The sequence below is a fragment of the Bubalus kerabau genome, chromosome X (genome assembly GCF_029407905.1).
Source record: "Bubalus kerabau isolate K-KA32 ecotype Philippines breed swamp buffalo chromosome X, PCC_UOA_SB_1v2, whole genome shotgun sequence".
NCBI classification, from domain to species: domain Eukaryota; kingdom Metazoa; phylum Chordata; class Mammalia; order Artiodactyla; family Bovidae; genus Bubalus; species Bubalus kerabau.
Window position 1 is genome coordinate 61,478,975 of NC_073647.1, and position 72,089 is coordinate 61,551,063.

Sequence of the window (72,089 nt, forward strand, 5' to 3'; positions counted from 1 at the left end):
ATATTTCTGTGGCTGAAGAAAAAACAAAATAGCCAAGCAAAAGCTGCATCTTATTTCCAAGAATGTGTTGATTTTCCTCCCCTCCCTTCCTCTGCTACTCACAACACTGCTTTGTTTGAATAACAGTCAGTGCCAAATTAAACCAAAACCTGACATGGAATTTAATATTCCTGTGGCCACAACACCTTGAACAGTGCCTCCCACCCTGCTAACCCCACTCCCACCATTGCCATGCCACCAAGCCTAGAAGTTCAGTTTAGTTCAAATTTAGGTCTGGGTCGAACCCAGGCAAAGAGGCATCTAATCCCATCTAGGCAATGTAAGAAGTAAGTCTCTAGGTTATAAAATAAATTTATTCCTTAAAGTATTAATAAATGCTGTACTGAGCATTGACTATGTACCAACCACCATTGCTAAGCAACCAACAAGTGTTACCTCAGCCTTACATCACAAAAGTCCTTATTGTGAGGCCGCAACTACCATTGCTCATGTTTTACAGATGAGGAGACAGGTTCAAAGAGGCTAAGTAACTTGCCTAGGACTAAACCCTGGCAACTTCCATTTCTCTCATCAGAAACAGAGCCTACTCTGTGATGAGATATGGCTGCTATTGTACATTTAACCACAAACAAGGGCTCTTTGGAGCCCCTGAAGCACAAGAACCTCAATGGTTTCCCCAATTCTGCCTTGTACTTGTAGGTTTTGTTGAATTTTACTTTTGCCTTCACTCAATTAGCCCAACCACCTAGGAGGTAACCCTGCCCATCCCAGAGTGGTAAAGGGAGTTCAATAGCTTTTTTGGTTCAACCTCTTAATTTCTCCCTCTTTTCTGATCACAAAAAAAAAAGAAAAAAAACATTTGATGTTGAAAATGTAGGGGGAAAAAGGAAGTTACTTTCCTTAAATATTGTTACTGCTTGTTTTACATTCAACATTTAGTGTAGATTTGGTCCCTTCTCTATTAACTTCCTGTAACCTTTAAGATTAAAGTGTTTTTCTTTGACATTTAAATGATGCCTCCTCCAGCACATCAGCTTATTTCCTATAGCTTTTCCAAAGTGAATTTTCTGTTCCATAATAAGCCAGTAAGATTATCTCCCCAATAAATAAGATCTGTTCCCTACTTCCCAATCTCTAAACTCAAAATACCTGCCCCACAACTTAAGATTCAGCTCAAACCCAACGCAATGAGAACAACCTCCCCCAACTCTCCAGCCTGGCCAACACATATACTTCTTTCTTTAACATCAGTCCTTATACTCTGATCATTCACATTAACTCATACCCTTAGTCAATTACTATAGTACCTGCTTTCAGTATCTGCTTCTTCTCTACTTACCTGTCTTATGTCTGGTTGTCTACATGTTCAGAAACTACTTGAAGAGCCAGTTTGGCTGGGCTCCTGCACCCGCTTTTATACTCTCCAGGACCCTAGGACACAATGCTCACTTGATGAGGTCATTTGGTGCTTGGCCAATCCCTGTTCAGCTCATTGGTCATAGCTGGCCTCTGAGGCTAACCACTTAGTAGTCACTCAAGGTTTGATTAATTAAATGAAATTAAAAACTAAATGTCTAAGCCATCCCAGTATCACACTGACATAAAACGGAAAAATTAAGTTGAGCTGTTAGATAACGTCTTGGGACATTACTTCGCTCAGTCATGTCTGACTCTTTGTGACCCCATGGACTGTATAGTCCACGGAATTCTCTAGGCCAGAATACTGGAGTGGGTAGCCTTTCCCTTTGCCAGGGGATCTTTCCAACCCGGGATCGAACCCAGGTTTCCCGCACTGTGGGTGGATTCTTTACCAGCTGAGCCACAAGGGAAGCCCGCTGCTTGTCTTATTTTCATATTTTAATACCTTTTCTAGAATCCCTCCAATTACCTTTGGCTAAGCACCTATTGTAAAATTTTAAAGCACCTTCTACTTATTAAAGTCTCATATTTTACATTATACTCATCAGATAAACATCATTTAAACAGATAATTTAAGCATCATAATTTCAACAGATAATTCATAGGTATAGTTTTAAAAACTAGCTTCCTAAATAAGAATATCTTTTTTATTCCTCTTGTCTTTTGTGTATTCTCATTGTTCCTTCTCTGAAATTGTCTTTTTCATTCACCCTTTTCCCATCTACTCCTTTCAAATTCTCTATGAATCCTTTCTTCCTTTTCCAGTCCTTATCTTGCCTTTTTCAAAAAGACTCATACTATACAATTTGGGACACATGGAAATGAGAAATACTCCTAAATGGTATTAAACTTTACATTTACATTATCAATTTGTCTTAGCTTTCTGAGAATGATTTCAAATGTAGGCTTGTTGAGCTTTGCTGATATTTCAACTAGTCAGTTTCCATATCTAATAATTCTTAAACCAATATCTTTTTGACTCTGAGGTGCTTCTTATTAAAAGTTTTGATACTGAACTTTAACAACCTTAAAAAATTCATATTTGTATTTATGAACATAGCCAGTCTCTCTGTCTTTGTCTTGTCTTCCCAACCAATCATAGGAAAACATGTTTTATTTAACTTGATATCCCCACAGTGTCTAATATAGTGTTACCCACATGTAGTAGTGCCGAAGAAATGTTGGTTTTTTAAATTAACCCCACCTGTTTGTTGTAAGGTCTTCGTATTACCCATCCCAGTGCTTCACAGGAATGCTGCCCCTCTTGTCTCACTTATCCCCTTACTTTGCTCTCCCTATGATTTCTATAATCTTCTTCTTCATTTTCTTCTTTAATCTCTCACTGCCACCCCTCTGCCCTGCTCCTTCCAGCCCTGAGTGGGACACAAGACCTATGCAGCATCTTCATCTTAGCATGTTCTGGGCTCTGTGTTTGGTGCTGGGGGAATGAAGAAGACTAAGCCATGGTCCCACTCACAGTCTAGTAAGGGACAGAGATGAGTCTGAGTTGAACAGGCTAGTTAGAGTAGGGAACAGAGATTATCATAGATCAATAGTGGCAATAAGTGTGATAAATCCTATAATTGAGACATGAGACATGTACAAAGTGATATGATAGAAAAGGAAGGTGAAGTAAACCAGCTCTGGCTGGGATGGGCTGAGAGAAGCTTCTCAACAGGCCAGGAAAGAAGGGAAAGGGTTACAGAGTAGAGTAAACATATCTGTCCCAAGCCACAACAGTGTGAAAGGAAGAGCAAGTTTAGTGTTTCCAGAATGAGGAGTCATGGAGTGAATGTTTAAACCAGGCTGAGGACATAGGGGGATTTGCTTGTGTGGGGTACAGTGTGTCCTGCTAAGAGCTGGGACTATATTCTTTGCCACAAGGGAATCAGTGAAGGGATTTTTAGAAAGAAAACAACCCTGGTAGAATTTATCCCTCTGCTCACTCACTCGCTCTCAATCTCTCTCTTTTGCTCTTTCTCTCACGCTGTCACACACACATTTATTTAATAAATTCACTATTTTCTAACACATAAGTTTAATGTAAATGCCTATATCTGATTTCAAGGGCCCATAATTTCAAGAGCCCTACAGTATTTATTCAACTTTATCTCCTACCGCTCCTCTGAACCCTCACACCAGTTAACCCATCCCCTGCTTTGACTTAACAATGAGCTCTTGTTTATGTCATTTCCCTTGCCTGAGAGCAGACCACGGCCCATGTCTTCCCACAGAGTCTTCACAGTGTATTCCATACCTTTTGGAAATTTATAGGGTCTTGTACTATTTTCTAATTGTGTCCTCCTTCTCTCCCCTAATAAACACAAACCCTGTGGGAGCTGCAGAGTAAGCTTCATAAGATCAAGAATCACACAGTTTTTACTCATCACTGTCCCTTGGTTCTTAGCTTACAGTAGAAGCCCAGTGAAGATTGGTCAGCTCAATACACAAAATTGTAATTAACATTTTTGTTAAATGTCTGTTTCCTCCAATCCATAAGGGCAAGGGTGTCTCTCAAGCACCTCAAACAGTGTGTGGTACATAATAGATGCTCAATAAATATTTGTTGAATTAATTATGTATTAAGATGTCAGGAATTTTGTCCTCCATCTTTAACACAGTAAATGCTTGATAAATTTATTGAATGAATGAGGCCAAGACCATGCTTTTAGCTACTTTATAAAATGATCACACTGTAAACACTCCATACGTAGTCATGATCAGTGGATGAAAAATGAAACAGGCTTGCTACTGAACTTTATATTATTTTAAATACAATTCTTCCCTTCATAACTGAGAAGGGGTTACCAATTTGCTTACATGCACAAGGAATAAATTCTTTCTACAGCATCTAAAACAATTTCTTCCAGGACCACTGCATTTTTGAAGTTGGAAATGCAACTCTGAGGGGAGGGAAAGTACCAGGAGCAGATATGTCCCATGGTAGAACAGTCTCATTATCAGACACTAAAATGAAGAAAGCTTGCTTGGTGAGGAGAAACACGGCCCTCCATCAGAGATCTGTGAGAAACAGCTTAGTAATGGCTCTAACCTTGCCATGCACAGAGAGATCATTTCAATTCACGTCAACAACCTCCCCCTAAAGCATCTGTAAGTATGCTTTCTCTCTGCTCTTATTACAGGAAATCAGTTTTATCCTGAAGGCTGGAAGCACATGGTATATTTTGTCAACAACATAATCTTATCAGAAACTGAAGTCCATTGGAATTAGGTCATCAGAGATCATTTCGAAGTGGGTCTGACCCTGTGCATATGGATTCCAGGGCAACTTGGGGATGGTGAGTACTAAGGAATTACAGGGGAAATCTCCAGGGAATTTCAAAATCGGCTCCACTCCTCCCCTCTCCTGAGAGTTTGTGGAATTCATTTTCATTCAATCCTGATGTCATAAAAAAAAAAAAAAATGTTCCTCACTGCGCCACATCTCTGGAGGCCCTTTAGCCAGCCTGTTAGTCATTACTATACTCATGGGCTTGAGGCCAGCGCCACTCACACTCTCCTCTGCTCAGCAGCAGACGGGCTGAGCTCCTCTTATCCTTGCATTCCTTCTCCTCCATTTCTCTAAAATCTTTCTCTGAGGGAGGAACAGCTATAGCTTTGGGGCTACTATAGCTTTAAGGAAACTTTTGGCAGATGCCAATGTCCTAACATCTGGGCAGTGTTAACAGAATCCTGGAGGCCCGGACAGACCAGGAGCCACTCATTCTAGGAATGTTAAAAAGTAGTTTTTCCGACTGATGAGAGGAGCAGAGAGGAAGGAGAAAGAGAAGAGAGTACAAAAAACCCGTACATCAGGTAAGATCTGCTGCTTCACCCCTCCACTCCATAGCATACCAGCCCATCTCTCAACCCGAGGGAGTAACGAGACCCAGGACTTAGGCAACATGGCTCGGGGATGGGGGGGGCGGGAAGAAGTTCTTTTATGAAATTGGACCATATGCTGCTTTCCATTTGAGCTGTGACCTGGCTGCAGACACAGGTTCCCACTACTTTCCCTGCCCACAGCAGAGGGATGGCCGACCCCATGACTGAGTCAAGTTTTCAGTTTGAGATTGGCGAGAAAGGTGGGTAGGGAAGGGGTCACAGACTCAGAGCACTGGGTCTGCAAAGGAAAGCTCCTGCTCCCAAACCACGGAACTGGATAGAGGCTGCATGTGGGAGAGGGGGTTGATGATTAGTGCATCTCTCTTTAATCTCCTCTCTCTCATCCGTTCATTCCCTCTTTCTGCTTTCATCTCTTGTCTTCAGCTCTGGCAGATTATCTTTTCTTGCTGAGATTCCTCCCCACATGTTTCCACTTTCCTTGCCTCCCCTGCTTGCTCTCACTTGTTCTGTATTCTGCTTCCTTGCCACTCTCAAGACAGAATCTGAAGCTAGATAGCAATAAATTGGAAAATGAATTTCTGCCATTCTTGGACTTCTCATATCCCTTAGGGATGCTGGTCAGAATCTGCCATCTTTTTGTTCCTCCATTTCTGGGACTGACCCCTCCCCTGAGCATGGCGTTTCATTGAAAGCCTGTGGGTAAATGGGTTCTTGCTGAGAAATCCAGTGGCCAGTTTACAGCAATGGGCAGCAAGTTTTAATACTGTCATTTATGAAGTATTTGCCTACTGGAAACCACAAAACTCTCATCCCATTAGAGTCCCATTAGAGAGTCCCTCACTCATTAGAGTGAGGACAGGATGGGAAGTGAGAGGGCAGTGGGAGGTTGCTTACCCTCTCCTCACGTACCTTAGTATGTTCTTTCCAACCTTACTGACTTCCTGCCGGCTCAGCAGGATAAAACTAGAAAGTTAGGCTGGACTTGAAAGCCAGAAGCCACTACCAAACCGCTAAGCCTCGAAATCCAAAGCTAAGAACTGAGCCAGGGTATAGTCACTGCCTGAGAGACTAGAGAAAGAAGACATCCAGTCCTGTTCAAGATGGAATTGGTAATAATAGTATGTAATATATATGGATTGCTTCCCTATGTGTCAGGCAATAATCCACTCTATAATGTAAATTCTATTATTATGCCCATTTTATAGATAAGGAAACTGAGGCTAAGAGAAGGTAAGGAATTTGTCCAAAGCTCCATAATAGGGACAGAATTGGATACATATCCAGATCTATGTAACTCCAGAGTTCAAGTTCTTAGTCTGTATATGCTAACACTTTCTCAGATTCGTGGTTAGGAAGCACAAGTTCAGTGAATGAAACCATCACCTGGGACATTTAGATTGCAGGTTTCTCTCTTGGTTCTATATGATTTAATGTTGGCCCTTTCCTGGTCTTGATATCTCAATGTCCCTCTCTGTAATTTAGGCCATGGAACACTGGCATCAGATATCACCAAGATCAATTGAGAATTGGTTGTTTTCTGTCCTCTTCCTCCTGAGAGGAAAAGACCAGAATTCACAAATAGTGCCTTATTATTCTAAAAGTGGGAGATCCTTACAAAGGGGACAATATAACAGGCATTTGTTAATTTAAAAATCTCTCTTCTTCCTCGTAGATCCTGCATTTCTGCTTCCTCTCACTTTTGGAAGTTCACTGATGTCTGATTTCTGAAAGTCATCCTCCTTTGCCTTGGTGCTTCTGGCCACATACCTCTATTCTTGTCTCCCTAACCCCACTTCCCATCCCTCCCCACCCCCTTTTCAAGGATGGCCATTCAACTAAATCGAAGAGGAGCTCTCTCTCTGCTGCTCTTCCTCACTCCAGCAGTGATGCCAACATGGTATGCAGGTAAGTCATAGGAACTGTAGCCCATTATTTCCAGGAAGGGCAGGGCTTAGACCAAGTCTTAGAGAAGGGAAGGTTAGACTGAAATAGGAGGCACTTAGATACAGAGAAGAACTATCCTCAGTAAAGAAGATGGTTAAACATTGAGGCAGGCTACGGAGGGAGGCTTTTGAGGCAAACTAATAGATTTTTGAAAACAGGCTGCACCAGCATAAAGGTGAGTTTGGTCAATATATCCTTGTAGTTTATTTGCACGACACAGGGAATATAGCAAATATTTTATAATCGCTAAAAATGGAGTATAATCTTTAAAAATTGTGAACCACTATATTGTGCACTAGTAATTTATGTAATACTATATACATGAACTGTACTATACATGCTGCAGTCCATGGGGTCGCAAAGAGTTGGACACGACTGAGTGAACAACAGCCACATACTTGAACTATACTTCATAAATATAAATAAATATTAAAAATGTGGCTTGTTAACATGGCTTTTGAGGCCATTATCTTACCTGCTTTTCCATTTTCTCTCTCTTTCTCTCTCCCCTCCCAGACATTATTTATAGGATAAGATTTTTATAACTCCTTTCTGATAAAGATTGCTAATGACAATTCAGACCACATTCTCTTGAACAGGAATCCCTCAGTTTCTTCTGGCTTGTTTCTTACTTTGGAAAGGATGGGGATTTCTAGATCCCTGAATGTGTTTCATCCTTTGCCTCTGGGGAGATATAGGGAGCTCAAGAGAACTCACTCAGAGAGGAGGGAAAGGAAGGGGAGGAATGAAGGAAGGATAATGAGGTGCCAGACAGGAGTTTTTGATGGGGCCCAGCTGGCATTCCAAGTGCTAATAATATTCTGTGGTCAGCACTGTCTGCCTTCATGGGGGCTGAGGGGAGCAGGGGAAGGAGACAGGCCCAACTAATGGAGTTAGAAAAACATCCAGAGATGAGTAAATAACAAACTGCTTCCATCACAGCTGCAGTCATTGTAGCTAAAATTTTCCACATGCCCTTAGCTCCTGGTGGAAGCCTCTGGCAGAAGCTCTGTTTGGAACAGCTGCATCAAGTTTTCAAATATGCGAACTTCTTCCCCTGTTTGGCTTAACTTGGCTTTGTAGGGGGTGAAGCATGAGGGCTGACACTGAGACGAAGATGTTCAAATCAAGCCCTTGGCAGAGCACACACTGTTTGAGTTAAAGGAGCCCAAGTCTCCAGAATATATGTGCAGCTATCGTCCCCAAACTCTCCCTAGCTTCAGTTCAAGTACATGAGGCCAAAATCCAGCCAAAGACCATGAGTGTAGGCTAGATGAGTGAAGCCTGATTCTGAATCACTATAAGAAACCCCAGAGCACACTGAGGCCTTTAACTTCCCCAGGGTGGAAGCCTGAGCTTTTGGAGTCTTGAGGACAATGCAGTTTTTTAAGACTTGGATTCATTTGAAAGTCTCAAAAGGCCATTTGCAAAGGTGGCCATTCCCCACTTCCTACAAGAGTCACCATGCTCATCACTCCTTTTTGGGAGCCCTGGCTAGTGAAGTCTTTGACAGTCCTGCCAACCCGTTCATTCTGTCCTGTTCTTTTCTTAGAAGGCTATGTGATAAGAGATACTTGGGAATTTCCCAATAATCTTTCCCTACAACACTAGCTCAACTGTCTGAGTTTGCTCTGTTCATGTGTTCATTTTCACTCAGTAGATATTTAGTGACCACTGTATGCATTCAGGACTGTTTTGTTCATGGCTATAACCTTGTCCTCCAGTGGGAGTAGTACAAGGAAAGCAGCCATGTATGGATTCTGGGCTAATCAGAAATAGGATCCAGGAATAATCAGCAGAGTGTAGGAAGGGTTAAAAATATAAATCAAGCCAGCAGTGGGTTAAAAGTGTGTATTGGCATATCTGTGCAGTTCAGGAAGTCAGACAGCATTTCTTATCATAATCCAAGCATTAGTGTGGATCTTAAAATAGTCATCAAATATCAGTTACATTTCCAACCACACCTTTGTAAAGTGTAGTGCTTTAGAGGGTCTGTTCTATGGATGTTGGAGGAACCCAGTAACAGACCACATGGTAACCACCAATCAGCCTAAAGGGACCAAGGAATGATGCCAAAGCTTCTCCCCACCAGGGCTGAAGAGGGACAGACAGATAGAACAAGGTGGGGAGAGGGGTCCTCTAGTTTCATATATCACATCTCAGTATCTTAATATTTTCCAAAAATTATCCAAAGACAGGCAAAGATGAGAAATGGAAAGGCTTAAAGTGGTAAGGTGGCCCTAACTTATTCCTGTCACAAAGCAGACTTGGCACTGGGCCAGCCAGCTTTGTACCCTGGTGAAGACTGTAATTATCTGACTGAGTCTTCACCTCAGCTTTTCCACATCCCTTGTAATTCTGGAATGATATGAAATGTTTGGTGGCCTTCGATCCCACACACACAGAGTTTAAAAAGCTGAATTGCAATAAAGATTTTGGATTTTTATTTCTGTTGGATGTTGTCCAAAGCTTTCCCCTACAACCATCTTTAGTGGAGTGTCTGAGTTTGGCATCAAGGGGATCAAACCACCCTGGGCTGGAATGCCGACTCTGCTCCTTACTAGCTGGGAAACCTCGAGCTAGTTCCTGAACTCCTCTGAGCCTGTTACCTCATCTGTATTTGAAAACAATAAGGGTGTCTACCTCACTGAGATGTCAGGGTGATCTAATGAGATGACACATGTAATGGGCTAAACCCAGAGTAGGTGCTGAGTGATGTGAAGAGTCATTGTTGTTATTGTGGTCGTTATCCAGTCATAGGCCTTGGACACTCCTGTCTGCTCTTTTGGTAAACAGAGGTTTGCTCCCATGCTGGGAATTTGTTCACAGGCAAGCTCTGGAACAAGAGTATGGGGACCAAATCCTTTAGAAAATCACACATATCTGGCCTCCTGTTTATAGGCATTGTAAGGCTTTGATTCTAAACTGAAACAGCTAACAAGAATTCTGTCCACCCTGCCACCTCCCTCCACCACAAAGAAACCACCCAGGTGGGAAAAGAGGGAGCAAGGGAGAGGAGGCCTAAGGAGAAATAAAGGAAAGCCAGGAGAGAACTGAAAAGGGAAACCAGAAAAAAATAAAGGGAAGGAGAAAATATGAACTCTTTCCTCTGGAATGAGGGCAAACCAATAAGGCCATGATTTCATAAGACAAACTTTCAATTTGATTCATTCCCTTGTTCATCAAGTTGGACTAGTTTCCCAACACCCACCCCTCACCCCCAGTCTGGGCCCGTGGGGAATGGAGGAGCCTCATCATCTACCCTCTGCTCCACCCATTACTGCAGGGGGCCCCGTGTCTCTGCCCAGAGAGGAGACAGGGTAAGCTTGTGGTCAGAGTGTTTACACAGGCCAAAGGGCTCCGGTGCTAAAACCCAGCCTTGTCCCAGAAGCACACTCTCTCCTGGAAATGAAGAATTGTCTCTGACTCCAGCACGGCTGGCTGCTCTATTAATGTGTGTGCTTTAGGCACACAGTGAGGCTGGAAAGAGAGTTTCCGGAAACTTCCCTCCAGAAAGGACCGAGTTGTATTCCAATTAGTATGCATGACCCATTTCCTGCTGTCTGGTGGAACACACTGTTTAGTCTCCCAGACAGCCGCAGACTGGCCTCCACAGGGACTGGACCACTTAACAGAACGGGGGTGGACCCAGAATCTTCTCTAGTTCAGCACCTCCCTACTAAGGCTCCTGCTGATCAGAGTGACTGAATATTTCTGCAAACCAGGGCAAACTGTTCAGGCAGTGAAACTCCTACCCCCTTGCCTCTTAAGCCCTCCCTCTTTGCCCTGGCATGCCACCCCTGGCCCTGGCAATCAATTTAAATTGAAATTGTAAGATTTCCTATCACCATAAGGCTCTATGTGTTTTTTTTTTTTTAAAGCTTCCTGCATAGAATTATCCTTAATACACAGTTGATCAAAAAAAAAAACAAACAAAACAAAACAAAAACAAATGAAATTCGCTCAGTCGTGTCCAACTCTTTGCAACCCCATGGACTGTATAGCAAAAGGCTGGTGCCCTGTGGGCTGGTGGGAGCTTGAGGAATTGTTTCCCTCTGATGACTGTAAGAAGGCCCATCATTAGTGGAAAGACCCTTGCTAAGGTTCTGCATTTTTGCCTCCTATCTGGGACAACAGTCCATCCTCAGAACTCAGTCATCAGTGTCTCACCAAGGCTCCTGTGTTGCATCAGGGAAATGGATCATTTCTAGTCCAAATGGGCAGGATGGGTGGATGGTCAAGAAGGTTGATTTTTTTTTAATGGAGTCTTCTAATGCTACCAGTAGCCACCTGACCCCCTGGACTATAGCCAACCAGGCTCCTCCATCCATGGGATTGTCCAGACAAAAATACTGGAGTGGGTTGCCATTCCCTTCTCCAGTGGATCTTCCCAATCCAGGGATCAAACCCAGGTCTTCTGCACTGCAAGCAGATTCTTTACCGCTTGAGCCACCAAGGAAGCCCAGTAAGCTGCCCACCCCTCCCCCACCATTAGCTCACCCTCTATGCACCTGAGGTGTGGAGGTTTGCCCACATTAGTTGTGCTGCTTCACAGCATAGGATTTTTCCCACTAAATAGCCACCTCACTCTCCACCCATGGAGTGTCATGCCCTCAGAAAGGGACCAAGCTGGAAAGTGGAAAAGGATGGAAAGGACTTGCATCAGAGACCAATATGTTATCTTGATATTTTCTTCATTCTAGGCTCAGGCTACTACCCAGATGAAAGCTACAATGAAGTCTATGCTGAAGAGGTCCCACAGACTCCCATCCTAGACTACAAAGGTAATCCTCACTGCTTCTCAGGCTTAGGAAAGGCCTTTTCTGTCCTAATTCCTAGGCCCTGTCTGATGCATCCTCACCCAGCTTGGCTCATTTGTATCAAAGCTGCAGTTCAGGGAATCAAAGGCTGTGGTTTCCATCCATGAATCTTGTTATTGACTTGCTGCATGATCCAACCTCTCTAGCATTAAGATTGCCCTTCTATCACTAAGTATGGACTGAGTACCTACTGTATGCCTAATTCTGTGTAAGGAAAGCCTTGGGTGCTACAAAGGTAAAGTTTTGTCCCCCTCAAGAAGCTTACATTCTCCTAGGGGATATGAGTGATTGGGCAATGAAATTAGCAGGTGTAGGGCAAGGAAGCTGAAACTCTGTGCTACCAGTAAACACAATAGGAATTAAGAAAAAGAAATCAGGGGAGGGGTCATGAAAGATGATGTTTAGACTAGGCCTTGAATGATGGGTAGATTTCAAGAAGTAGAACAGAGATAGGAGGGCATTCAGCAAAGCATATGGCCACAGGTAGAGAGAGAAGAACAAACGTGTAAGAGGAAGGCACTGGGAAGAATCCAGTCTGACTGGAGGAGATGGGATATGGAGGGAGTTGTAGGAAGTAAAGTTTAATATAAACAGTGAGACCAAATTAGGAAAGGCTCCACAATCTAGGTGGTGGTAGTTTAGTCACTAAGTCATGTCAGACTCTTTTGTGACCCCCATGGACTGTAGCCCTCCAGGTTCCTCTTTCCACGTAATTCTTCAGGCAAGAACACTGAAGTGTGTTGCCATTTCCTTCTCCAGGGGATCTTCCTGACCCAGGGATTGAACCCATGTCTCCTGCATTGGCAGGCAGATTTTCTTTACCACTGAGTCACCTGGGAAGCCCGCCATGATCTAGAGACCCTTCTAAAGAGAGGCTGAATAGTGGTTCCTGCTTTAGAAGGAAAGTTAGACCACATGATTTATACTATCCTTTCCATTTCTAAGATTCTTAGTTTCTGTGCTTTGCAAGCCATGTTGAGGAGTTTGGCTGTTGTGATAAGAGTTATAGGGAGCCATTATATGTTTTTGCATAGAGGAGCGGCATGGTAAATAGTAATTTCAGAATATCAACCTCATTATTGTGGGCAGAAAGTAGGAGTTCAGGAGGGTAGACCCTGGGTCAGGGAGATTCTCCAGGAATCAGTAACAGTGATGTTGGTTAGAGATGATTGATGCCAGTTGAAAAGAAATGAAAAGCAAGGATGAACCCCAGAGATGTTTTAAAGAAAGAGATGATAAGACCTAGTACAGATTTGATGTACCAAGAGGTTAAGAAACAAAGGACTCCCTGAAAGCATCCAGTCTGGCACCTGGGAGAACTGTAAGACCCTTCTCAGGGAGACAAGGTTAGAAAAGAAAAGTGGTTTGTACCCTATAGGCAGTGGGGAGAAGAACGATGGAGCTTCGTGGGTCAGAGTCATTAACTTAGATGGGTGAGCTATCTGAGAGAGCAGAGGGCCAACATCAGAGCCTTAGAGGTCATCTGCATATGTGAGCAGGAAAAGAGGAGCCAACAAGGGAAAAAGAGATCATTAGTGGTCAGCCATGTAGGAGGAGGTTGGGGTAGCATCTAATATATTACAAAAGCCACAGGAGAAGAGAATTTTAAGGGAGGGGAAGGAATAAGAGATCTGTGTCAAATATTGGAAAGAAACAAATTGAGGGTATTACAAACAATATATTTGGCAAGAAGAAGGTAAATGGTAATGTTTGAGAAAACAATTTCAATAGAGAAATGATGAGAGGTTGGAGTTCCTCTCTGCTCCTTTCTAGCTACCTTCTTTCTACCTATCTTCTTACTCTGCCAAATGGTCTAGACCCACTGGCTCTCTGTCTCAGCACCTGCCAACCCCCAAACTCCCTACAGTCTCTTGCCTTCTCATCCACAGATCTCCACGCTGAGACAACAGCCCTTAAAGGTCAATGACAATCCTCTCCCAAAGCCCAAATCATATGGCCCCTTTTTGAGCTCAGCCTCCACATCTCTCAGCAACAGTGAACACATCTATCTCTTCTCACCCCAACCCCATCCTTGGACTCCATGACATTTCACTATTATGATCATGGCTGAGGCCAAGAAAGGAGATGGGCTCTCTAGTAGTGACAGGAGGGAGAGTGAGGCATTGATCTGAACTTCAAGTGATCATGATCTGTCTCCTGAGCTCCCAGACTACACCTCTAATTGCTGCTAGACACTTCCATTTGGAGATATTTAAAACTAAACTCTTTTATCTTCCCTGAAAAAGGTTTGACATCTGGCCTTCACACTTTTGATAATGGTACCATCATCCTCTTCAAAATACCTTAATGTGACCTTTAACAGCCCCCATCACCTTTAATAGCCCCCCTTCTTCATCACCTCTCACCAATCATTCACCAAGAATTGTCATTTCTTTATTAATCCCAGTGATTAAAACTTTTATTACCTTACACATGGATAATGACAACTGCCTCCTAATTGGATTATCTGACTCATGTTTCTCCCTTCCCCAAACCTACTGACCCACTGTGATTATTTCTAATAGAATTTGGTCTCAGTCTAGATAGTCTGACAACACATTATCCCTTCCCCACACATGAAATCTATGACTAGCCAGATTAATAGAGCTCTGTTTCCTGACAGTTTTGGTCCACACTGAGCTTTCCCTCATTTATTCATTATTTCATTCATTAATTCAGCGACTATTTATTGAGTACCTACCATATACGTCTTCTGATATAAATTTTTATTATCTGGATCACTCATTTGGCATTCGTTATATACTGCCTCTTTGGTTTACTTTTCATTACTCTCAACCAAATAGTTCTCTATTTAACAGAAGGTGCCACGTATGACACTCCCATAGAGCTATGTCAAAAGTAGATGCTCAAGAAATGTGTACTGGCTGGTTGGAATTCTGGGAGCAAAAGCCAGATTGTAGTAGATCATAAATGGGAGACATAGACAGGAAAAAGCAACAGATGCAGAAGGTACTTTCAAGGGGTCCAATAGCCCAGTGATTAATATTAATCTGTCTCATTGGTTATTTTTAAATGTGTATAAAGCCATTTAGAAAAATATAAGCCACATGGTGGCCTTTGGTCTCGGGGATAAAGTGTCTCATGGCTATCTTTGGGACTTAGTCTCGGGACATAAAACTAATTTGGTAAGGTTATGGATTGCAGCCTTCCAGGCTCCTCCATCCATGGGATTTTCCAGGCAAGAGTACTGGAGTGGGGTGCCATTGCTTTCTCCGTATCTATGTTGAGGCAGGAGGGGCTGCCAGGAAGGTACAACCTGAAGTTCCAGCATTCCTTGTAAGGTCTTGTGATCTCATAATCAACAGCTCTGCCACTGTGGTGCTTAAAAGACTTTCTGTAACTTGGGGCAGGCACCTCCACATGGCAGCCCTGTGTTGTTCCTTGAAATGGGATGAACCAGTGGTTCAAACACAGACACCGACACAGGGAATATCATTCCCATTCCCAGGGCTAGATATGTTTTACACATGCATCTTCATTTGACTCTCAAAACAATCCTATGAAACTGGTTTACTAGTCCTACTTTACAGATCAGGAAACAGCTCTGCTGCTGCTGCTGCTAAGTCGCTTCAGTCGTGTCCGACTCTGTGCGACCCCATAGATGGCAGCCCACCAGGCTCCCCCGTCCCTGGGATTCTCCAGGCAAGAACACTGGAGTGGGGTGCCATTGGGAAGTTCAATTTAGAGCATCACAGAGCTCAGGAGTGGCAGGGCAGGAATTCAAGTGCAGGAATGTCTGACTTCAAAGCCATGCTCATTCTATCTCTTTCATCGGAAATGTAGCCCATTGTGGGTTTTTTGTTTTGTTTTTTAAAAGGATGTTTAAAAAAAAAATAAAAGTTAACCAATAAAAAGCACATCATTATTTTAGAGCAAACTGCCCACATACTTTGGTACCATTTTCACTAATCTTGAACTTCCTTTCCTTCTCTTAAACTGACTCCTAGCTTGGAGTCAGAAACACTTCTCTGAGGTATGTCCCAATCCTCTGGGCTACCACTTGCTCCCAGATTGCTACATCACTGGGCAAGCTGGTAATTGCCTGTGTTATCTGATGATAATCACGAAGAAGGTGCTTTCAATCATGTTGTCAGTACACCGTTTTCTTTATAATCTCTAGAAAGAGATAAGTGAATTGCAGAGGCCACAGGCCTGAATTCAGATCCCAGCTCTTCTACCTTCCAGCAATTTTGACCCTGGACAGACACATATTATGTGCCAGTCACTGTGCTATGTATTTTATAAATATTATTTAATCTAAATACCCTTCATGCTTGCTCTCCAGTTGTTGACAAGACCTCTGAAACACATTATTAAGTTTATTTTAAAAAGCGCTGGTGGGAACAGTGGACGTACTCTATGTGATAAAGAGGAAGAGAAAATAAGACTCACTTTATATGTGTAAAGAAACTATTAACAGTAGTTCCCGATGGGGGGACTAAGTAGGGATAGGTGGGGGAGCAGGGATGGAAGGGAGAATTTAACTGTATAACTTTTTATACTTTGGGGATTTTGAACCAGGTGGTTATATTACGTATTCAAAAATGTAAATGTATACTTCAAAAGAGCAGAGCTTCACATGCTGCAATGACAGATACTGTGGTTAGAAAAAAATGGGTTTTAGAGCCAGACAAATCTTGGACTCACATCCAGCTCTGCCCCTTACTTGCTTCTGGTTTTGGGCAAGTTACTTCCTCATCTGTAAAATAGTGATAAACACCCATGCACCTTTTCAGGGCTGTTGGGAGAACTATGTGAGATGATGGATGGGAAAATGAAATTATAAAGCATCGTGCCTAGCACACTGTAGCTACTCCATAATGACTAACACTTTTCCTACCACATTCTTAGTTTCAGTTTCCCATCAACATTCTTTGGGTACATCTGTTCAGCCAGTTTGAATCTCCATGACTGTACTGTCACCTCTCCTGTGTTCAGCCCATCCACGTTAATGGCATGAAGGGCATTGTCACATGCCTCACTTACTTCCACATAATGTTCCCACCATTTCCCCTGTTCTACCAGTCTGGTGACCACACCCAAAAAGAAAATGAGGTTAGCCTTGAATTACTTGTTCTCGAGGTCACTTGGAAATCACGTTTCTCTTCCTAACTGCTCATAAGCCTGTGTTTAATTCTAAAACATTTTGCTATCAGTGCTATCAGTCTTGCCAAGCAGCATAGTTGAAATTTACTAACAGAGTACATCTTAAGTGTTCTCACTACCAAAAAATAATGGTAACTATGTAGGTGATGGATGTGTTTATGAACAGATTTGAAATAATCATTGAAGTAATCATTTAACATTGAAGTTAATCATTGAAGTAATCATTTAACAATGTATACATATATTAAAACATCATATTTTTCATCTTGCTGCATGCATGCTCATTTGTGTCCAACTCTTTGCAACCCCACGGACTGTAACCCCCAGGCCCCTCTGTTCATGGGTTTCTGCAGGCAAGAATACTGGAGTGGGTTGCCATTTCCTACTCCAGGGGATCTTCCTGACCCAGGAATCAAACCTGAGTCTCCTGTATTTGCAGGCAGATTCTTTACCACTGAGCCACCTGGGAAGCCCATTGTTCACCTTAACTATTTACAATTTATGTGTCAATTATACCTCAATAAATCTGGGGAAAATGAAAATTGGGATAGTGAATTTGCTCTTTCCAGCCTTCCAACATGGTCATTTTTTTCTTTTGGTAAACTGTCATGCTTTATAGTTCTTTATTTTATTTTATAGTTCTTCATATATGTCAAATATATGTCAAATATAATTGACATACAACACTGTATAAGTTTAAGGCATACAGCACAAGTTTAGTGAGCATCCATCATCTCATATAAATATATCATTAAAGAAATAGGAAAAAATATTTTCCTTTTAATGAAAAGTCTTAGGATTTACTCTCTTAACAACTTTCATATATGACACACAGCAGTGTCGATTATATTCATCATGTCGTACATTACATCCCTAGTACTTATTTATCTTATAACTAAGAGTTTGTACTTTTGACCACCTTCATACAACCCCTTTCCCCTCTTCCCCTGCCTCTGGTAAACCATAAATCTAACATGTTCTCTTTATGTCAGTATTTCTTCAGGCCAGCAAATCTGAGTTTATTTATAAAAGCTGCTGCCGCTGCTGCTGCTAAGTCGCTTCAGTCGTGCCCGACTCTGTGCGACCCCACAGACGGCAGCCCACCAGGCTCCCCCGTCCCTGGAATTCTCCAGGCAAGAACACTGGAGTGGGTTGCCATTTCCTTCTCCAATGCATGAAAGTGGAAAGTGAAAGTGAAGTCGCTCAGTCGTGTCCGACTCCTAGCGACCCCATGAACTGCAGCCTACCAGGCTCCTCTGTCCATGGCATTTTCCAGGCAAGAGTACTGGAGTGGGTTGCCATTGCCTTCTCCGTTTATAAAAGCTAGACCCTCTATTACTGTCTCAGCATTTACCCTGAGGTTTATATTTCCCTTTACTATGCTTGCTTATTCTACCCATTCCAATTTTATGTGTATTTTTCTTGACCAAATATGGGTGAAAAATAGAACAGGAGTGATTGTTGAGGTCCCAGCCTCGAATGTAAAGCCTTAATCATATGTGTTGTGACCATATAATGAACAGCCCTGGCACTGTAGTGCTTACGAGGCTTCTGTCATTTGGAGATGGTTCTCCAGGTGGCAACTGTGTGTCACAGCCACAGGCTCAAAAATAGCACTGGAAGCTACAAGCCTGTTGTGGCTTAAAGGCTAGTTTTCTCACTGGCATGTGTTATCATTCTCCAGCTGCCCTCAAACAGAGGCTCTAACTTTCTCTGTTCCTTTGGTTCCTCGTGAGCTTTTTTCAAAGCCCCCCCTTTTTGTCTCTTAGGATTTCGGGACCAAATGAGCTCATATGGGGCTTTAGCTTTCCCAACCCCAGGCTAAGAAAGCTCTGTCATCCCATGTACCCATCCTTGGGCAGGTGGCCCTCTGCTTGTTTATATGTTCCCCTTTCAAATCTTAACCCACTGAAGAGTCATTATTTGTGTAGCCAATGAGGTGTTTTTATGATGCTTTTATGATCTAATGACCCTATTACCTTTTGTGCTCAGTACTGCACTGGGATTAGACTTTCCTTCCTAAACAGCCTACTTTGATATGCAGCCCCTCCCTCTCTCTAGCTTACATCTTTGTGTTATTTTTAAACAATTATTAAAAGTGTACACCCTATAAAATTCACTTTTTTGGTGTACAGTTCTATGAATTTTGACAAATGCGTAGAGTCAGGTCACCAATGCCACAGTACCAAAAATTTGCCAAGGGCTGCCCCTTGAGGGTGTCCCCACCCCTATCCCTGATCTCTGGCAACCCCTGATCTTTCCCAATATTTCTGCCTTATCCAGAATGTCACATGCATGGAATCATAGTCTGCAGTCTTTTGATTCTGACTTCTTTCATTTCACAAACTGCACTGGAGATTTGTCCAACTTGTTGGATGTATCAGCACTGCCTTCTTATGTATGGATAAACCATGCCTAGTTTAAACGTTCACCTTTGGAAGGATATTTGAGCTGTTTCCAAGATTTGACAATTATGAATATAGATATTTTAAACATTTGTGTACAGGATTCTGTATGAACATGGATTTTTATTTCACTTTCAGTTCAGTCACTCAGTCATGTCTGACTCTTTGCAATCCCATGGAGTGCGGCACGCCAGGCCTCCCTGTCCATCACCAACTCCCGGAGTTTACACAAACTCATGTCCATTGAGTCGGTGATGCCATCCAACCATCTCATCCTCTGTCGTCCCCTTCTCCTCCCACCTCCAATCTTTCCCAGCATCAGGGTCTTTTCAAATGAGTCAGTTCTTAACATCAGGTGGCCAAAGTATTGGAGTTTCAGCTTCAACATCAGTCCTTTCAATGAATATTCAGGACTGATTTCCTTGAGAATGGACTGACGAGATCTCCTTGCAGTCCAAGGGACTCTCAAGAGTCTTCTCCGACACCACAGTTCAAAAGCATCAATTCTTCAGTGCTCAGCTTTCTTTATAGTCCAACTCTCACATCCATACATGACCACTGGAAAAAACCATAGCCTTGACTAGACGGACCTTTGTTGACAAAGTAATATCTCTGCTTTTTAATATGCTGTCTAGGTTGCCCATAACTTTCCTTCCAAGGAGTAAGCATCTTTTAATTTCATGGCTGCAGTCACCATCTGCAGTGGTTTTGGAGCCCCCCAAAATAAAGTCAGCCACTGTTTCCACTGTTTCCCCATCTATTTGCCATGAGGTGATGGGACTGGATGCCATGATCTTAGTTTTCTGAATGTTGAGCTTTAAGCCAACTTTTCACTCTCCTCTTTCACTTTCATCAAGAGGCTCTTTAGTTCTTGTTCACTTTCTGCCATAAGGGTGGTGTCATCTGCATATCTGAGGTTATTGATATTTCTCCCCACAATCTTGATTCCAGCTTGTGCTTCATCCAGCCCAGCATTTCTCATGATGTACTCTGCATGTAACTTAAATAAGCAGGGTGACAATATACAGCCTTCATGTAATACTTTCCTGATTTGGAACCAGTCTGTTATTCCATGTCCAGTTCTAACTGTTGCTTCCTGACCCACATACAGATTTCTCAAGAGGCAGGTCAGGTGTCCTGGTATTCCCATCTCTTGAAGAATTTTGCACAGTTTATTGTGATCCACACAGTCAAAGGCTTTGGCATGGTCAATAAAGCAGAAACAGATGTTTTTCTGGAACTCTTTTGCTTTTTCACTTGGGTATATACTAAAGTGGGATTGTGGAGTCACCTGGCAATTGTATATTTAATATTTTTAAGAAATTACCAAATAATTTCCTGAAGTTGCTTCATCTCAGCAATGTATGAAAGTTCTAGTTTTCCCCCATCTTCATCAACACTTAGTATTACCAGAGTTTTTAGGTTTAGTCATCCTAATGGGTATATAATGATATCTTTTTGTAGTCTTAATTTGCATTTCTCTAATGACTAGTGATGCTAAACATATTTTCATATACTTATTTGCCATCACTATATCCTCTTCAGTGGCATGTCCTTTCATATCTTTTGCTCATGCTCTGACTGGATTGTTTGCTATTTTTATTGTTGAGTTTTCCAAGTTCTTTAAATATTCTAGATACTAGTCCTTTGTCTTATATATGGTTTGCAAATTTTTAGCCCCAGTTTGTGGTTTGTCTTTCATTTATCACCAGTGCTTCCCACAGAACAAAAGTTTTTAATTTTGACAAGGTTCAATTTCTTGATTTTTTTTTTAATTTTATGCATTGTGCTTTTGGTATCACGTCTAAGACCACTTTGTGTGTGCATGCTAAGTCGCTTCAATCATGTCTGACTCTTTGTGGTCCTATGGATTGTAGCCTGCCAGGCTCCTCTGTCTGTGGGATTCTCCAGGCAAGAATATTGGAATGGGTTGCTATGCCCTTCTCCAGGGGATCTTCCTGACCCAGTGATCAAAGCTGTGTCTCTTATGTCTCCTGTATCGTGAAAGGCTGTTGCTGAGCTGTGAAAGACGCCAGGATTCTTGGCCTCTGGAGAAGAGAAATTCAATCTGGGGCCAGTGATGAGGCTTGATTGCTCAGAGCTTTTGTGTAACAAAGTTTTATTAAAGTATAAAAGAGATAGACAAAGCTTCTGACATAAGACATCAGAAGGGGGCAGAAAGAGTGCCCTCTTACTAGTCTTTAGCCAGATGTTTTATGTCTGTTAGAAAGCTATTAATCAGATAGAGACACTTCAAGGCTAAGGGAGTTTCACCAGTACTCTCTCCCACAATATGCATTTTTGAGATGGGATGGCACAAGGTGTATCATACCCCAGCCATAAAACAATTTATATGAACACTGGTTTGTTGAGCTATTATCAGTCCAAGGTTTGAGAAAAGAAAAAAGTTAGTCTTTGGTGGAACCATTTTGAAGAAAGGCAAATTCCAAAGCAAATACATCGTTTCATTAACATAGCTTAAGAAAAACATCTCCATAAGAAAAATGCATTGGTTAGCTCAAGGCTTGAGAAAAGTTAAGTTCAGGTGGAACCAGGTGTCTTTTAAACTTGCAGCCTATTTCCTCTGTTTGGAGACCCCTGGCCTTCCTGCCTGTTACCCTCTCAATTGGCAGGTGGGTTCTTTACTAGTAGTGCCACCTGCCCTTTGCTGCTGCTGCTAAGTCGCTTCAGTAGTATCCGACTCTGTGCGACCCCATAGATGGCAGCCCACCAGGCTCCCCCGTCCCTGGGATTCTCCAGGCAAGAACACTGGAGTGGGTTGCCATTTCCTTCTCCAGTGCATGAAAGTGAAAAGTGAAGGTGAAGTCATTCAGTCATGTCCAACCCTCAGCGACCCCATGGACTGCAGCCTACCAGGGTCCTCCACCCATGGGATTTTCCAGGCAAGAGTACTGGAGTGGGGTGCCATTGCCTTCTCCACACCTGCCCTTTGCCTAGTCCTAAATCCTAAAGACTTTTCTATTTTTTTCTAAAAGTTCTATAATTTTACTTTTTTCATTAAAGTTCATGATCCATTTTGAGTTAACTTTTGTTTAAGGTATGAGATACAGGCTTCCCAGGTGGCTCAGGGGTAAAGAATCCACCTGCCAATGCAGGAGACACAGGAGATGCAGGTTCAATCCCTGGGTTGGGAAGATCCCCTGCAGGAGGAAATGGCAACCCACTCCAGTATTCTTGCCTGGAAAATCCCATGGACAGAGGAGCCTGGTGGGCTACAGTCCATGGGGTCACACAGAGTAGGACATGACTTAGAGATTGAGCACCCATACATGCACATGAGACATTTAAGTCGAAGTTCTTTGCTTTGCTTTTCCTCTTTATTTTTGCCTATGGAAGTTCAGTTGCTCCAGCATCATTTGTTCAAAAGACTATTTTTCCTCCATTAAATTGGTTTTGTACCTTTGTCAAAAATAATTTTGCCATATTTGTGTGAATGTGTTTCTGGGCTCTCTGTTCTGTTCCATCAATATATGCGTCTGTCCTTCCACCAATACCACACTGTCTTGATTACTGTACTTCTAGCTTACTTTTCTTCTATTGCCACAGTCCCCCGATGGTGTTATACATTAAATATCCAGGATGGAGAAGCCACATGCTACTCACCTAGAGGAGGAAATTATCACAGCAGCCTGGGTACTCGCTGTGAGCTTTCCTGTGACCGGGGCTTTCGACTGATTGGACGGAGATCCGTGCAATGCCTGCCAAGCCGCCGTTGGTCTGGAACTGCCTACTGTAGGCGTAAGTGGTGTGCATGTATAGGCTGACATCTGCATGTGAGAGAGGCCAGCCAGCTACACACCCAGGGTATATGCCTGGAGGTATTACTATGCCCTCTGTCAAGTACAAATTGAGAATTTCCACAGGATCCCAACAGGGCCTTTCCCCATCCTAACATTCTAGCTCATGTTCTCTCCCTGTGACTATGGACCAAACAATAGGAGCATTTTAAGTTGCAACCAGGCTTCCCCAGTGGCTCAGTAATAAAGAACCTGCCTGCCAATGCCAGATACATGGGTTCAATCCCTCAGTTTGGAAGAACCCCTGGAGAAGGAATGGCAACCCACTCCAGTACTCTTGCCTGAAGAATCCCATGGACAGAGGAGCCTGGCGTGCTACAGTCCATGGAGTCGCAAAGAATCTGGCATGACTTAGCGACTGAGCACAGATGCATGCAAGTAGCAACCAGCCCTCAGTCTCAAAGGGCCCGAGTGCATGGATTACACCTGGGGCCTGATGTGGACTTAGGCCTTCCTCTGGAACTCTCAAGCATGTGCAGTCTCAGACTCTTTCCCACTTAATGGTAAACTAATGTACTTCTTGGCCTAAGGTCTTAGGCCTTGGCAGTGAAGCTAAAAGACTCTTCTAAAAGTCAAGAAGAACCTCCAAGGCTGGAATGCAGGGATGCTAATACATACATTTCACATCATGTTCACCTCAGCTCCCAAATCCCTACCTCTTATTGAAACCCTACAGCCTACCCTATTTTGGCAGCTAAGCTTTGCCTGTCCCTACATCCATTGCTGAATGTCATTTGTAGAACACCCATGTGTGCAGGGCCACTTCAAGAGCCATTAATTACCAGACTGATTCTAGACTAACCAATGTGTGCATGTGAATGGAATGTCAGGGGATGTAGAATGCTGAGCATTCCGAGAGAAATGGGGTTGTTTGGAGAAGATGCTGTGGAATAGAGGAGAGGTTTGGTAGCCAGAAAAAAGGAAGCCACCATTCCCCTCTAGGTGACTATAAGCCATTTGTTATAGGACTAGACCCCATCATTTCCAAAATGAATTTGAATTGACCTTACAAAATTAAAATACATTGACAAATTAACATGAAACCAGTTAAAAGTTTGTGTTGTATGCGTGCTCAGTTGCTCAGTTGTGTCCGACTCTGCGACCCCATGAACTATAGTCTGCCAGGCTCCTCTGTCCATGCAATTTCCCGGGCAAGAATACTGGAGTGGGATTCCATTTCCTTCTCCAGGTGATCTTTCCAACCCAGGGATCAAACCTATGCCTCTTGAGTCTCTTGCATTGCCAGGCAGATTCTTTACCACTGTGCCTGTTTAAACACTGAATCTCACTTTGTACTTCCTCATAAGAGACACATGGAAAACACTTTGGATCTATCATTTTCACTGTCATATAATACTAAGAAAATAAAACAACAGAACGACAGACCTTTTTTCTTGGCCCTGATTTCAAGAAGGTCATTGTTGCTTAGGTCTTTATATAAAGGAGGCTGGAAAACATAAAAGGCAATCACCTTCAAGTCTGGTTTGACCAGAAAGCAAAAACATAGTCAATAGAATCTTTAGTCAAAGCTCCAATAGTGGAAGTTAAGGAGGGTTAGAACTTAGACAACTTAAAGGAACATATGGCTGGCCTACTTCCTTCAGGTGTTGGGTATTTCATATTGGACTTTGGCAAGCACAAGCTTACAATCAATTCATGGGAGCTGTTGCCACTTCTGGCACACGTAATGTCTAAAGCACATGGACTCGCCTTTAAGCAAATGCCTCCAAAGCTGTCTGCCCCTCCCTACTGGGATTGGCCTGACTTGTACTCTCACCAGCACAGAGGGAGAACCAGTGGGCATGTAAGTGAGCCTCAACTGAGGAGTGCTTGTGGCAGAACCAATATTATATTCAAAAAGGAGTCTTAAATTTGTTCAAGGGCATCTAGCATTTGTGGGACAAGAGAGGAAAACTATGAGCTGCTGAGGCCCTAAATAAGCCCAGAGATTTATATGCATTGTCTCTATATTTGGCACAACAATCCTACTTCATGGTGTACATGTTTTAGTGATGGAGACACTGAGGCTTGGAGAGATGATGTAAGTTGCTCAAGCCACAGAGCTAGTTAAGTGGTGGAGCTGGGATCCAAACTGAGATGCGTTCCTCAAATCCATGAACTTGGATGAGTAACTTCTTTGAGACCATCTCCCCACCTCCGCCCGTCAAGAGTACTGTTGTACTTCATAATATCAAAATAAGAAAGAAATTAGGAAAAAAAGGCAATCAGGCACAAAAATGTCAGACAAGTTGGGCATAGGTTTCCCTGTATTTTCTGCTGTCTCTGACATGGTCTTCCCTGGGCTAGATGCCTAGGCATTACTTCCACATAGCCCCACAGGCCACTGAGCTTGCCTCCTGATTCTCTCTTAGAGATGAGATGCCATGCATTGCCATTCATCACGAGTGGCACCTACACGTGCACAAATGGGGTGCTTCTTGACTCTCGCTGTGACTACAGCTGTTCCAGTGGCTACCACTTGGAAGGTGACCGCAGCCGAATCTGCATGGAAGATGGGCGATGGAGCGGAGGAGAGCCTGTATGTGTAGGTAAATGCTGGTCGCTCCCAGTTGTCCTGCTGCAAAGAGCCAGCCTGGCATTATGTCCACTGCAGAAGGTATTCTCACTAGCTGCAAAAGGTGGCACCCTGGGCACAGGCTTAACAAAGCAATCGCTTCTCTTGGAGTCAGGCCTCACAAGTTTCATTGAGCATCTTGAACTGCATCTTTTACCTACCCAGTGGTGTGGTATTGTTTTGGGTTCCCTCCAGGGAAGGCAGGGGACCCACGAGTCAGCACTTAATTTCTGACCTTGGCAGACATAGATCCCCCCAAGATCCGTTGTCCCCACTCCCGTGAGAAGATGGCAGAGCCGGAGAAACTGACCGCTCGAGTATACTGGGACCCACCCCTGGTGAAAGATTCTGCTGATGGTACCATCACCAGGTGAGTCACAGATGCCGCCTCTGCCTCCCGCCAGCTTCTCCCAGGCACTCAGGTAGCCCACACTGAACCACACAGACCGAGGGTACAGTGATGATGTGCCCCAAACCCCAGTTCTAAGAGTTACTTTCCTCAGTGGCTCTCTCACCCTGTCCCATGTAGGTTGACACTTCGGGGCCCTGAGCCTGGCTCTCACTTTCCAGAAGGCGAACACGTGATTCGTTACACTGCTTATGACCGAGCCTACAACCGGGCCAGCTGCAAGTTCATTGTAAAAGTACAAGGTCAGAAAGAAGTTTTCCATTTTGCATTGCTTATTATTTCTGCTCTTCCCTTATCCTCTAGATGCCTATCACAACCCTCTCTTCACTATACCTGACACAGATACCTCATGCAGATTGGGAGAGGGAAAACTCAAGTTCATGAAATAGGTCATTCAGGAAACCTGTATACATGTATACACACATTTCAGAAACTCTGCCCCCCAACAAGACTTTCTCATTCTCCTAAATCTACATGAAACCCACCAATATACTCTATATCCATTTCTTTTCTTAGCCTTCAAATTAATGATTAAAGTCAATCAGCCTTTATTCTCAGTCTTTCTCCTCTGCTGAAATTGGTGGTACTGGCTGCTGATTCTTGCTTTTTATTTTGTTTTCATCATAAAATTAATTCATGCTCATTGTTGAACGTATGGGAAATAAAGTAACACACAAAGGGGGAAATAACTATTACTCTGTCACCCAGAGGCAATTGTTGCTAATCTTTTGGTATTTTTATTCCAGTCTTTTATTCACACATACTTAAAAAATACGTAATTGAGATCGCAGTGCATATCCAATTTTAGGTCACCCCTTTTCACTTTTCATTATAACACAAGTAAATTTCTCATGTTCTTTAAAGTTTTTTCAAAGTCTTTTAATCACAGTATAATAATCTACTTCTAAGAATATATCATACTTTGCTGAACACTTCTCCCACTGATGAATATTTTAAAGTGTTAGTTGCTCAGTCATGTCCAACTCTTTGCTACCCCATGGACTGTAGCACACCAGGATCCTCTGCATGGAATTCTCCAGGGAAAAAAAAATGAAGTAAGTTTCCATTTCCTTCTGCAGAGAAACTTTCTGACCCAGGGATTGAACCTGGGCCTCCTGCATTGCAGGTGGATTCTTTATCTTCTGCACCACCAGGGGAGCCCAATGATATTTCATATTAAAAGTAATTTATAAGGTGGTCATCGGTATGCAGAGTGTCCCCAAAGTTTGAAAACGAAAATGGCAATTTTTTTTTACAGATTGCTAGTCTTTTGATGACTATATATATATATATATACTTATCCATGCTTCCACATTTTATGAACACTTTTGTCTACATTTCAGATTTAACTCCATAAGAAAGCAAAAATTTTGCCTTTAGCCCTGGCCATTGGCAACACAGAGAAGTCATTCATTCTGATTATCCTGGGTCTGCTGATCTAGAAAACCCAGCATGGGCACCCTCTTAGCCTATTCTCTACGAGAGTTACCATAGCCCCTAACTTGAACTTCTCCCTGACAGTGAGACGCTGCCCAACTCTGAAACCACCACTGCATGGCTACCTCACTTGCACCTCGGCGGGGGACAACTATGGTGCCACCTGTGAATACCACTGTGATGGAGGGTATGAGCGCCAAGGGACCCCCTCCCGGGTCTGCCAGTCCAGCCGCCAGTGGTCAGAATCACCACCCATCTGTGTTCGTGAGTGAAACTAGGGAATGGGGAGAGTGGACATAATGATCAGGGCTTCTTTGAGGGGTCTCCCAATGTCTATGGCTCAGGGACCAAAAGCAATGCGTCTGATGTGGGAATGGGGGGTTCTGTGATGTTTCAGAGCCAATGTTCCCCTCTAGCATACTCCACCTCCAAGAAAAAGAATTTAAAATCTCCAAGTGTTCTTTTAGGATTTCCCCCCAAGGAAAGGGAGAAACAACCAAAAAAGTTTAACCTGAAAACCTCAGGATGTTGTTATCCATTCTGCGATGAAGGGACAGGCCATACTCTGACTGGCCATGTGCTTCTGCCCTAGCTATGAAGATTAATGTCAATGTCAACTCAGCTGCTGGCCTTCTGGATCAGTTCTATGAGAAACGGCGACTCCTCATCATCTCAGCCCCTGATCCCTCCAACCGATATTATAAAATGCAAATCTCTATGCTACAGGTAAGAGCCACTCCCCTAATCAGGGCTTAGCTCCTTTGCATTCCCCTATCCCATTCCGCTGGGTTTCCCTGGTGGCGCAGTGGTAAAGAATCCAACTGCTAGTGCAGGAACTGTGGGTTCGATCCCTGGGTTGGGAAGATCCCCTGGAGGAGGAAATGGCAACCCAGTTTAGTATTCCTGCCTGGAGAATCCCATGGGCAGAGGAGCCTGGTGGGCTACAGTTCATGGGTTCACAAAGAGTCAGACACAATTTAGCAACCAAACAACAACAACCCCACTCTGTTACTCTCTTACTACATCTCACTCAAAGACTTGCTCTTTCTACAGCACAAACACTACTTCCTTAGATTGTAAACAACATTTGATTAGTTTTACTGTAGACAAATTTAGCACAGTTTTAAGACAACTGTGTTTTTACTGAAAAGGCAGTGAAGTCATTGGCATGGTGGGTTGCAGGAAGCTTGATGAAGGATGAGAAGGCAGTGTGGCAAAGCACTCCTGAAAGACTTGTAAGACCTGTGATCAAATGTAAATGTGGGGAATTACTTATGTTTAAGTTTTCAAGGAATAATAACACTAACAAACATTTAGACAATTAGGGCTGTATAAGGACCAGGTATACAAGTATGTGCTTTATACATATTCATTTAATTATCCCAACAATGCTTATAAAGTAGGTACCCTTACTATCTCCATTTTGCAGGTAAAGAAACTGAGGCACAGAGAGGTTAATGATTTGCCCAAAATCACTAGCTAATAAATGGCTGAGACGCAATTAAACCCAGGCAATCTGACTCAAGGATCTGTGCTCTTAACCACTACTAATAGCAGACAAGGAAACATGTCATGATATTGCAAAGTAAAATGAGGGAATTGCATAAGGATTTTTAACATTCTACCAGATATCTAGTTAAAGCCACTGTTGGGGAATGAGAAGCAGAAAGGACAGAGTAGTTCTGACTACTGGGACTTTCGAAAAGAATAGGCTAGGTTCTATCACTATTCTATCACTATGTTGTACACCTGAAACTTATATAATATTGTAAATCAACTGTTTTTGTTGTTTTCATTGACTAAGTTGAGTCTAACTCTTTGCAACCCCATGGACTGCAGCACACCAGGCATACCTGTTCTTCACTATCTCCCTGAGTTTTCTCAAACTCATGTCCATTGAGTCAGTGATGCCATCCAACCATCTCATCCTCTGTCACCTCCTTCTCCTCAATTGAAAAGGAGAAAAATAATGTAATAATAAAAATAAAGAATAGACTAGGTTCTTGAAGAGAATTCAAAGTATGCTGACAAGACTCTGAGAAGCTGAAAGGGTCTGGATACCCAGGTAAAAGAAGAAGCTATTTAGGGGGTTTCTAAAAGTTGAGTTCTTACGAGTTGCCAAGTCAATATTCAGAAGGCCATGATGAAAGCATCCATATCAAAGGAATGACCCTGGTCTAAACCAAAAGGACCCCGTTCCTCCAGGGATCCAAAAACGGCAGACAAAAGCAACACCTCAGCTTGAAAAGAAAGCAGGAGCAAAAAAAGGAAACAGCCAGGGAGGACTGTGACTTTGAGGCCAGGTCTAGAGGAGTAGCCCAAAGACTCAACAAGCGGTGGATCACCAGGCAGTGCTCACTGCTGCTTTCAACCTTGCCCCAGGTAACTGGCTAAGAGGCACCCCTGCTGGGTGAAGCAGGACGAAAAACCGTGGTACGGTTACAGGCTGCACTGCCTAGTGCGAGGAAGGCAAGAACGGGTCACAAAAAGAGCACTGACACTATTTGGGGGAAAATTCTGGAGACCAAGAGAAGGCTGTGGCCATGTAGCCTAATGGTAAGGAGCACACAGGCTTCTCAGGTGGCACAATGGTAAAGAATCTGCCCCCCAATGCAGGAGATGCAAGAAACATGAGTTTGATCTCTGGGTCTAGAAGATCCCCTGGAGAAAGAAATGGCAACCCAATCCAGTATTCTTTCCTGGGAAATCCCATGGACAGAGGAGCCTGGTGGGCTATAGTCCATGGAGTCACAAAGAGTCGGACACGACTGAGAGACTAACACACAAAGAACTTATGTAGCTTCCAGTTATAAAATAAGTAAGTCCTGGGGCTGTGATGTACAGCATGGTGACTATAGCTATATAATATATTTGAAAATTGCTAAGAAAATAGATCTTAAAAGTTCTCACTGTAAGAAAAATAGTTGTGACTGTGTGGTGATGAATGTTAACTGGACTTATTGCGATGATCATTTAGAAAAATATCAAATCATTATATTGTATACCTGAAACTAATATGTCAACTAGTATCTCAATTTTAAAAAGAACATGAAAAGATGCTCAACATCACTCATTATCAGATAAATGCAAATCAAAACCACAATGAGGTACCATCTCACACTGGTCAGAATGGCTGCCATCAAAAAGTCTGCTGCTAAGTCGCTTCAGTCGTGTCCGACTCTGTGCGACCCCACAGACGGCAGCCCACCAGGCTCCCCCGTCCCTGGGATTCTCCAGGCAAGAACACTGGAGTGGGTTGCCATTTCCTTCTCCAATGCATGAAAGTGAAAAGTGAAAGTGAAGTCACTCAGTCGTGTCCGACTCTTAGCGACCCCATGGACTGCAGCCTACCAGGCTTCTCCATCCATGGGATTCTCCAGGCAAGAATACTGGAGTGGGGTGCCATCGCCTTCTCTGATCAAAAAGTCTACTAACAATAAATGCTGGAGAGGGTGTGGAGAAAAGGGAACCCTCTTACATTGTTGGAGGGAATGCAAACTAGTACAACCACTGTGGAGAACAATGTGGAGATTCCTTAAAAAAACTGGAAATAGAACTGCCATACAACCCAGCAGTCCCACTGCTGGGCATACACACTGAGGAAACGAGAACTGAAAGAGACACATGTACCCCAGTGTTCATTGTAGCACTGTTTACAATAGCTAGGGCATGGAAGCAACCTAGATGACCATCAGCAGATGAATGGATAAGGAAGTTTTGGTATATATACACAATGGAATATTGCTCAGCTATAAAAAGAATGCATTTAAATCAGTTCTAACAAGGTAGATGAAACTGGAGCCTATTATACAGAGTGAAGTAAGTCAGAAAGAGAAACACCAATATGGTATATTAATGTATATATATGGAATTTAGAAAGATGGTAATGATGACCCTTTATGCAAGACAGCAAAAGAGACACAGATGTAAAGAAGAGACTTTTAGACGATATGGGAGAAAGTGAGGGTGGGACGATATGAGAGAATAGTTTTGAGACATGTATATCACCATATGTAAAACAGATGACCAGTGCAAGTTTGATGCATGAAGCAGGGCACTCAAAGCCAGTGCTCTGGGACAACCCAGAGGAATGGGGTGGGGAGGGAGGTGGGAGGAGGGTTCAGGATATGGGGACATATGTGTACCTGTGGCTAATCCATGTCAATGTATGGCAAAAACCACCACAATATTGTAATTAGCCTCCAATTAAAATAAATAAATTGAATTTTAAAAATGAACAGGGGGTGTAGGCTGAAGGAAGAGGCAGCACTAGAGCAAAAGCAAGACAAGGATTTAAAACATATCAGTAAATGAACAATTGGTAACCCCCCCAAAAAATAACTTATGTATTTAAAAATCTATGCAAAACTAAGCAAGGAGAGATGATGTTACTGCAATTTGTTAATTACATTTCTCTTTTCTATCCCACATAATATAACCAATCTCTACACTTCATTAGAATAAAGGAAACACTGTTAGGGTAAGTGGGCTTCCCAGGAGGCACTGGTGGTAAAGAACCCACTTGCCAATGCAGGAGACATAAGAGACACGGGTTCGATCCCTGGGTCAGGAAGATCCCCTGGAGGAGGGTGTGGTAACCCACTCCAGTATTCTTGCCTGGAGAATCCAATGGAGAGAGGAGCCTGGCAGGTTATGGTCCATAGGGTGACAAAGAGTTGGACAAGTTTGGATCGACTTCGCATGCACACATGCACATCAGGGCAAGTGCTTCAGGAATGACAGAGGAAAGAGGTGGTAGACCCCCTCATGTGATGGTTTGTGAAGGAGCCCCTCCTTTCCCACACTGCCTCGACATGGTCCCAAGAAGAATCAGTTAAGTAGCCTTAGGTTTGGGTTTGACAGCCTATTCAGGAAAACCTTCTTCTCTCCCCTCCCAGCAATCCACTTGTGGACTGGACCTGAGGCATGTGACCATCATCGAGCTGGTGGGGCAGCCACCTCAGGAAGTGGGGCGCATCCGGGAGCATCAGCTGTCAGCCAATATCATTGAGGAACTCAGGTCCAGACTGGAGGGCAACAGGAAAGGAGTGGGTAGAAACCTTAGGCAGGACATTGGCCAAAAGACAGTTGTGGGAAAATCAGCAAACACTATTCTCTTGGGGAATTGCTTGTTTGAACTCTTTGGATGCATTAGGTAAGATCAGAGAGTGGCAGGGCATCAGAATCAAATGGCAGGGTGCTGTTGAAAATACAGATGACCACCTCAAACCACCTAGGACTATGCTTTTATGAGGCACCTCAGGTGACCCTGAAGCACAGCCAGGGCTGAGACACAGACTCAAACATGACTTAGATAAGCCTTTGATCCTGTCACCTGGTGGTTGTATCCTTTTGCCTTCAGTCTGCAAATAAGCAAAAATTAGGCAGTGAAATCTGAATCTTTAGGCAGTGAAATCTTTAGGCAGTGAAATCTGAATCATACTCATCTGCCCCTTGGGGAGGAGAAGACCATAGGGAACAGGTGGTAGAAGTTGACTTTTCTCATTTTCTGTCTGTTATCACCCTCCCAACCCCTCCACATATACTCAGAACCAATAAAGCCATCACTCCCCTCTGTTCCATAAACAATACCTGCCCCTAGGGCTTAATCTCAGGGACAGAAAGATTCAGTCCCAGGTAAAGACTGGGGCTTCTCTGGTGGTTCAGTAGCCAAGTCAGTGATAAAGAATCCACTTGCCTATGCAGGAGATGCAAGAGACTGTGGATTCAATCCCTGGGTTGGGAAGATCCCCTGGAGAAGGGAATGGCTACCCACTCCAGTATTCTTGTCTGGAGAGCGTGGTGGGCTACAGTTCATGGGGTCACAGAAGAGTCAGACACAACTTAGTGACTAAACAACAGCAACAAGAGGAAAGACAGGAAAACACTCAGAGGAAGGAGACTGCAGACTTGGTGATATTGATCGATCTGAAGGTTGACCAGGTGATATTGATCAGCCTCAGGGCTGCCATGTTTGGTTGTTCAGGCTATGCTTGTCCAGCTCTGGGAAGCACTGGTTATGGCATAGTGCCCGTGACTGGTGCTCCCTGAAGTTCTTACATGCAGCTCACATCGCTATATGTGATAGCCCTGCGTAAGGGGGCCTGTGAGGCAAGCACAGCTTGGTAGTAACAAAGCTGTTCCATCTGGGGTGAGGAAGGGACAGCTTAACACAGCTAGAGATGTTGGGGCAGCAAGACTAAGGTGTAAGCAGAGAAAAATAAAGGGGCTTGAGATAGTTACTGGAGGGGATGGGGCAAGGGATTCGGTGGGGAAAGAATTAGTCCATCAGTGGAGCTGTGAAAGATCAGAGAGGACTAGAGTCTGGCAGAATGATGTCTAGACAAGGTCTCACACATCCCTGGGCTCATCTCTCTAGGCAATTTCAGCACCTCACCCGCTCCTACTTCAACATGGTGTTGATTGACAAGCAGGGAATTGACCGGGAACGCTACATGGAACCTGTCACCCCCGAGGAAATCTTCACGTTCATTGATGACTATCTACTGAGCAATGAGGAGCTGATCCAACGCCGGGAACAAAGAGACATATGCGACTGAACTTGAGTCGGAGCATGGTTGAGGTCAAGGGAAAAGGTTCCCTGGTCAGCCAAAACTGGGGCCTAATCAAAGGAGAAAATGCTTTCCCACAGCTCTGAGGAAAGGACTCTAAGGTGGGTGAGGTTCCCTGATCCTGGGACATTTCCAGACACCTTTCCTCAAGCAAGTCTCTGCTTTAGGTAGCACTGGAACAGCATAAGAAGCTAGGGAGGGACTGAGGACAGGCCCTGGGCAGCAGCTTGTAGATAGAAAGTCTTACTTCTGCCCAGCTCTCCAAAATCTTTCAGAGAAGTAAATTCTAAATTCACTCACTAACCGGCTGTGTTTTAAATGGTTCCTCTACCCTGAGGTCTCTGGGGTCACGCAGAGTCCGACATGACTGAAGCGACTTAGCAGCAGCAGCAGCTACTCTGAGGTGACAGCAGAGGGCAGCACCATCACAACAGACAACCAGGGCACCATCAAGTGTGGCTGGATCTTCCTTACAGGTTAACTGTTGGGTTGGAAGTGAGGCAGAGCTCACTCTTGTTTGTCCTTCTCCCTTGTAGGATGTTGGGCTACAAATGTTAACCATCTGTTAACCATTCTGTAACCATCATCTCACCTAAGAGTTAGCAGGCCACTGCAGTTGGAAGGGAGCTTGGGGAGAAAAGTCAGACTAGAGCAGAATGCTTTCTCCTGCCCCTCCAACTAGCTCATAGGCCACAGTCTCTCCTTACTGAGCCTCCAGTGCTGCTCCTTCCTCAAAGAAACCCCCAGCTCATGATCCAGGAAACCTTAGAACCACCAAGTGGAAACTACATCATGGAGAAGGAAAAAAGACAGCATCAGCCACGTGTATAACTTATTAACACTTTGAAGAGATGAATACAGAGCAGGCAAGAGTTACAACAGCACAAACACAAGCGTTAAGGGCCATGAGTACATTTCTATTAGGAAATGTGAGTTATCTGGGATCTTGTGAAGCAGAGCAACATTCATGCACACTAACCCTGCTCTGGCTTCGGCCACACTCAAGCATGCATAGTGTTTGAAGAAAGGCAGTCTTCCCTAGGCTGCTGGGAACCTTCTTTTCTACACACATGAAAACAGTGTCAGGTTAAGACTCAGCAGCCATTCACCTTCCACATTACCCAGAGGGTAATTACTAGGAAATTAGAGGGGAAGAGGAAGCAGGCTAGATTGAGAAACAGGACTAAAAGGCTCAAGCACTGACTATGTGCCAGGTGCTGTCCTGAAAACTCACAATTGGCTGAAATCCTCATAAGAACCCTCTAAGCTAGGTCATTTACACATGCAGGGATGGAAGCACAGAGAGGTCACACAACTTGCCTAAGATCAAACAGCTCAGAAGTGGAGGCACAGAGAGGTCAGGCAACTTGGCTAAGATCACACAGCTGAGATGTGGAAGCACGGAGAGGTCAGGAAAGTTGCCTAAGATCACACAGGTCAGAAACAGAAGTACAGAGAGGTTACGCAACTTGCCAAAGATCACAAAGCTCATAAGTGGAAGGACAGAGAGGTTAGGCAACTTACCTAAGATCACACAGGTCAGAAATGGAAGCACAGAGAGTTTCACAACTTGCCTAAGATCACACAATTCAGAAGCAGAAAAGTGGAGGGACAGAGAGGTCAGGCCACTTGCCTAAGATCACACAGCACAGAATTGAAAGCACAGAGAGGTCAGTCAACTTGCCAAAGATTACACAGCTCAGAAGTGGAAGCCTAGAGAGGTTAGGAAACTTCCTAAGATCACACATCTAAGATATGGAAGCCCAGAGAGGTTAAGCAACTTGACTAAGATCACACATCTCATATGTGGAATCACAGAGAGGTCAGGCATCTTGCCTAATACCACAAAGCTCAGAAGTAGAAGCACAGAGAGGTCACGCAACTTGTCATGATCACACAGTTCAGAAGTGTAAGCCCTGAGAGGTCACACAACTTGCCTCAGATCACAAGTTCAGAAATGGAAGCACTGAGAGATCAGGCAACTTGCCTAAGATCACACAGCTAAGATATGAAAAACAGAGAGGTTAGGCAACTTGCCTAAGTTCACAGAGTTCAAGAGGAATCGAAGAGAGGTCAGGCAACTTGCCTAGGATCACAGAGCTCAAAGTGGAGAACAGAGAGGTCAAGCAACTTGCGTAAGATCACATAACTAGTAAGTGGAAGCCTACAGAAGAGAGGCAACTTGTCTAAGATTGCACATCTCAGATATGAAAGCTCAGAGAGGTTAGGCAACATTCCTAAGATCACACAGCTCAGATATGGAAGCACAGAGAGGTTAGGCAACTTACCTAAGTTCAGCAGTTCAAGTGGAAGCATAGAGAGGTCAGGCAACTTGCCTTAGATCACACAGATCAGAAGTGGAAGCACAGAGAGGTCAGGCAACTTGCCTAAGATCAACAATTCACATATGGATGAACACAGAGGTTCGGCAACTTACCTAAGATTACAGAGCTCAAAATGGAATCATAGAGATGTTAGGCAACTTGACTAAGATGAAACCGCACAGATGTGGAAGAAGATAGTGGTCAGGCATCTTGTCTAAGATCACACAGCTCAGAAATGGAAGCACAGAGAGGTCAGGCACCTTGTCTATGATAACACAACTTTGAGGTGGAAGCACAGAGAGGTCAGGCAACTTGCCAAAGATCACACAGTGCAGATATTGAAGAATAGAGAGGTTAAGCAACTTACATAAGTTTAACAGCTCAATTGGATGCACAGAGAGGTCAGGCATCTTGCCTAAGATCACACAGATCAGGGATGGAAGCACTGAGAGGTCAGGCCACTTGCCTAAGATGCCACAACTCAGAAATGGCAGCACAGAGAGTTTTGGCAACTTGTCTAAAATGACACAGCTCAGAAGTGGAAGCACAGAGAGTTTTGGCAACTTGCCTAAGATCACACAGCTCATATATGCAAGCACAAAGAGGTCAGGCAAATTACCTAGAATCACACAGCCCAGATGTGGAGCAGAGAGATGTAAAGCAACCTGCCTAACATCACACAGGTCAGATACAGAAGCACAGAGAAGCTAGGCAACTTGGCTAATATCACACAACTCAGAAGTGGGAGCACAGTGAAGTCAGAAAACTTGCCTAAGATCACACAACTGAGAAGTGGAAGCACAGGTAGGCAATTTGCCTAAGATCACCCAGCTCAGAAGTAGAAGCACAGAAATGTCAGGAAACTGGCCTAGGATCAAACATTTCAGAAGTGGAGAGAAGCACAGAGAAGTAAGGCAGCTTGCCTTAGATCACACAGCTCAGATATTGAAGAATAGAGAGTTTAGGCAACTTGCCTAATATCACATAGCACAGATGTAGAAGCACAGAGAGGCTGAACAACTTTCCTAAGATCACACAGCTCTTAAGTGGAAGCACAGACATGCAGGAAACTTGCCTAAAATCACCCACCTCAGAAGTGGGAGCACAGAAAGGTCCGGAAACCTGCCTAAGATCACAACAACAGGAGTGGAAGCAAAGAATGATGAGCAAACTGGCCTAGAATCAAACAGATCTGAAGTGGAAGCACAGATAGGTCAGGCACCTTATCTAGGATGACACAGCTCAGAAGTTGAAGCACAGAGATGTCAGGCAACTTCCCTATGATCACACATTCAGAAGTGGAAGCCTAGAGAGCTTAGGCAACTTGCCTAAGATCACACAGATCAGATATGGAAGCACAGAGAGGTCTTGCATCTTGCCTAAGATTACAAAGCTCAGAAGTGGAAGCACAGAGAGGTCAAGAAACTTGCCTAAGAAAACACAGCTCAGAAGTGGAAGCACACAATGGTTAGGCAACATGCCTAAGTTCACACAGCTCATATATGGAAGCACAGGGAGCTTAGGAAACTTGACTAATCCACACAGATGAAATGGAAGCACAGATCAGTCAGGCATCTTGCATAACATCACACAGGTCAGAAGTGGAAGCACAGAGAGGTCAGGCAACTTACCTAAGATCACAGAGCTTAAGTGGAAGCACAGACGTTAGGCCACTTGCCTAAGATCACACAGCTTAGAAGACGAAGCACAGAGACGTCAGGCAACTTCCCTATGATCACACCGCTCAGACATGGACGCACAGAAAGGTCAGGGTATGTGCCTCATATCACAGAGCTTAAGTGGAAACACAGAGAGGTTTGGGAACTTGCCTAAGGACAGACAGCTCAGAAGTGGAAAGACAGAGTTACACAGCATCCCTAAGATCACACAGCTTATAAGATGAAGCACAGAGTGATTAGGCAAGTTGTCTAAAATCACACAGCTCAGGAGTGGAAGCAAAAGTGGTAAGGCAACATGCCTAGGATCACACATCTAAAAAGTAGAAGCACAGAGAGGCTAGGGAATTTGCCTAAGATCACACAGCTCAAAAGTTGAAGCACAGAGACTGCAGGCAGCTTGCCTAATACCACACAGCTTAAGTGGAATCATTGAGAGGTTAGGCAACTTGCCTTAGATCACACAGCTCAGAAGTGGAAGCATAGAAAGTTTAGGCAAATTGCCTAAGATCACACATGCCAGCTAGGGAAGCTCAGAGATGTTAGGTAACTTGCCTAAGATCACACAGCCCAAAATTTGAATCACAGAGAGTTTAGGCATCTTTTGTAAGATCACAAAGCTCTGAAGTAGAAACACAGAGAGTTCAGGCAACTTGTCTAAGATAATACAGCTCAGAAGTGGAAGAACAGAGAGGATAGGCAACTTGCCTAATATCATGCAGCTTAGAAGTGGAAGCACAGAGAGTTCATGCAAGTTGCCTAAGATCATATAGCTCAACAGTGGAAGCTAGAGAGGTGAGAAACTTAACTAATATCACACAGCTTAAATGGAAGCACAGAGGTTAGGCAACTTGCCTAAAATCACACAGCTCAAGTGGAAGCATAGAGAGGTCAGGCAACTTGTCAAAAATTATGTAGCCAGAGGGGGAAGCACAGAGAGTTCCGGGAATTTGCCTAAGATCACACAGCCTAGAATTGGAAGCACAGAGAGGTCAGGCAACTTGCCTAAGATAACACAACTCAGAAGTGAAAACACAGAGAGGTTAGGCAACTTGCCTGCAATCACACAGCTCAGATATGGAAGCACAGAGAGGTCAGGAAACTTCCCTATGAACACACAGCTCAGAAGTGGAAGCAAAGAGAAGATGGTCAACTTGCCTAATATCACAGAGCTTAACTGGAAACACAGAGATCTTAGGCTACTGGCCTAAGATCGGAGAGCTCAAGTGGAAGCAGTGAGAGGTCAGGAAACTTCCCTATGATCACACAGCTCAGAAGTAGAAGCACAGAGAGGTTATGCAGCTTGACTAAGATGAAACAACTCAGAAGTGGATGCAGACCATGATTAGGGAACTTGCCAAAATCACACAGCTCAAATGTGGAAGCACAGAGAAGCTAAAAAATTTGCCTAATATCCCACAGCTCTTGTGGAAGGACAGGTGGGTCAGGCAACTTGCCTAAGTTCACAGAGCTCAGAAGTGCAAGCACAATGGGGTCAGGCAACTTGCCTATGATCACGCAGTTCATAATAGGAAGGAAGCACAGAGAGATCAGAAAACTTGCCTACTTCACACAGCTCATCAGTTCAGTTCAGTTCATTCACTCAGTTGTATCCAACTCTGCAACCCTATGGATTGCAGCATGCCAAGCTTCCCTGTCCATCACCAATTCCCAGAGCTTACTCAAACTCATGTCCATCGAGTCAGTGATGCCATCCAGCCATCTCATCCTCTGTTATCACCTTCTCCTCCTGCCTTCAATCTTGCCCAGCATCAGGGTCTTTAACAAGGAGTCAGTTTTTCGCATCAGGTGGCCAAAGTATTAGTTTCAGCATCAGTCCTTCCAATGAATATTCAGGACTGATTTCCTTGAGGATGGACTGGTTGGATCTCCTTGCAGTCCAAGGAACTCTCAAGTGTCTTCTCCAACACCACAGTTCAAAAGCATCAGTTCTTTGGTGCTCAGCTTTCTTTATAGTCCAACTCTGACATCCATACATGACTACTAGAAAAACCATAGCTTTGACTAGATGGACCTTTCTTGGCAAAGTGATGTCTCTGCTTTTTAGTATGCTGTCTTGGTTGTTCATAACTTATCTTCGAAGGAACAAGGGTCTTTTACTTTCATGGCTGCAGTCACCACCTGCAGTGATTTTGGAGCCCCCCAAAATAAAGTCTCTCACTGTTTCCATTGCTTCTCCATCTATTTGCCATGAAGTTATGGGACTGGATGCTATGATCTTAGTTTTCTGAATGTTGAGTTTTAAGCCAGCTTTTTCACTCTCCTCTTGCACTTTCATCAAGAGGCTCTTTAGTTCCTCTTCACTTTCTGCCATAAGAGTGGTGTCATCTGCATATCTGAGGTAATTGATATTTCTCCTGGCAATCTTGATTCCAGCTTGTGCTTCCTCCAGCCCAGGGTTTCTCATGATGTACTCTGCATATACGTTAAATAAGCAGGGTGACAATATACAGCCTTGATGTAATCCTTTACTGATTTGGAACCAGTCTGTTGTTCCATGTCCAGTTCTAACTGTTGCTTCTTGATCTGCACACAGATTTCTCAGGAGGCAGGTAAGGCGGTCTAGTATTCCCATCTCTTGAAAAATTTTCCACAGTTTTTTGTGAATACAGCTCTGCCATCTTGTTCACACAGCTCATATATCGAAGCAAAGAAAGTTCAGGCATCTTGCCTAAGATCAAATAGCTCTTAAATGGAAGCCGAGAGAGAGGTTGGGCAACCTGACAGAGATGTCACAGCTCAGATATGGAAGCATAGAATGTCTAGGCAACCTGTTCAAGATCACACAGCTCAGAAGTGGCAGCACAGAGAGGTCAGGGAACTTGCTAAGATCACACAGCTCAGAAGAGGAGGCACAGAGAGGTTAGGCAACTTTCCTAAGATCACACAGCTTTTATATGGAAGGACAGAGAGGTCAGGCAACTTGCCTAAGATCACACAGGTCAGAAGTGGAAGCAGAGAGAAGTCACGCAACTTGACCATGATTATACAGTTCAGAAGTGGAAGGACAGAGAGGTCCAGAAAAATATTTGAAAATCACACAGTTCTGAAATGGAATCACAGAGAGGTCAGGCAACTTGCTGAGGATCACACAGCTCAGAAGTTGAAGCACAGAGTTGTCAGGCAACTTCGCTATGACAAAAATGCTCAGAAGCAGAAGCACTGAGAAGTCAGGCAACTTGCAAAAAATCACACTACTCAAAAGGCAGAGAAGTAACACAATTTGCCTAAAATCACACAGCTCAAATATGGAGGCAAAGAGAGGTCAGGCAACTTGCCTAAGATCACCCAGCTCAGAAGTGGAAGCACAGAAAGGTCAGGCAACTTACCAAATATAACAACTACAGTAGTGGAAGCACAGACCATCAGGAAAATGGCCTAGGGAAAAAACAGCTCAGCAATGGAAGCACAGAGAGGTCAGACTACATGCCTAAGATAACACAGCTCAAGTGGAAGCACAGACATGTCAGGCAACCTGCATAAGATCACACAGCTCAGAACTGGAAGCACAGAGAGCTTAAGCAACTTGCCTAAGATCACACAACACAAAATTGGAAGCACAGAGAGGTTAGACAACTTGTCTAAGATCACAGATCTCAGAAATGGAAGTACAGAAAAGTCAGGAAACTTGCCTATAATCATACAACTCAGATGTGGAAGCACAGAGAGGTCAGGTAACTTATGTAAAATCACACTACTCAAATATGGAGAGACAAAGAAGTAATGTAACTTGTCTAAGATCACACAGGTCAAAAGTGGAAGCACAGAGAGGTCAGGCAACTTGCCGAAGTTCACACAGCCCAGGAGTGGAAGGAGAGAGTGATTAGGCAACTTGCCTACAATCACACAACTCAGAACTGGAAAAAGAGAGGACAGGCAACTTAACTACGATCACACAGCTCAGAAGTAGAAGCACAGAGAACTTAGGGAATTTGCCTAAGATCACACAGATCAAAAGAGGAAGCGCAGAGATTTCATGCAACTTGCCTAATATCACACAGCTTTTAGACCATTCAGTTATGATCTAAATCAAATCCCTTACAGTGGAAGTGACAAATAAATTCAAGGGATTAGATCTGATGGACAGAGTACCTGAAGAACTATGGACACAAGTTTGTGACACTGTACAGGAGGCTATGACCAAGACCATCTTCAAGAAAATGAAATGCAAAAAGGCGAAATCGTTGTCCTAGTAGGTCTTACAAATAGCTGAGAAAAGAAGAGGAGCTAAAGACAAAGGAGAAAAGGAAGGCTATACCCATCTGAATACAGAGTTCCAAAGACTAGGCAAGGACAGATAAGAAAGACTTCCTAATTGACCAATGCAGAGAAATAGAGGAAAACAATAGAATGGGAAAGGCTAAAGATCTCTTCAAGAAAATTAGAGATACCAAGGGACTATTTCATACAGAGATGGGCAAAATTAAGGACAGAAATGGAATGGACCTAACAGAAGCAATAGATATTAAGAATAGGAGACAAGAATACACAGAAGAATGTTAGAAGAAAGATATTAATGACCCAGATAACCACAATGGTATGATCGCTCACCTCAAGCCAGACATCCTGGAGTCTGGAGTCAAGTGGGCCTTAGGAAGCATCACTACGAACAAGGCTCGTGGAGGTGATGGAATTCCACTTGAGCTATTTCAAATCCTAAAAAATGATGCTGTCAAAGTGCTGCACTCAGTACACCAGCAAATTTGAAAAGCCCAGCAGTGGCCACAGGACTGGAAAAGGCCAGTGTTCATTCCAATCCCAAAGAAAGGCAATGCCAAAGAATGTTCAAACTACTGCACAATTGCACTCATCTCACATGCTAGCAAAGTAATGCTCAAAAATCTCTAAGTGAGGCTTCAACAGTATATGAACGAAGAACTTCCAGATGTTCAAGCTGGATTTAGAAAAGGCAGAGAAACCAGAGATCAAATTGCCAAATAATCCATTGGATTATTGAACAAACAAGAGAGTTCCAGAAAAACATCTATTTCTGCTTTATTGACTGTGCCAAAGCCTTTGACTATGTGGATCACAACAAACTATGGAAAGTTCTTAAAGTGATGGGAATACCAGACCACATTCCTGAGAAATGTATGCAGGTCAAGATGCAACAGTTAGAATCGGACATGGAACAATGGACTGTTTGCAAATTGGTAAAGGAGTACGTCAAGGCTATATATGGTCATCCTGTTTATTTAACATATGCAGAATACATCATATGAAATGCTGGGCTGGATGAAGCACAAGCTGGAATCAAGACTGCCAGGAGAAATATCAGTAACCTCAGATATACAGATGACAGTACCCTTCTGGCAGAAAGTGAAGAGGAACTAAAAGGCCTCTTGATGAAAGTACAAGAGGAGAGTGAAAAAGCTGGCTTAAAACTCAACATTCAAACAACTAAGATCATGGCATCTGGTCCCATCACTTCATGGCAAATAGACGGGGAAACAATGGAAACAGTGAGAGACTTTATTTTCTTGGGCTCCAAAATTACCACAGATGGTGACTGCAACCATTAAATTAAAAGACCCTTGCTCCTTGGAGGAAAAGCTATGACCAACTTAGACAGCATATTAAAGAGCAGAGTCATTACTTTGCCAACAAGGTCCGTCTAGTCAAAGCTATGGTTTTTCCAGTAGTCATGTATGGATGTGAGAGTTGGACGATAAAGAGCTGAGCACAAAGAACTGATGATTTTGAAGTGTAGTGTTTGAGAAGACTCTTGAGAGTCCCTTGGACTCCAAGAAGATCAAACCAGTCAATCCTAAAGGAATCAGTCCTGAATATTTATTGGAAGGTCTGATGGTGAAGCTGAAATTCTAATACTTTGGCTACCTGATGTGAAGAACTGACTCACTGGATAAAACACTGAAGCTGGGAAAGTTTGAAGGTAGAAGGAGAAGGGGATGACAGAGGATGAGATGGTTGGATGGCATCACCAACTCAATGGACATGAGTTTGAGCAAGCTCCAGGAGTTGGTGATGGACAGGGATTCCTGGCATGCTGCCGTCCATGGGGTTGCAAAGAGTTGGACACAACTGAGTGACTGAACTGAACTGACTCATTGGAATCACAGAGTGTTTAGACAACTTGTCACACAGCTGAAGTGGAAGCAGAGAGAGGTCAGGCAACTTGCGTATGATCACACAGTTCAGAAGTGGAAGCGCAGAGAGGTCATGAAACGCGCCTAAGCTCACTCAGCTCAGATATGGAAGCACAGAGAGGTAAGACAACTTTTTTCATTTCAACAACTCAACTGCAAGCACAGAGAGGTTAGGCAACTTGCCAAACATCACACAGCTCAAGTGGAAGCACAGAGAGGTCAGGCAACTTACCTAAAATCACACAGCTCATGAGTGGAAGCACAGAGAGTTTAGGCAACTTGCCTATGATACACAGCTCAGAAGTGGAAGCACAGAGAGGACAGGAAACTTGCCTAAGATGACACAACTCAAGTGGAAGCACAGATAGTTCAGGCAACTTGCCAATGATCACACAGTTCTGAAGTGGAAGCACAGATACATAGGCAACATGCATAAGATGACACATCTTTTAAGTGGAAGCACAGAGAGGTTATGCAACTGGCCTAAGATCACACAGCTTTTAAGTGCAAGCACAGAGAGATCAGACAACTTGCCTAAGATCACACAGCTCACAAGTGGAAGCACAGAGAGGACAGGCAACTTGCCTAAGTTGACACAGCTCAGAAATGGAATAACAGATAGGTTAGGCAACTTATCTAAGACAACACAGCTCAGAAGTGGAAGCACAGAATGGTTAGGCACCTTGCATAATATCATACAGCTCAGATATGGAAGCAGAGAGAGAATGTAGTCAGCCTGCCTGAGATCACACAGCTCAAGTGGAAGACAGATAGGTCAGGCAACTTGTCTAAGGTCACAAAGCTCAAAAGTAGAAGCACAGAGAGATCACACAACTTGCCTAATGTCACACAGCTTAAGTGGAATCACAGAGAGTTTAGGCAACTTGCCCAAGTTCACACAGCTCAAGTGGAAGCACAGAGCATTCAGGCAACTTGTGTAAATTCACACAGCTCAGAAGTGTGAGTGTAAGATTAGAGAGGTTAGGCACCTTGCCTAAGATCACACATGTCAGGTATGGAAGCTCAGAGATGTTAGGTAACTTGCCTAAGATCACACAGCTGAGATGTGGAACCACAGAGAGGAAAGGCATCTTGCATAAGATCACAAAGCTCAGAAGTGAAAGCACAAAGATCAGGCAACTTGCCCGAAATAATACAGCTCAGAAATGGAAGCAGAGAAGGATTAGGCAACTTGTCTAAGATCACACACCATAAATATAGAAGCACAGAGAGATTCAGAAACTTGCCTAAGATCACACAGCTCATGTGGAAGCACAAACAGGTTATGCAACTTGCCTAATTTCAATGGCTTATTGGAACCACAGAGATGTCAGGCAACTTACCTGCAATCACACAGGTCAGAAATGGAAGCAAAGAGAGGTCAGGCTACTTGCCTAAGAACACACAGCTCAGAAGTGCAAGCACAGAGAGGTCAGTCATCTTGCCTAAGATCACACAGCACAGACAGGGAAGCACAGAGAACAGGCAACTTGCCTAAAATAATACAGCTCAGAAATGGAAGCAGAGAATGGTTAGGCAACTTGTCAAGACCACACAGCACAAATATAAATACACAGAGAGATTAGGAAACTTTCCTAAGTTGACACAGCTTGGAAGTGGAAACACAGAGAGGTCAGGCAACTTGCCTAAGATCACACACCTGACAAGTGCAAGCAAAGAGATCAGGCAGCTTGCTTAAGATCACACAGTTCACAAGTGGAACCACAGAGAAGATAGGTAACTTGCCTAAGATCACACAGCTCAGAAGTACAAGCACAGAAAGGTAGGCAGCTTGCCTAAGATCACACAGCACAGTAGTGGAAGCACAGAGAGGTCAGACAACTTGCCTAAGATCACACAGCTTGGAAGATAAAGCACAGAGATGTTGGCAACTTCCCTATGATCATACCGCTCAGAAGCCGAAGCACTGAGAGGTCAGGCAAGTTGCATAAGGTCACACAACTCAGATATGCAAGCACCAAGAAGTTGCTCAACTGGCCTATAATCTCACAGCTCAAAAGTGGAAGCACAGAGATGTCAGGCAACTTGCCTAAGATCAGACAGCTCAGAAGTGGAAGAACAGAGAGATCTGGCACCTGGCTAAGACCACAGAGTTCAAGAGTTGAAACACAGAGATGTCAGGCAACTTCCCTATGATTACACATGTCTGAAGTGAAGATGTAGAAAGGTTAGGCAACTTGCCTAAGATCACAAGGCTTACATATGGATTCAGAGAGAGGTTATGCAACTTACCTAAGATCACACAGCTCAGACGTGGAAGCACAGAGAGGTCAGGCATCTTGCATAAAATCACAAAGCTCAAAAGTGGAAGCTCAGAGATGTTAAACAACTTGCCTAAGGTCACACACCAAAGAAGTGGAAGCACAGAGAGGTTGAGAAACTTGCCTAAGTCACACAGTTCAAATATGGAAGCAGAGACTTTAGGCTACTTGCCTAAGATCAAACCACTCAGAAGTGGAAGCACAGATAGTCAGGCAACTCACTTATGATCACACAGCTCATATGTGGAAGCACTGATAGGTCAGGCAGCTTGTCTAATATCATACAGCTCAAAAGTGGAAGCACAGAGAGGTTACACAATGTGCTTAAGACTACACAGCTCAGATATGGAACGAGAGAGGTTAAACAACTTACCTAACATCACACAACTCAGATGTGGAAGCACAGACAGGTCAGAAAACTTATGTAAGATCACATAGCTCAGATGTGGAAGACAGAAAAGTCAGGCAACTTGCATAACATCATACAACCCAGAAGGGGAAGCACAGAGAAGTCAGAAAACTTGCCTAATTTCATACAGCTAAGAAGTGGAAGCTAGAGAGCTCAGGCAATTTACCTAATACCACAGAGCTTAAGTGGAAGCACAGAGAAGTTAGGCAACTTTATGAAGATCACAAAGCTCACATATGGATGCACAGAGAGGTTATTCAACTTGTTTAAGATCACACAGCTCAGATATGGATGCACAGAGAATTTACACAACTTGCGTGAGTTCACACAAACAGATGTGGAAGCAGAGAGGTTCAGCAACGTGCCTTAGATCACACAGATCAGATATGGAAGCACAGAGAGGTTAGGCAACTTGCCTAACATCACACAGCTCAGAACTCAAAGAACAGAGAGATCAGGCAACTTGTCTGATCATACAGCTCAGAATAGGAAGCACAGAGAGGTCAGGCAACTTGCCTAAGACAAATAGCTCCTTAAGTGAAAGCACAGAGAACAGGAAACTTACCTAATTTTACAAAATTCAGAAGTGGAAGCACAAAGATGCTCTGAAATTAGCCTAAGATAACACAGCTCATATGTGGAAGCACAGGGAGATTTGGCAACATGTCTCAGATCAGTAAGTTCAAAAGTGGAAGCATAGAAATGTTAGGCAAGTTGCCTAAGATTGTACAGCTCAAATGTGGAAGCACAGAGATGTCAGGCAATTTGGCTAAGATCACACAACTCAAAACTGGAAGCACAGAGACGCTGGGAATTTGCCTTAGATCAGAAAGCTCAGATATTGAAGCAGAGAGAAGTTAGGCAACTTGTTTAAGATCACACAGCTCAGAAGTGGAAGCACAGAGAGGTTACACAACTTACCTAAGATCACACAACTCAGAAATGGAAGCACAGAGAAGTTTGGCAACTTGCCTAAGATCACAAAGCTCAAATATGGAAGCACAGAAAGGCCATGCATTTTTTCTAAGATTACACAGTTTGTAAGTGGAAGCACAGGGAGGTCAGGCAACTTGTGTAAGATCAAACATCTCAGATATGGAAGCTCAAAGAAGTTAGGCAACCTGCCTAAGATCACACAGCTCAGATGTTGAAGCACAAAGGGGTCAGGTATCTTGCCAAAGATCACAAAGCTTAGAAATAAACTTTACTACACAAAAAGCTCCAAGTAGTTAAGCCTCATCTCTGATCCTGGATCGAAATCCTCTCCTCTGGAGGTCACAAATCCTGGCATAACACAGCTTGCAGCAGCAGCCTTTCATCTTGGGAGCTCATCTGGGATCTTCAAGACAAGGTAAAGGTACTTGGAGCTCTAATTATTTGCTCTCCTGGTAACAAAGTTTTCTGCTGTACTTTACTAACTCTGTGGTGTGCCTGTGTGTGTGAAAGCAGCATGAAAGAGACGTGCCCTGCTCCAAGCCAGTGATGAGCCCTGCTCTACAGTTTCGTGGTGCCTCATAATGACTGAAGGCAGCCCCCAAAAGGGGAGCCTTGTCGGGGATTTATACCGACCCGCCAATGCCAAGAGGCACTCAATGTCCATGCGAGGGGAACAGCCAGAAATGGGTGAAGTGTATGGACTGAACATTCCTTTCTCAGTCACCTTTTCCTAGTCTCTTTGACCATTTTGTAACTGCCTGAGGAATTAGAACTACTAACCAAACCCTGTCGGATCACAAACTTTCAAGGGACTTGCAATCCATGCTGTTGGTTGTTTTATCAGACAGTAGAGACAAGAGCATGTTCAGTAGCTAGGTGGAGCACTAGCTCCAAGAATGTCTCAGGCAAGCAGTTGCTCTCCTGGCTGCCTGCCTCAGGGGCTAGCAACCTGAAAGTGAATCTTTATCATGGCTGTGCCTCCAATATATGTGGATAGGAGTACTGCTGGTGACCATGAGGTTTCTGAGGACACAGACTGAGAATCCCAGGATCTGGTCAGATTGGAAGTGCAATGGGCTTCTTCCTTTGGTAATGCTAGCTCTTAGCGGACCGGAGGAGGCTCTCCAGTGGCTTTGGAAGAATTGAACCTGATAGCTCGAGGACAAAAATTAATTTTTCCTCACTGGCCAGCCTTTCACCACCTCTTTTGCTATCACATATACTGGTGTGGTGGCACTTGGAAGGGACATCTTGGGACACCAAGAAACAGGTTAACTCCAGCCAGGGAAGGATGCTTAAGTGGAAGACCTGTCTCCACCCCCATCTAGAGCAGGGAGGGACACCTCTGGTAGAAAAAAAGCACTGGTCGTTGTTTTTTTTCTCTTACAGATGGGATCTAAAATTCCAGCCTCACTCCTTTGAACTGTATCCTGAAAAACTGGGATAGATTCAACCCCTACATCTTAAAGAAAACACACCTGATCTTCCTATGTGATACTGCATGGCCACGGTATCCATTGGAGGATGGCGAACAATGGCTGGTTGGAGGGTCTCTTAATTATAATACTGTCTTACAATTAGACCAGTTCTGTAAAAAAACAAGGGAAATGGGTAGAAGTAGCATATGTGTTGCCTTTTTTATCTCTGTGAGACATGCCAGACTTATGTCCTAATGGTATAGATTTGGGTGTGAAAACTTCAGCTCCCTCCTGTCCTCCTATGAGAGGGAGGATAGGAGACAAAGAGATAAGGAAAACAGGTTTCTCCAATCTATCCCTGGGATCGTATGCATGCAAAGGGCAACCTGAGAGGCTAAGGAACAGCCACACGAGCTGTTGCCTCTCCAGGAAGCACCCACCAGGAAAAATAACCAATCCATCAGAGTTAATAATCCTTTTCTTACAAGAAATACAAAAAATCAAGGAAGATCTGGGAAACTATTTGGAGGACCCAGAAAAATATATTAGAGCCTTTAAGGGTGTTACTCAGCTTTATGATCTTACTTGGAACGATGTGATGTATATCCTGGGGCAAACACTAACTTCTGACTCAAAAACTCAAGCTTTGAAGAAAGATACTGCCTATGGAGATGAATGGCTTGGTAATGAATCAGCAGGAAAGAGGGAGGACAACATAGCCATCCTCCCTACTGGGAATCAGGTAGTCCCAACTACAGAACCAGACTGTGACTATAACATGGCTAAAGTAAGATGGAATCAGGGTCATTTTGTCAGATGTATTCTTGAAGGACACAGGCGAGCATATGCTAAGACTTTAAACTATGCCAAACTGGCAAACATAGAACAGGAAGAGAAGGAAGCACCTGGTAAATTCCTAGATAGACTGCAAGAAGCCCTTCACAGATTCACCAAAATGATCCTGAAAGTGAAGAGGGAAGAGTGATCTTAAAGGATAGATTTTTCACTCAGTCGGCTCCAGATATCTAAAACAGGCATATGGACCAAATCAGTCTTTAGATAATCTGTTGCAACTGGTTCATAGTTTATTATGGCAGGAAATATAAGGAGAAGAAGGAAAGGCAGAGAAGACCAAGAAACAGGCTGAAGCCCTAATAATGGCAGTCAGAACCATTCTGAGATAGCCTGAGAAAAGTGCCCAGAGGGACCCAGGTGGAAAGGCATGGATTTGCTATTACTGTGGAAAGGAGGAGCACCTCAAGTGGGATTGCCCTCAGGCTTCTAAGCTGCCCCTTGATCCATGTCCAGCCTGCAAAGACCAAACTGGAGGAGAGACTGCCCCCAGAGGTATAGGCCCCAGAGGTCAGACTCTCAGGACAATCAGGACTGAAGCTGCCTGGGGGTCCCCACACAAGCTCCTGTCCTAATTACACCTGAGGAACCCCAGGTATTAATAACTGTGGGGGGCCAATCAGTTGATTTCCTTTTTCACAATGGGGCAACTTACTCTGTGCTTACTGAAGCCCCTGGCCCACTTTCTCCCCAATCCAATTCTGTCATGGAAATGTCTGGATGAGCCAAACGTTATTATTGCAGTTGTCCTCTAAGTTGCAACTAGGGCTCTGTGCTGTTTTCACAAAAGTTTCTGATCATGTCAGAGTCTCCCTCACCACTTTTTGGGGAGGGACATATGAGCAAGGTTCATGCCTCTGTTTTCATGAATATGGAGCCCTCTCTTCCTCTCCCATTAATTGAACAAAATGTAAATCCTAGAATGTGGGCTGATGGGAAAACTGTGGGTCAATTACAAAATGCTGTTTCTGTCGTTATCAAGCTCAAAGACCCACACATATTTCCACATCAAAAGCAGTATGCTCTAAAACCCGAGGTTAAGAAAGGGCTAAAACCTATCATTGAAAATTGAAAAGAGTAGGGGCTACTAATTCTATATAACAGTCCACACAACACTTCTGTTTTGGGTGTGAAAAAGTCAAATGATAAATAGAGACTAGTTCAGTTCAGTTCAGTTCAGTCGCTCAGTCATGTCTGACTCTTTGTGACCCCATGAGCCGCAGCACTCCAGGCCTCCCTGTCCATCACCAACTGCCAGAGTCTACCCAAACCCATGGCCATTGATTCGGTGATGCCATCAAACCATCTCATCCTCTGTCGTCCTCTTCTCCTCCTGCCCTCAATCTTTCCCAGCATCAGGGTCTTTTCCAATGAGTCAGTTCTTCGCATCAGGTGGCCAAAATATTGGAGTTTCAGCTTCAACATCAGTCCTTCCAATGAACACCTAGGACTGATCTCCTTTAGGATGGACTGGTTGGATCTCCTTGCAGTCCAAGGGACTCTCAAGAGTCTTCTCCAACACCACAGTTCAAAAGCATCAATTCTTTGGCACTCAGCTTTCTTTATAGTACAACTCTCACATCTGTACATGACTACTGGAAAAACCATAGCATTGACTAGACAGATCTTTATTGACAAAGTAATGTCTCTTCTTTTTAATATGCTGTCTCGGTTGGTAATAACTTTCCTTCCAAGGAGTAAGCGTCTTTTAATTTCATGGCTGCAATCACCATCCGCAGTGATTTTGGAGCCCCAAAAATAAAGTCAGCTCAAAAAATAAAGTCAGCTACTGTTTCCCCATCTATTTGCCATGAAGTAATGGGACAAGACACCATATTCTTAGTTTTCTGAATGTTGAGCTTTAAGCCAACTTTTTCACTCTCCTCTTTCACTTTCATCAAGAGGCTCTTTAATTCTTCTTCACTTTCTGCCATAAGGGCGGTGTTATCTGCATATCTGAGGTTATTGATATTTCTCCCAGCAATCTTGATTCCAACTTGCGCTTTCTCCAGCCCAGCATTTCTCATGATGTACTCTGCATATAAGTTAAATAAGCAGGGTGACAGTATACAGCCTTGATGTACTCCTTTTCCTATTTGGATCCAGTCTGTTGTTTCATTTCTAGTTCTAACTGTTGCTTCCTGACCTGCATACAGGTTTCTCAAGAGACATGTCAGGTGACTAGTTCAAGATTCACAAATAATAAATAAGGCTGTGGTTCCTTTACACCTCATCGTGCCTAATCCTTATACTTTGTCTAAAATTCTGGAATGAGCCAAATATTTTTCAGTAATTGATTTAAAATATGCCTTCTATTCTATACCATTGGTGGAGGAAGGTCAATTTGTATTTGCCTTTGAAGACCCTACCCAGCCAGCTTCTCAGTTAACCTGGACAGTTTTGCACCAGGGGTTTCATGACAGCCTTCACTTATTTGAACAGAGTTTGTCACAGGATATACAAAACTTTAATAGCCCCAAGGCAGTGGCATTACAATATATAAATGATAATCTGCTCTGTGATGAGACAGGAAGCTTGCTCACAAGCCTCAGAAGACTTCCTAAACTTTTAAGGGAAAAAGGCTCAGCTTTGTCAATAATCTGTTAAATATCTGGGCCTAATCATATCTAAAGGGATGAGGGCCATAGACCCTGAGATAATTAAATCTATACTAAATCATCCCCTACCTATGACTTTAAGACAATTGAGAGGATTTTTGGACATCACAGGCTACTGCTACATTTGGATTCCAAGTTATGGGCAACTTGCCTAGCCTTTATATAAACTTGTAACTGAAACTCAACAAGCCCAAACTGACACACTGGTTTGGTCTCCAGATATTCAAAAGGCTTTTAAGGCTCTTCAAACTGCTCTGCTGCAAGTTTCCACTTGAGCTTGCCCACAGGATCGGAGTTGAATCTATTTGTCACTGAAAGAAAAGGTATGGCCTTGCGAGTTATGACACAACCCCAAGAACTTCACCAACAACCTGCAGCTTATCTAAATAAAGAATCTAAGAGTAATTTCTGCTATTGCTTTACTACTGCCTGAAGCTCTTAAGTTCATTAGTGGGCTAAATCTTACTGTACTGACTTCTCATGATGTGAGTGGAATCTTAAATTCTGAAGTTAATATTGGATGACAGACAGTTGGCTTCTTAAATATCAGTCATTGTTATATAACTCAAATTTCAGCTTTTCAAAAGACATTATGGGAACTCTGGGATGTGACTCCTGACCCAGCCTCTGAGTCAAACAAGTCACTGTTTGAGCAGGAACCGAGGTCCTGATAAAGACATTGGGATCTGGGGGGCAATCTCTTGAGCCCCTCTGGGAAGGTCCTTACCAGGTTATTATTTCTTCTCTCACAGCTGTCATGGTGTCAGGAATTGATTCGTGGGTGCACCACACTCGAGTTAAAAAGTGGCACCCTGACCCCTCAGACTAAGCAACGTCATTTTTATGTCTTTGTTCTCTATAATTTTACTTTTCAGATGGGCCTGATAATCTATGTAGGCCTGCTTTTGCTGACTCCAAAAATCCTGAGTCTGCCGTTTGATTCTCAAGTCAGTGCCTTCCTGTCCTGGGCTCATTCCTATGCTGCATCCACAATTGGTCTAACTGCTGGGCCTGTGGAGCACTCCCCTCCTCATCAGTGGAAGCCTTCCTGTGGTGGACATCTCCACTTCAGAGAAAGAACTTTCTCCAAGTCTGCGACTACCTTCACCAACAACAATCATATGTGATACCTCTTCTTAATCTGATGATGTCTAACAATGCTAAGATAGACTGTTGTTAACACTTTGTACCTTAACTACAGACATAATGTGGCCTTTAACTTTGATTATACTTTGTCTTGGTTTAATGACTCTTTTGCTGCATATAAGAAGACAAATGGGTCTAGGTCTGGTGGTTTTTAACTTGATTTTATTAAATATGGGGTGAGATCATATGGCTAACTCCTGAAAAGGGACATCTAAAGTCTAGTGCCCCCATATGCCGGGAAGAAATAGAGCCATCCCCAGAAGTTAGCCAAAAAGTTAATTATAATGACTGGAAACAATTGGGGTTTTGCCTCAAGAAATATGCAATGTAATCATGTCTATGTTTTATAATCCCAGTACAGGTCCTCCTTTTGCCTGGCCAGGCATTGACTGGGACTGGACCCCTCAGTCATGCTGGCTTGCTCCAAACAGGACCTACTGGATATGTCATTCTTATCTATGGGTGTGGCTTCCCCCTGGCTGGATAGGGAGATGCACCCTAAGTCTAGCTTTTACTCATGGCTTCATATTTTCAGAGCTTCCAGAGAAGCCTGGTAATTTGTTATACCCTACAACTTGTTGGACAATGTCTGTATTTCACTGGCATGATTATTTGGCTGCAATATTCATTCCCTCTCTGGGAACCTCAGATGTTATCCTATGAGTTGATGCTCTGACTAATTTTACTCAACAAGCCTTACAAGATTCTCAAAAAGCTATTTCAGCCCTCAATGCTGAACAAATACAAATTAGAAAGGTAGTTTTAAAAAACAGATTGGGCTTAGATATTCTAACAGCCACACAAGGAGGAACTTGTGCCATTATTCATACCCAATGTTGTACATATATACCAGATATGAACACTAATGCTACTCACTTTACTAAACACACGAACGCAATGATTCAGGCTATGAATACTCCTGAAGCCTCAGTTGCTTCAATTTGGGAGACGTTAACTAGTTCCCCATGGTGGAAAACTATCTTAATTGTAATAATTCTGATTGTTCTGTTTTTGCTGTTTGCCCCTTGCACTTGTACGTGTGTAGCTGGATTTGTTTCTAGCCACATGAAGGCTTTTAAGTTACAAGTGGTTGTCCAAGCTCCTATGAGTGCCACAGCTTTCTCCAACTACTACTTGGGGCCTCTGGGTCAGAGACCCTCAATATGAGGGTTAGGAGAATATGTTGCCTCACCAATTTAGGGATGAAACCCCTTATCAGCTCAGAAGCAGTTATGGAATAAGAATGCCGCCCCTTTTCCCTAGACAACATAATTCCCCTAAAAGAAAAGGGGGGAATGAGAGGGTAACAGGTAGGAAGGCCAGAGGTCCCCAAGTGGCAGAAGGAAATAAACTGCAAGTGGCAGACGTTTTTTTTTTTTTTTTTTTTTTTTTTCCCTTCTCTGTTGCCAAAACTAGTTCTGCCTAAGACTAACTTTTTTTTTCTTTTCTCAAACCTTGGGCTGATAATGGCTCAACAAACCAGTATTCATGTCAATTGTTTTACAGCCAGAGGATGACACACCTCATGCCATCCAATCTCAAAAATACATATTGTGGGAGACAGGCCTGGTGAAACTCCTTCAGCCTTGAGGTTTGTCTCATCTGACTAGCAGCTTGCTAACAGACATAAAATACCTTGCTAAAAACAAGCAAGAGGACACTCTTTCTGTCCCCTCTGATGTCTATGTCAGAAGTTTTCACTATCTCTGTTAAACTTTAATAAAACTTTGCTACACAAAAAGCTTGAAGTAGTCAAGCCTCATCTCTGACCCTGGATTGAAATCCTCTTCTCTGGGGGTCATGAATCCTGGCATAACACATGGTTTGCAGCAGCAACCTTTCAATATGAAGAGAAAGAGAGGCTTATGGCTGAATGGGAAAGAGAGGTCCAAGGAATGATTACTTAATCTTCAATGTCTGTAAACTTGAGCAAGATTAAAAGTTAATGTGAAGGAGCCATCCCATTTAATTTTTTACCTTTAAAATTTCCCATACACTCATTTTCCTTCTCAACCTCTTATTTCTACTGCAGAGTTAAGAGACATCTCAAATGGAATAGTGTAAATTGTGAGCCCAATATATATTGAGTTATTAGTAAATGAAAGAATGAGCCATTTTATTTCAATAAAATGGTAGTACTTTTTAATTTTTTGTCTCACATAGAGACAGCAGATATTAGAAATTTTGGTGTGACATATCTGGATGTTGCATGATCTGAGGACCCATGCAGTGTTGAATGGAAGACAGGTCTAGAATTGTCCTATTGATGCACTAACATAGGGAGCAGTCCAGGAGCAGCAATTAAGCAATACCACAGCTTGCTGCCCTGGTGCCATCTCTCACTGAGCTCACCAGGTGATCAAAGACAAGCCTGTATTCCCAGGATGGGAACTGGATTAGGGTCTGCTCAGAGGCATGGTGTTGGGTTCCTCTTAGGAGCTTCTGAGTCTCCCAAGAGCCTAGAGATCCTTCTCTCTTTAGAAGTTTGAACTCAAGCCATATAAGAAAGACATTTGCTTCCTTTCTAATGATGTCTACCTTCTCTTCTCCTGGAGAACCAGGAGAAATGACTTTACACAATGCCTGCCATAGCCCCAGGTTTTCTTATTCACCCCTCAGGACAGCTCTGTGTTAGAGATGAGTCCCATTTCACAGATGACAGAGCTCCTCCTCTTATAGCTTCTATTGCCTGTCCAGATAAGTGGGAACCTGGGGTTAGGTTCCCACCCTTGCCCTCTCTGGGGGACAATGGAGCAGCCTCCATTTTAGACAATGGGCTGGAGAAATGGTCACTTTGCTCTCCCCTGATATAACAGGTTCAAGGGGTACTCCCTCAAAAGCCCCTGTTGATGAGTATGATAGTGCAGATACATGTGCACATGCATTCATTACCTAAGAAAATCATTCACTGTGTTCAATTTCATGTGGAGATGGATTAGAATCAAAATGAATTGCCAGCATATTCCATGCCACGTATCTCCGTGTGTGTGTGTGTGTGTGTGTGTGTGTGTGTATCACTGGGCTGTGTATAGGAAATATATAAGGTCATTACTTATAAAAGTACAGCATGCCAGGTAAAAATGTTGAGATGACATACCTCTGAGAGGTAGACATTTCCTTCTTTACCTCAGAGTCCCCCTTCCCTAGTGGGCAGGACAGCTTTTGAAGACTGGAGAAAATATAGTATCGTTTGTATGTGGAAGCCCTTCAAGGGTAGTCTGGAAAGTTCCACAGGGGGACATTTTCAGATACCCAGAAGCTAAGAGCAGGGAGATGGCAAAGGAGGGGCAGGTCTGATGGTCTTCAGTGGAGCAGGAGCTGATCAGAGCAGAGTGCTTCAGCTAGGCACCTCCCTGTCAGTCCCCAGGTTACCACTGTCTTCAGGTGAGAACCAGGAATGCTGTTGGGTAAGAATCTTCTCTGAGTCATGAGAGGATGGGCACAGGGCCAGGCACCCAGGGAGAGTCCAATGCTTGTTTGCTTCCTTCACCTCCATTCTCTGTCTTCACTGCTTATATTCTCCACCTTCAGTTGGGTTCATCCCTTAACTTCATGCTAATCACCACTCCTAACATTCACATTTTGGCTGGGTAGTAAGAAAAATAATAATACTCATAAAACTGAAAAAAAAAAACCCAACCCATAACAGTGATAAAAGATACCAAGCACACATATTAGGTAAACTAGTAATTTATCAAGGTAAATAAAATCCCAGCATCAAATCTTAGTCTTCTGACTGAAAAGGCTCTACCCATAGTCTGTTTCTATAGTGAGTATACTGTGTTAGGACTGAGGCCAACACAGGTTAGGGACTCAACCCAGGTCCTGTGGTCAGTTGATGACTCTGAAATTGGACATTTGTTTGATGACTTCTGTCTAGCTGACCTGTACCTACTCTCTGCTCTCCTGTACTATCCTTCTTGTACTATCCTTCCTGTACTAATCCTCCTTCTTCAATAAGAAGTGACTTGCTAATCTTCCTTTTGGGGGTTCAATAAGAAGTTACTTCTGGTCAAACTAGAACTTAAAAAATGGGACCAGAAAGCATGAGGAAGTAGGAAGTGATGAGATGGAACCAAAGTTTATTTCCTGATTCTACATTTCCAGATATTTTTTCAAATCTTCTATTTAACAGGGCATAGGAGACAAGGTTCCCAGGTGGCACTAATGGTAAAGAACCCACGTCTCAATGCAGGCAGATGTAACAAATTTGAGTTTGATCCCTGGGTCAGGAAGATCCCCTGGAGAAGGAAATGACAACCCACCCCAGTATTATTGCCTGGAGAATCCCATGGACAGAGGAGCCTGGTGGGCTGCAGTCCATAGGGTCGCACAGAGTCAGACGTGCCTGAAGTGACTTAGCACACACTCATACACAAGACGCAAGGTGGCCCTGGAGTGATACATCTAAAAGTCTTCTTGCATGACAGCCATTCTTTGAGGTTTTCTCCTTTTCTTCTTACAAGTCTAGAAGTAAGTGCCTATAGTCCCATTTTACAGATGGTCAACCTCAGACTGACAGAGAATGTAAAATTTCCAGGGTCAGATGTCTACCCTTTGCTCTCTGTACAGGCAAAGCAGCAGCTCCATTTTAGATGGTAGATTTCCAGGGCTTAAAGATTGATAGTGGAAAACTCACCTGATGTCAGATCTAGGTTGTGTCATGCTCACCATGGATGTGAAGATGATAATGGGGATGAAATCCTACTCCATGGGTAAGGAGGAATCTGTGTGGGGGCCACAATGATTAGCTGATTCCTGAGGTGCTGAACTGAACACAGGAAGCTGCACAAGCTGTTGCTCTTTGGAAAGAGGACCTGAATTGTAGGATATTAACATGTTCACAACTACTATATAAAACCTGTTTTACCTTTTATCTCATTCAGTCCTAATCTCTATTTAAGGCAAATATGCACTTACAAACACTGAGGAAGAGAATTTTTTGTGTGAATTTTTAAAATTGAAATACAGCTAATGTACAATATTGTGTTAGTTTCAGGTGTACAGTAAAACAATTTGGATATATATATTTCAGATTATTATCCATACTTTTTATAAATTATTGAATATAATTTTCTGTACTTTAGCAAAAGTCCTTATTGCTTTTTCTTTTTGGGTAGAGTAGTTTGTATCTGTTAATCCCATATTCCTATTAATATTTTGTCCCTCTCTGCTCCCTATCCCCTTTGGTAATCATAAGCTTGGTTTCTCTATGAGTTTGTTTCTATTTTGAATATAGATTCATTTGTATAATTTTTAAGATTCAATATGTAAATGATATTGTATAATATTTGCTTTCTTTTTCTGATTTGCTTGACTAATTATAATATGCTCTAGGTCCATCTATGTTGCTGCAAATTGTAATATTTCATTCTTTTATGACTAATTGTCCTCTGTGTGTGTGTTTGTATTATATCAAATCTTAAGCCAGTCATCTATTGATGGACACTTGTGTTGTTTGCAAGTCTTGGTTATTGTAAATGGAGATGCTATGAACATCTGGGTCTATGTATCTTTGAATTACACTTTTTTTTTTGGTTATATATCCAGAAGTGGAATTTCTGGATCATATTGTAGCTCTATTTGTACTTTTTTCAGAAACTTCCATGCCATTCTTTATAGGGGCTGCACCAGTTTACATTACAATGCACAGTGTATCAGGGTCCCTTTTCTACACACTCTCTCCAGAATTTATTATTTTTAGACTTTTTGATGATAGCCATTCAACCCATGTGAAGTGTAACCTCATTGTGCTTTTGATTTGCATTTCCAGAATATTTAGTGATGTTGAGCATCTTTTCCTGTGCATCTTGGCCATTTGTATGTCTTTGGGAAAATATTTAGATCTTCCCCCTTTTTTCATTGTGCTTTTTATCTTTTGTTATGTGTGCTGTGTGTGTGTGCTTAGTCATTTCTTTCATGTCTTATTCTTGGCAAACCTGTGGACCATAGCCCGCCAGGCTCCTCTGTCCATGGGATTCTCCAGGCAAGAATACTGGAGTGGGTTGCCATTTCCTTCTCTAGGGGATCTTCCTAACCCAGGGATAGAACCCGTGCCTCTTATGTCTACCCGTATTGGCAGGCAAGTTCTTTACCACTACTGCCACCTGGGAAGATGTATATTTTGGATATTAACTCCTTGACTGTCACAACATTTCAAATATTTTTCTCCCATTCCATAAGCTGTCATTCCCTTTTGTTGTTGGCTTCCTTTGCTGTTCAAAAGCTTTGAAGTTTGGTTAGGTCCCATTTGTTTATCTTTGCTTTAAATTGTTTTGCCTTGGGAGACTGATCGAAATAGATATTGCTATGGTTTTTTGTCAGAAAGTGTTTTGCTTAAGTTCTCAGAATTCTAAGAGTTTATGATGTCATGTTTATATTTGGATGTTTAATTCATTTTGAGTTTATTTTTGTATATGGTGTGAAATAGCTTTCTAATTTCTTTGATTTACATGTAGCCATCCAGTTTTCCCAACACCACTTGTTGGAGAGACTGTCTTTTCTCCATTGTATATTATTTCCTCCTTTGTTGAAGATGAATTGACCATAGGTGGGAGGATTTATCTCTGCTCTCTCTATTCTGTTCTTTGATGTATATACATGTCTCTTTTCATGCCAGTACCATTCTGCTTCAATGACTGTAGTTTTGTAGTATAGCCTGAAGTCTGGGAGAGTTGTGCCTCCAGCTCTGTTCTTTTCCTCAGGATTGCTATGGCAATTCTGGGTCTTTTGTAGTTTCATATAAATATTTGAATTATTTGTTCTAGTTCTGTGACAATGTAACATGTTTTCTGATAAGGATTACATTAAATCAGATGCTCGCTTTTGGCAGTATGGCCATGTTAACAATACTAAGACTTTCAATCTAAGAGCATGGGATGCCTTTTGATTTCTTTGAATTTGCATCCATTTATTTTATCAATGTTTTAGAGTTTTTACCTCTTGGTTAAGTTTATTCTTAGATATTTTATTTTTTGATGGTATTTTAAATGGGATTGTTGTTTTTTACATTCTCTTTCTGATATTGTATTATTAGTGTAATGGAAACCAAAAGATTTCTATATATTAATCTTGTATCCTGCTACCTTGCTCAGTTCTTTTCAGAGAACAGAATTTAAAAGTTAAGTAACATGACCTAGGATACAACCTTATTAACTACTACTTCAGGATTCTCAAACTAGAGTTATGCAAACGATTAAGCATTTTCCATTTTATCCTTTAACTGACATTCGACATTCTAGAAAGTATCATTATTCAGTTGTTATTTTTAAAAAACATGTGAAGTATATGAAAGCACTTAAACTCATTACAAAGGATCAGATACCCCTTACATAACAACATTAAAAGATGTGTGAACACCTGGAGGATATTATATTCACATACAGGTCTATTTCACCCATGTAGATAATATTCTTAAATTATAGAGTTAGGTCAATGATATCAAGAGCAAATGTACATGAAAACACTTGAAACAAAAACCTATGTAAATAAATAAGAAACAAATCATATTAAGTGAACAAGATTCTCATGATGTACCAAAAATATGACCCTTTTTTTTTTCCGCAAAGAATATCCATCAGCATAGATCTATAAGTATGTGTGTGATATAATATGTTAGTGCATTACATACAGAGAAAAATCTAGAAAGTAGGCACTAAGAAGTTGAGACACTCATTCTCTATTTTTCCATATGAGTTAAACATAGAGAAGTATTAATTGGTGACTTAACTATATTAAGTGAAAATGAAAGTGAAGTCTCTCAGTCGTGTCCAACTCTTGAGACCCCATGGACTGTAGCCTATCAGGCTTCTCCATCCATGGGATTTTCCAGGCAAGAATACTGGAGTGGGTTGCCATTTCCTTCTCCAGGAGATCCTCCTGACACAGGGATTGAACCTGGGTCTCCTGCATTGTAGACAGATGCTTTAGTGTCTGAGCCACCAGGAAGTCCTAACTTAAAAAAAAAAAAAAACTATATTAAAAGAAAGTTTTATAAAATAGCTTGATCAACAGCTGAGTCACAAAATAATAGTGTAGAAATACATTTATTGACTTAGATATTAAACAGATCTCTTTAATAACAATTCACTGAATGTGTATTGTCAAAGATAGAGGATGTTTTTATGTTATAACTTTGCCTTTCTAGAGTGTTTTCAATATGTAGATCACTGAATAAAATGTTGACAATACAAAAACTTGCACCTTGATAACAGACATAATACTCATATATTCATTGCTTTAAAAGGAGATTAACACAATGTATTTGACATTTTTCTGTATGTGTGTGTATTTATATATGTTTTATTGTCTCAAATTGTTTATACCAGTTACTCATACACTAACTCATGGAGCTTTTTACTCAGTTCACTTAAGGGTTGGATTTCCAGTCCCAGGGCTTGAAGATCCCACCATGAGCATAAACACAAAAGGACTGCAGCCACGGAGAAGTCTGGAAATCTTGGACTGCAGGATGGAATCCGTTCAACTCCACACCAACACTACAGCTCTTTCCAAGAACACTGGAGTGGGTTGCCATTTCCTTCTCCAATGCATGAAAGTGAAAAGTGAAAGTGAAGTAGCTCAGTCGTGTCTGGCTCTTAGCGATCCCATGGACTACAGCCTACCGGGCTCCTCTGCCCATGGGATTTTCCAGGCAAGGGTACTGGAGTGGATTGCCATCGCCTTCTCCGTTCCATCCTCCATCCTTTGCCAAATCCCCAGTTGAGACATTCACACCTGCAGTTCTGATTCCGTTCACCAAGTGGCAGCGTTCTCCATTTTCTACACGTTTTTCCTTCTCGTCCTCAAAGAAAACACATCATTTTTTTTAAAGTAAAAAGTTTCCTAAAAGACAAAAGTATGTACAGTGGGACCTTAACTGTCTTTGAACATTGAGATGTGTATAAAAAGACTAAAAGGATATATGTGTAGTTTCTATCCTGCTTCTCATTGAAGTATTATGTGTACTGTGTATGTAGTATGTACCAGCCAGGAACTGTCAGTCCAATTCCTTATCTGCATCTCAACCTCTCTTTTCATCTTCAGACCTGCATAACTGGAAATGCCCACAGAAAACAAGATGGACATCAGGAGCCATCCCTTGGGGTATGACCTCAGGCTCCATTCTAAGAAAGATTAGTCCAAATTTGACCCTAAGTACTGGAAACCATCATGGAAACAAGAAATAATGTAGCTGTGTGGGAGAGGTTGTAACATGGGAGACTTTGGCACCTTCTAACTCAAACCCCTGTCTTTTTACAGAGGACTAATAGGCTATTACGATCTTCTGACTCAGAGAGTCAAGGATGAGGTGATCAATATTGGTTTCAGTTTTGCTTCTCACCAGATCCAGCTGGAAGTTTCTCTTTCTCTTAGTCTTTTGTTCTGTCAGAATGATACACTTTGGAATTGGTTTCATATGTCTTCTCTCTATCCCCAAGAAACACAAATGCAAAAAAGCAAAATGGTTGTCTGAGGAGGCCTTACAAATAGCTGAGAGAAGAAGAGAAGCTAAAAGCAAAGAAGAAAAAGAAAGATGTACACATCTGAATGCAGAGTTCCAAAGAATAGCAAGGAGAGATAAGAAAGCCTTCCTCAGTGATCAATGCAAAGAAATAGAGGAAAACAATAGAATGGGAAAGATCTCTTCAAGAAAATTAGAGAGACCAAGAGATTATTTCTTGCAAAGATGGGCACAATAAAGGACAGAAATGGACCTAACAGAAGCAGAAGATATTAAGAAGAGGTGGCAAAAATACACGGAGGAACTATACAAAAACGATCTTCATGACCCAGATAACCATGATGGTGTGATCACTCACCTCAAGCCAGACATCCTGGAATGCAAAGTCAAGTGGGCCTTAGGAAGCATCACTACAAAGCTAGTGGAGGTGATGGAATTCCAGTTGAGCTATTTCAAATCCTAAAAGATGATGCTGTGAAAGTGCTGCACTCATTATGCCAACAAATTTGGAAAACTCAGTACTGGCCACGGGACTGAAAAAGGTCAGTTTTCATTCCAATCCCAAAGAAAGGCAGTGCCAAAGAATACTCAAGCTACTGCATAATTTCATTCATCTCACATGCTAGCAAAGTAATGCTCAAAATTCTCCAAGCCAAGCTTCAACAGTATGTGAACCATGAAATTCCAGATGTTCAAGCTGGATTTAGAAAAGGCAGAGGAACCAGAGATCAAATTGCCAATATCTGCTGGATCATTGAAAAAGCAAGAGAGTTATAGAAAAACATTTACTTCTGCTTTATTGACTATGCCAAAGCCTTTGACTGTGGATCACAACAAACCATGGAAAATTCTTAAAGAGTTGAGAATACCAGACCACATGACCTGCCTCCTGAGAAGTCTGTATGCAGGTCAAGAAACAACAGTGAGAACTGAACATGTAACAATGGACTGGTTCCAAATTGGTAAAGGAGTACATCAAGGCTGTATATGGTCATCATGTTTATTTAACATATGCAGAGTACATCATGCAAAATGCTGGGCTGGATGAAGCACAAGCTGGAATCAAGACTGCCAGGATAAGTATCAATAATTTCAGATATGTAGATGACACCACCCTTATGGCAGAAAGCAAAAAAAGTACTAAAGAGCCTCTTGATGAAGTGAAAGTTCAGTTTAGTCGTTCAGTCGTGTCCAACTCTTTGAGACCCCATGAACCAGAGCACGCCAGGCCTCCCTGTCCATCACCAACTCCCGGAGTCCACCCAAATCCATGTCCATCGAGTCAATGATGCCATCCAACCATCTCATCCTCTGTCATCCCCTTCTCCTCCTGCCCTCAATCTTTCCCAGCAGCTCTTCACATCAGGTGGCCAAAATGTTGGAGTTTCAGCTTCAACATCAGTCCTTCCAATGAACACCCAGGACTGATCTCTTAGGATGGACTGGTTGGATCTCCTTGCAGACCAAGGGACTCTCAAGAGTCTTCTCCGGTGTGAGATGAGTGAAATTGTGCCATAGTTTGAGCATTCTTTGACATTGCCTTTCTTTGGGATTGGAATGAACACTGGCCTTTTCCAGTCCTGTGGCCACTGTGGAGTTTTCTATATTTGCTGGCACATTGAGTGCAGCATTTTCACAGTGTCATCTTCCAGGATTTGAAATAGCTCAACTGGAATTCCATCACCTCCACTAGCTTTGTTCGTAGTGATGCTTCCTAAGGCCCACTTGACTTCACATTCCAGGATGTCTGGCTCTAGGTGAGTGATCACACCATCATGATTATCTGGGTCGTGAAGATCTTTTTTGTACAGTTCTTCTGTGTATTCTTGCCACCTCTTCTTAATATCGTCTGCTTCTGTTAGGTCCCTACCATTTCTGTCCTTTATTGAGTCCATCTTTGCCATGAAACATTCCCTTGGTATCTCTAATTTTCTTGAAGAGATCTCTAGTCTTTCCCATTCTGTTGTTTTCCTCTATTTCTTTGCATTGATCACTGAGGAAGGCTTTCTTATCTCTCCTTGCTATTCTTTGGAACTCTGCATTCAGATGTGTATATCTTTCTTTTTCTTCTTTGCTTTTATAGCTTCCCGTCTTTTCACAGCTATTTGTAAGGCCTCTTCAGACAGCCATTTTGCTTTTTTGCATTTCTTCTTCTTGGGGATGGTCTTGATTTCTGTCTCCTGTACAGTGTCACGAACCTCCATCCATAGTTCATCAGGCACTCTGTCTATCAGATCTAGTCCCTTAAATCTATTTCTCACTTCTAATGTATAATCATAAGGGATTTGATTTAGGTCATAACTGAATGGCCTAGTGGCTCTCTCCATTTTCTTCAATTTCAGTCTGAATTTGGCAATAAGGAGTTCATGATCCAAGCCACAGTCAGCTCCTTGTATTATTTTTGCTGACTCTATAGAGCTTCTCCATCTTTGGCTGCAAAGAATATAATCAATCTGATTTCAGTGTCGACCATCTGGTGATGTCCAAATGTAGAGTCTTCTCTTGTGTTGTTGGAAGAGGGTATTTGGTATGACCAGCGTGTTCTCTTGGCAGAACTCTCTTAGTCTTTGCCCTGCTTCGTTCTGTACTCCAAGGCCAAATTTGCCTGTTACTCCAGGTGAAGTGAAAGAGGAGAGTGAAAAAGCTGGCTTAAAACTCAACAGTCAAAAACTAAGATCATGGCATCTAGTCCCATCACTTCATGGCAAATAGATGGAGACACAATAGAAAGAATGACAGAATCTGTTTTCTTGGGCTCCAAAATCACTGCAGATTGTGACTGCAGCCATGAAATTAATTTCCTTGGTAGGAAAGGTATCACAAAGATAGACAGCATATTTAAAGCAGAGACATTCTTTGCCGACAAAGATCCATCTAGTCAAAACTATGGTTTTTCCAGTAGTCATATATGGATGTGAGAGTTGGACTATAAAGCAAGCTGAGTGCTGAATAATTAATGCCTTTGAACTGTGGTGTTGGAAAAGACTCTTGAGAGTCCCTTGGACTGCAAGGAGATCAAACCAGTCATTCCTAAAGTGAGTCAGTCCTGAATATTCATTGGTAGGACTGATGCTGAAGCTGAAACTCCAATACTTTGGCCACTTGATGCGAATAACTGATTCATTGGAAAAGACTGATGCTGGAAAAGATTGAGGGCAGCAGGATAAGGGAACAACAGAGGATGAGATGGTTAGATGGTATTGCTGACTCAGTGGACATGAGTTTGAGCAAGCTCTGGGAGTTGGTGATGGACAGGGAAGCCTGGTGTGCTGCAGCCCATGGGGTCACAGACAGACAGACACGACTGAGTGAACTAACTGATGTCTCCTCTCTAAGAAGATGAGAGGGTGGTTCTATCCATTTAGTCATCTGACAGGTGCATTTGAGGTGACACGGAATTCCTGCTTCATGAAGACATTCTTTGCCAGTCAATGGCAGCCTGGTATGTATTCACAAGAGATGGGAAAGACTAGAGACTGAGCTTTCAAAACAAGCACTGGATGAAGACTCTGGTCCAAATACCCAATTCTCTTGACTTAGTGAAATGGTCTTCCCAGATTTCTCACATGATGGCCAGTCTCTTCTGGGTTCCTCTTAAACCTGACACTCTAATATGATTCTTTTCTCTCTCTCCTGGCCACAAATGTACGCTCACAGTAAATTCCTCTATAAGCTAGTAGTCGAGAAGTTTTCCAAAGATGACTTCAAATCCACAGGCAGTAAAGGAAAACCCTGGTAACACTTGATTCCATTAAAAATTGCCTGGCAAAAAAATTCCATAAGCAAAGTAAAATGAAAAATTACACATTGGGAAAAAATATGCAAGTTATGTAACTAACAAAGTTTATCTACTCATAGAAGAAAGATTATGAAAAAGAAAAGGCAAATTAGAACATTCTGAAGGAGAAAGCACACTAGACACAAAGGAGTACTTCCCAAAAAAATGTTCCTTAAATATGTTTAAAACTGTTCAACCCAACTCTTGATTAAGAGATGTAAAGAGAAAAAAAACCAAGATGCACTTTCTCATCATTTACATAGTCTGTGAGGAAATAGGGAGACATATACACTGCTGGTGCCTTGGAGAAGGAAATGGCAACCCACTCCAGTGTTCTTGCCTGGAGAATCCCAGGGACGGCAGAGCCTGGTGGGCTGCCGTCTATGTGGTCACACAGAGTCGGACACGACTGAAGCGACTTAGCAGCAGCAGCAGCAGCAGCAGCATACACTGCTGGTGGTAATGTAACATGGTACAATTCCTAGCCAGGGGATCTGTTACAATGTAAGCAAAGAGTGGGACATGACTGAGTGAACTGAACTAAACTGAATGAAATTACCAAGGTATTTACCCTTGGAATCAACAATGTCTCCCCTAAGAATCTACCCTAAAATAGCAATGTAAAAGGAAAAAAAGACATAAGCACAAAATCATTTCTTCCAGAACAATTCATATGATTTTAAGATAAGAAACAAGACATATACACCAACAGGGACCTAGTTTAATAAACTGTGGTCCATCTACATCCGAAAGGACTATGCAGCTATTAAAAATAATAATAAGACTCCCTTTCTGTATTGCTATGGAGTCATCGCCAGGATATAATATTCAGTGATTTAAAAAACAGGTGTAGAAATGTGTGTAGAGCTGATGCCTCAAGTAACTATTTACAATAAGTTAAAATTACATGACATTAAGAATCAATCACAGTTGCCATGTTTTAGCAGCTAAATGTTCAATTCCTGAATAAACCTCTGTTAGTTAATGGTTGCTGTGTTGAATAGCAGAATATGGAATGTTCCCATCTCCACAGAAGTTTCTATTGATTAGCTCTGAAATAAAATATAACAAATTTTACATATGAAAGGTGCTGAAAACAAATGTGTGTTATCTTTTCTTATATTCTCTAAGCTGTACAGTTGATACAAATGATGATAAAAATGTGTACCTATAAGGGGACAGAGGAACATCCCAGGATGCATGACAACATTGTAGATTCTATAAATATGAGACCTATGTTTACTGGCTCTATTCACTGATAAGGGCAAGAAATTGACCAATCCAGTAGCAATCAGCAACTATATAGTCCCTGCGCTGAATTCTCTAAACTCATTTCCCACTAAAAGGGACCAGGCTTCCTGGAGAAATGCCTAATTTCCAATCTAGGTAAAGATTGTACAAGGTGAGTCTGGACTGAACTCTCATACAGAAATTATATCAAAAGGAATCATAACCCAAGGGGCTCCCATTGTCAAAAGATAGAACAATTTGAACGTCAAAAAAAAAGAAAGAAAGAAAGTTAATGATTGTAATGCACTGCTGCTGCTGCTAAGTCGCTTCAGTCGTGTCCGACTCTGTGCGACCCCAGAGACGGCAGCCCACCAGGCTCCCCCATCCCTAGGATTCTCCAGGCAAGAACACTGGAGCGGGTTGCTATTTCCTTCTCCAATGCATGAAAGTGAAAAGTGGAAGTGAAGTCACTCAGTCGTGTCTGACTCCTAGCGACCCCATGAACTGCAGCCCACCAGGCTCCTCCATCCATGGGATTTTCCAGGCAAGAGTACTGGAGTGGGTTGCCATTGCCTTCTCCATATAATGCACTAAAATGCCTTAAATATAGGAACACCTATGAGCTCTAACATGTATCACATTCTTTTAAAAAAGCCAACAAAAGTAAAACACTATTCACCTTTGAGAGTCCTAGGGTAAAAACTCATTTTTGAAAGTGGAAATATTGCCAATAAATTGTATATTCATCTGGCCTTTCCTTGCATATTACACCCATGCATAATTGATGAGGGATGGATTCTTTTATAAAAGAATTATAGCTAATACATGCAGAAGAAATTGAGAATTTGTACACCACACTTTTACAATCTTTTATGAAATGTGGTTCTAAGCAATGATCATTAGAGGCTGCAAAAAATGATGTGAGAATTAGATGGGAAATTTTTAAATGACTGCATTACAATATCTTTTAATTTGCCTTTCCTCGTTTGAAAAATGGAAATAATTAATTCATATTAGACAATTATTGTAAGGAGAAAATATCTCAAGTGAATCTGGAAAAGGATACATGCAGTACTAAATAAGTATCAATGTTTCATACCTTACCTTCCTTCAAAGGAGATTCCCTTGAAACAGTCCAAATAGTATCATAAGACAATAATGTGGAAATACTACACAGAAATGTATGTTTTCACTATGTCTTCACTTTAATGTCCTATCTCTGTGCTGGAGTCATTTCTTGGATCATTTAGGAAAATAGAAAACTGAGTGTAGCATATCCATTGGATGTGTAAAGGAAAACCATTGGTCCATTTCACATTATTTCATATACGTTCCCATCCCACTTTTAATGGTCTATGTCAGTTTCATAAGAATAATATGCATATTCAAATGAACTTATCTATGAAACAGAAACCATCTGACAGACAGCAGACTTGTGGTTACGAAGGTGTGGTGTGGGGAGGGATGAAATGGTAGTTTGAGAGTGTGTGTGTGTTAGTTGCTTAGTTGTATCTGACTCTTTGCAACCCCATAGACGGCAGCCCACCAGGCCCCTCTGTCCATGGGATTCTCCAGGCAAGAACACTGGAGTGGGTTGCCATTTCCTTCTCCAAAAGGAACTATAGAAAGAAAGAAAGTGAAGTCACTCAGTCATGTCCGACTCTTTGCGACCCCATGGACTGTAGCCTACCAGGCTCCCGCATCCATGGAATTTTCCAGGCAAGAGTACTGGTGTGGGATGACATTTCCTTCTCTAGTTTGAGAGTAGTAGATGCAAACTATTGTATGTAGAATGGATAAGCAACAGGACCTACTGTATAGCACAGGGAACTAAATTCAACATCTTGTGGTAAACCATAATGGAAAATAAGATTAAAAGAATATAGATGTATAACTGAATCACTTTGCTGTACAGCAGAAATTAACACAACATTGTAAATAAACTAGACTTCAAAAATATTCAGTTCAGTTGCTCAGTCATGTCCGACTCTTCACAACCCTATGGGCTGCAGCATGCCAAGCTTCCCTGTCCTTCACCATCTCCCAGGAGTTTGCTCAAACTGATGTCCATTGAGTCGATGATGCCATCCAACCATCTCATCCACTTCATCCCCTTCTCCTCCTGCCTTCAATCTTTACCAGAATCAGGGTCTTTTCTAAGGAGTCAGTTCTTCACATCAGGTGGCCAACGTATTGGAGATTCAGCTTCAGCATCAGTCCTTCCAATGAATATTTAGGACTGATTTCCTTCAGGATTGACTGGTTTGAGCTTCTTGCAGTTATCTTAACTCTGTACTAAGGATTATATAACAACAATGTATCTTGCTTGAGGACATGTTTATCTTTTTTAACAAGAACCTTCTGACTAATCTTCTTATCTTACGCGGGGAGTGGGTCTGGTAAAAGCATATAAGGCCTTGAAAAGACTAGGAAGTAGGGCACTATTGGTCCCTCTTCTGATGTCTGTGTCAGAAGCTTTCTCTGTCCCTTTTCACTTTAATAAAACTCTGCTACACAAAAGCTCTTGAGTGATCAAGTGACCAAGCTGGCCCCTAAGCTAAATCTTCAGAGATCATGAATCTGACGTCATTCACCATAAGCTATCACCATAAGCTATCACGGTGACCCAGAAAACCACAGGGACTTAACTGTTGTGAATTCATACATTTTCCAATCTCATGCATTTTCTACAGCACTCATAGAAGGTAGAATAACAGATCTTCACAATATTTTGGAAAAAACTAATGTACAGAGGTTAAGCAACTTGGCTAGGGGTCATACTTTTGTTAAGAGGGAAAGCAGAGACTGACACCCTATATTTCCAAGCGCAGAAGGCATGAGGCTCAGGAGCACATCACACCATATTCAAATAAGTCTAACTTTCCTGCTGATCTGTGTCACTTCTTTTTTTTTAATTTAATTTATTTATTTTAATTGGAGGATAATTACTTTACAATATTATAGTTGTTTTTGCCATACACTGACATGAATCAGCCATGGGTATATATGTGTCCCCCATTCTGAACCCCCCTCCCACCTCCCTCCCTATCCCATCCCTCAGGGTCATCCCAGTGCACCAGCCCTGAGCACCCTGTCTTATGCATCGAACCTGGACTGGCAATATATTTCACATATGGTAATATACATGTTTCAATGCTATTCTCTCAAATCATCCCACCCTCACCTTCTCCCACAGAGTCCAAAAGTCTGTTCTTTACATCTGTGTCTCTTGTGCTATATCGCATATACGGTCATCATTACCATCTTTCTAAATTCCATATGTATGCGTTAATATACTGAATTGGTGTTTTTCTTTCTGATGTACTTCACTCTGTATAATAGGCTCCAGTTTCATCCACCTCATTAGAACTGATTCAAATGCATTCTTTTTAATAGCTGAGTAATATTCCATTGTGTATATGTACCACAGCTTTCTTATCCATTTGTCTGCTGATGG

The 72,089-nt window shown here is 42.6% G+C and overlaps 1 protein-coding gene across 1 annotated transcript; it reads left to right on the forward strand.

The window, feature by feature from the left end:
* The first annotated feature begins 3,768 nt into the window (after positions 1-3,768).
* SRPX2 (sushi repeat containing protein X-linked 2) lies at positions 3,769-34,692 on the forward strand. Its single transcript, XM_055564389.1, has 12 exons — positions 3,769-3,874; positions 4,563-6,383; positions 6,938-7,170; positions 11,913-11,993; positions 23,129-23,320; positions 25,752-25,928; positions 26,198-26,324; positions 26,484-26,605; positions 27,885-28,064; positions 28,393-28,526; positions 32,699-32,820; positions 34,180-34,692. The coding sequence occupies exons 3-12, from the start codon at positions 7,089-7,091 to the stop codon at positions 34,358-34,360; spliced, it is 1,398 nt and encodes a 465-aa protein (XP_055420364.1). The 5' UTR covers positions 3,769-3,874; positions 4,563-6,383; positions 6,938-7,088; the 3' UTR covers positions 34,361-34,692.
* Positions 34,693-72,089: the final 37,397 nt, after the last annotated feature.

Bases quoted from the DNA above. Each gene is read 5' to 3' on its own strand.
- SRPX2 (XM_055564389.1), top strand. From the start codon at position 7,089: ATGGCCATTCAACTAAATCGAAGAGGAGCTCTCTCTCTGCTGCTCTTC. The intron at 25,929-26,197 runs GTAAATGCTGGT...TGACCTTGGCAG, and splicing joins AGGAGAGCCTGTATGTGTAG to ACATAGATCCCCCCAAGATC. The intron at 28,065-28,392 runs GTGAGTGAAACT...CTTCTGCCCTAG, and splicing joins ATCACCACCCATCTGTGTTC to CTATGAAGATTAATGTCAAT.